General features: G+C 41.3%; 2 protein-coding genes across 4 annotated transcripts; one reads left to right on the forward strand and one right to left on the reverse strand.

Annotated features, from left to right (window-relative positions):
- The first annotated feature begins 4,752 nt into the window (after positions 1 to 4,752).
- Positions 4,753 to 51,132, forward strand: arhgef25a (Rho guanine nucleotide exchange factor (GEF) 25a). Of its 3 annotated transcripts, none has more exons than XM_069688543.1 (17): positions 4,753 to 5,598; positions 6,775 to 6,892; positions 35,404 to 35,711; positions 36,338 to 36,448; positions 41,643 to 41,767; positions 42,566 to 42,632; positions 43,064 to 43,167; positions 43,390 to 43,459; positions 44,942 to 45,031; positions 45,390 to 45,482; positions 45,886 to 45,936; positions 46,042 to 46,119; positions 46,242 to 46,433; positions 46,685 to 46,865; positions 47,677 to 47,906; positions 48,121 to 48,255; positions 49,113 to 51,132. In XM_069688543.1, the coding sequence occupies exons 1-17, from the start codon at positions 5,503 to 5,505 to the stop codon at positions 49,236 to 49,238; spliced, it is 2,175 nt and encodes a 724-aa protein (XP_069544644.1). In that variant the 5' UTR covers positions 4,753 to 5,502; the 3' UTR covers positions 49,239 to 51,132. The 3 variants fall into 3 exon arrangements, with proteins under 3 accessions (XP_069544644.1, XP_069544652.1, XP_069544661.1); XM_069688551.1 differs by having other exon boundaries at positions 49,116 to 51,132; XM_069688560.1 differs by lacking the exons at positions 4,753 to 5,598; positions 6,775 to 6,892 and adding an exon at positions 16,799 to 17,358.
- A 989-nt stretch (positions 51,133 to 52,121) lies between these two features.
- sp5l (Sp5 transcription factor-like) lies at positions 52,122 to 54,697 on the reverse strand. Its single transcript, XM_069689144.1, has 2 exons — positions 54,335 to 54,697; positions 52,122 to 53,945 (listed from the first exon to the last, which is right to left on the reverse strand). Exons 1-2 carry the CDS (start codon positions 54,386 to 54,388, stop codon positions 52,911 to 52,913), a joined length of 1,089 nt encoding a protein of 362 aa, XP_069545245.1. The 5' UTR covers positions 54,389 to 54,697; the 3' UTR covers positions 52,122 to 52,910.
- Between the last annotated feature and the right edge of the window lie 17,392 nt (positions 54,698 to 72,089).

The following is a 72,089-nucleotide window of genomic DNA, read 5'->3' on the forward strand; positions in this document are numbered from 1 at the left end:
CAACATAATCCTACTAAATCCCATCAAATGACCCAGCAATTACTTATCAGAAGCTGCCTCTTCGGCCATGAACAATTAAATCAGACCTAGTACATGACTCTAGCTTGACCCGTTACTCAAAAGGTGCTATGTTTAGACACAAGCTTGACACAGGAAAGGTACAAAAAAAAAGGGCCATCGCTGTGGGGCAAAGATTGTAGTTTGAGAGACCAAAACAAAAGTGAAATTGACAGGAAATAATCCAGAGGAAGGGGAAGTCTGTTTGGCATGACAGGGCAGGGTAGTGATTGAGTGTGTTTTGCTTTTTTATCCTTTTGCATATACAATAATGTTGCTGCTTTACCAGATGAGGGCAGCATAGCACATACAGTAAACTTTGTGTGTATCTCAAGGCGCAAAGGCACTCCTCTGGTTTCTTTAAGAAAATCCAGCAGATTTTACAAATCGTTACGAATCTGATGCATGAGTTGAAGAACATTTTGTTCTGATTCCCACCACCTGATAATACTCAGACTTTCCTTTTAGGGTCAGAGTTATTTCTATTCTGAAAATTCCTCACAGAGTCATTCACTCATCATTCCTGCAAAAGGCTGTCCAACTTCTCCCCAGACAGCCAGTACCGGGGAGAAGTCAGTGGTAGAGCAAAAGAACTTGGAAAGAGGCTTGAGATGCAATGAACTAAGTTTAGCCAGCTTAGTGACTGATTCTGAAGACAGCCATGTGGTCAGCTAATATTAGGTTGTTGGCAGTGTCTCCAGGTCTGGTCTGACCAGCACTTTCCTCAGTCACCCTCTGTCAGCTTTTGTTATATTATTTCTATCTATGTGGCTAAATACAGAGCAACTCCTGTGCTTCTTGTTTTAAAGCATCCAAAAACCTCCTGGAATCAGGTGAATGAAAAAAAGCAAGGAAGGAAACAGAGCTGAACTTGTTTATGCAAGGCAAAGAGGAGGATTTTGGCTGATTTGGGGAAAGTTATTATAATAGGAAGTGGAAGTGGAAGGGTGGGTGAATAAGCCAACAAATGGCACATTTGAGTAAGATAATTTTTTTCAGAGCAGAAGTACAAAGACCAAAAATGAAACTTCATGTGGGTTAGGTTAGGGTTGGGGTAGTTCGGTTTAAGGAAACATATATAATTACAATGTGAGGTATGAAAATGTAAACAGTACAGCTCCCTTAATATATTCTTCTTTTCTCTGAGCTTTATTTTACCAATTGAATTAAAAATGTAAAGCCATTTTCAATGAGAAAACAAATATTTAATCTTTTGATTAGATCGAAAACACTTAAATGCATTTGTAATATTTACTATCAGTATAGAAAAGGCATGCGGTGAATATAATATAATGTCAAGATAAAAAATATCTGTATAGACACAGACCTGACAATTGGGAAATATGCTCGCCTGTCTGACAGTGACTGGAGATTGAAGTGATGATATAATTTGCAAACTTTTCAATGCCAAAAGTTGTTAGATGTCAATCTAACAGTATTATAGTCTGTATTTAAAGTTCCCACATTTCCCACGTTTCTGGTGTTTTATTTGCAGTCTTGATATCCATATGAAGGTATATTGTGGTTTTAAGTTCTAAAAAAAAATCTCAATGTTGTACATCGACACAAGCTACACTACAAGCTTGTCTGTGGAGCTTTTCCAACAACAGGCTGTTTTTTGTTTGTGTCCTTAAAGCTCATTGAGATCAATGACTTTCTCTTCTGATTGGCTCACTCTTTTCTGAGTGACGCCAGCCAGGCCAATCACATCTGTTCTGTGGTCTTGTAGCTTGCTGGCTCCACTTGACAGAATGACTGCTCTATGTTTTCTTTCACATAAAAGGTTGGACAGTAGGCTGTGACTTAATGACATGAGGATGAGTTTGTGACATCACAAAATTACAGAAGTTGAAACGGCACAGTCCAGAATATGGGCTCAGGTGTATAGGCTCCACTTTGAGCTGTCCTGGTTTATAGAAACTCATTCTGATGTGTCCACAGGCAGTCTTGACCTTGCGATATATGGGTAGTGTAATGTGGAAACTTTGTATTAATACAGTTATTGAAAGTGATTGTAGCTTTTTCCAACTCCATATTTACCATTCCCTTGTGTTCTTACATATTTACTTTGATGGTTCCGGTAATTTATCTTAGTCTTCAGTGCTGCCACAGATGAATCCATCCCAGCCCTTATGAAGTTGTTATTTTTTTTGCAAGATCCCAACTCCTTTACTTTAAAGATAATATGAAATCTAGAAAACAGAATGGCACATAAAACTCTCTTTCTCTTTCTCTTTCTGTGCGTGTGTGTGGGTGCAGTGGTGGGAGGGACAGGGGGTCTTTGAAAGATAGGCATATTGTTCTCACTAAATATTAGATAGTATTTTTGCTTAAAATTGTCCTCCCTGAATATGACCTAAAACATATTATATTGTAACACAAGTCCTAAAAGTATAGAGAACCCAATTAAAGAAATGAGATAAACATATTATTCTTGTAGTTAATTGAGGAAAATTATCCAGTTTTACACATTTGTGAGTGTCAAAAGTATGTGAGCCTCCAGAATTGGCAGTTAATGTGAAGGTGATATTCAATCAGGTGTTGTCAGTCAGTGTGTTCACAGTCAGGTGTGAGTGGGCGCCCTGTTTTATTTAAATAACAGGGATCTGTCAAAGTCTGAGCTTCACAACATGTTTGAGAAGGGAACAAAAACAAAGGAGATTCCTCAGAAGCTCAGAAAAACAGCTGTTGATGTTTATCAGTCTGGAAAAAGAGTTTGGACTGCATCAATCCACAGTCAGACAGATTTGGTACAAATGGAGGAAATTCAAGTCCATTGTTACCCTACCCAGGAGTGGCTGACTTACAAGGATCAATCCAAAAACAGAAGCAGGGCACAAAGGAAGCCCGGGGAACTTCTGAGCAACCAAAGCTCTCCCTTGCGTTGGATATTGTTAATGTTCATGAGTCCTCCACCAGAAGAACACTGAACAACAATTGTGTGAACGACAGGGTTGCAAGGAGAAACCCATTGCTCTCCAAAAAGAACATTGCTCTCCGTCTGCATTTTGTAAAAATCATGTGGACAAACCAGAAGGCTGTTGGAAAATGTTTTGCGGCGGATGAGACAAAAATAGCTCTTTTTGGCTTAAATGAGAAGAGTTATGTTTGGAGAAAGGAAAACACTGCATTCCAGTATATAAGAGGTAGTAAATTCCTATTTGGTGCCACTTCTGAAATTTACAGTTTTAAACATTTTGTGGGACACTCATGCTTGGGCATCTTTTTTATTTTTTATTTTCTCCTGTTTGCCCACAGAAACCTTATGGAAGTTTTAATTTTTTTTTTTTTTTATAAGTTATTCACATCAAAGACTGTTCATGTCATTAAAAAAATAATGTGGATGGATTTATTTTTTTTTTTTTAATTTTTTTTTATCAGTGGAGGTATACCAGGCTGAGTAAAAACTGCTAAAAATATTTCTCTGGATTCACACTGTTCACAACAGGCCATAAAGGAGACGTGTGGGTCATTTCACAGCAGAAATGTTGACTTGCGCAGGTGTTACATTAACAACGTCTCTTCTTTAATCAAGTGTCCCAGTACGCCATGACTGTGTGATAGTCAGCCAACATACAAAATACCAGGAACTTGAAACTAAAGCAGGTAAACAGCACTCAGCTGTCATTTGGCCATTGTGCTTGGATATGTTCTGTGTTTCTCTGAGTTTAATCTGAATTGAATAATTTTACTAGTTTTTCTTTAAACTGTCAAACTGCAAGCCTATATTGCAGTTTACATCGACAACATCTGAGAATGATTAGCAGCTATGTTCAGGTTTTGTCCAAAGTTCTACATTGTATCTTACATGAATTATCATTTCATCCTCAAGAATTTTAGAATAATCAAAAAATATTCAAGACAATAGATTATGTTTACAGCAAAGACATCAGCGTACTTTTAATCTGGGCAAGTTGTCTTCAGATTTCAGACACATCTGTAACAGCCTGGCATGTTTTAGACTTGAGGTCTAAAAGGATTACCGGTAGTACCAATGAAAATAGGAATTTAGTATTTATTAGTAATAAAATCAACATTAAACTTCTAATAACATCCATTTAATCTATCCAGCTGCTTTATTTTCTTCAGTTTACAGACAGCTGAGCGCCGTACTCAGGGCCCGTTTGTTATGGGTTGTGGGTTACCAGGTTGCAGTGGCATTTAGGTTGAAATTGTAGATAGTGTGTGGCTTGTGTGTAGTGCAGACTAGCCTCTAAAAAAAATGCATATAGAAAGCAAGCAGGGCAGGAAGTGTAATTAATGTGTTTCTCTTGGGAGAACACTATTAAATGCTCCAATGACAAATACAAGTATCAGAGTAATTGACATTTCGATTACATGACCATTAAAGCTGAATGAGGTTTGATAGGGTGTTCTCCAATGAAAATTAAATATTTGCGAGACGCACACAGTCGTATTTGTGTCACAAGCGCTCTACATGGCCTGTAGCAGCAGGCTGTCAGTGAATAATGTTACAAGCCTTCCAATTTTAATGGCAAATAATCTTTCCAGTAGCCACAAACAAAGAATGCCGATGTGTTTAATGAGTACTTCAGCAGTTGCAAAGGTTGAGCAAGATGTGTGTGTGCAACCGGTGACAGACTCTTAAATAGTTAAGCTTCATGGGCTGTGTGTTCATGCCTTATTTGGGGCTGCCCTACTGCTCAAGAGTTCACACAATCCCTGTGTCACTGCCTGAGACTTGGGCAAAGATGAAGAGAGAGTGCAGGGTGCCACGATAGTTTCAAGAAAGACCTGAAGAAAGAAGTGAAGGACTGAAACCGAGACTGAAAAATATCCTGGTAGTGAAGACAAAGAGGACAAACGGAAAGAAGAGAAAGAATGACAGAAAGAGGTGAGGTTTTGGGCAGGGGGTGGTGATCTTCTATAGCCAATGAAGAACAAGAAAGGAGGATTTCAGGGAGGGTGATGTACTCAGTCACCACTCTCTATCTGAGCATTCAGAGAAGACAGAAGAAGACCAACTTCAAAGAGAAATACTTCCGCACTGACAAATCTCATCATTTAGAAGAATGACGAAAAAGAAAACAGCTGACTCAGATGGAGGCCCGAGAAAATTTTCCACCTGTGTTTCCAGGAGGAGCTTCTATTGACACCACAAAGTAGACGTCCACTGGACCAAGCCAGAAAGACACTTGCAGGCAGCTCACCTATACGTACTGGCAGAGACCAGGTCTGAGTGCATGCTTCCAGATCCAGACAGACACAAGCCTTCCTCCTCCTGGACCCATTCATGCGAGAGGTTTCCGGTGGGTCAGGGTAGGACGAGGTGGGCTCAGCTCCAACCTGCGGCTGAGTGGACGGTGAAGGAGCAGAAAACAGGAGGACAAGTGAAACAGAGCACACAGAGAAACATTGGAGATCAAAGTTTGGAACAGCAGAGGAGACTAACGTGAAGGAAATATTTGTTTGGTGTTGGGGAGAATGAAGGCTCTACAGAAGAATCAGGGACGCACAGACCAGATGTTGGGAGCCATGGCTGATGTGCTTACTTCCGTGGCCATGCCCAATCAACAGTGGGTGAGTTAAACTGCTGGCTCTGTTGAGATCTGTTTGTGTAATCACTGTCTGCTTCTATGGAAGCCCAAAATAAAAGTGAAAGCACATGTGGAGGTACCTTTCACGGTGTGTCGAGGATGACGTCCAACTTAACTCTGACTCACATCATCACATACCGAGTTTATTCTGTGTCCTCACTATAGCTTGGTCATAACCCTAAAATGGTCAAAGCCGATGAGCAGAAGGAGAGAGAGGAGGAAGAGAAAGGGATGAAGGGTCTCCTAGTCTCTGTTCAGTGCTTGGGAGGAATCTCAGATGACTCAGAGGAACAAGAAGCAGAGTAGTGGTGATTAAAACATCTGACCATAAACAAAGTCATGCAGGTCTAAATGCCTCACTGCAACTGTGAAAATGTATTCTTTTCCCTCCTCCCCTTTTATTTTCCCTACCTTTCTTCTCTCCTTTTCACAAAAATGCAGGCACCATTACAATGAGAAAGTTTACAGAAAACATTGCAGGTCATTTGGTTTTACAAACTGATGTGTTTTCAGGAATTTTTGCAATGGAAGCCACATCAACTTCAGCTCGTTTTCAACCTTTCAACAATACTATTTTAATATTCCAATTCAAACTCTCATTATCTAAACCAATATAGTGTTTACCCTGAAATGATAAACTAATTATATGTGATGAACCTGATTGGACAACACAGTGTAGATTTAGACACACATTTGGAAATCCAGATGCAGATGTCAGAGTGTACCAGAAGGTCCATCGGAATTCTCTTTGAGTATCTCTTTTCTCTTTGAACAAATGTTTATCTTGATAAATCATTTCCTCCATGGCAGAGTGTGGTAAAAGCCACAACGGTGAATCTAATCTCAGTGCAGGGGAACCTAACTTGCCTCTAGTAAGCTCTTCTTTAGAGCTGATGGGCATTAAATGCAGATTCAAACTGCTTTCTGAGAAGAAGCTCTTATCCGAGCTCTGTGCAAAACTAGGACCTCGTTTCCACTGCATTCTTGCTCAGTGTGTAATGGAGGAAAAGATGAAAAAGATACAGGGACTGGTGGAAAACAAAATCGGTCACTTGTATAATGTTTTGTGGTTATGACCATAAGTACTCTGTACAATCTTACAATCACTTCCTCCTTGAGAGCAGGACTCCAGTGCTGACAAAGGCATCTCTGTGTGTAGCTCTCAGAGGGAGGCGAGGCAGACCTCCCATCAAGCGAGGAGGAAAAAGGGCCTGTCCTGGGCGAGTGGGAGCAGCAGGCCACTACCACAGAAAACCCAGAGCAGAGAAACAGAACAGGTAAGACTTGAAAGAGCTGCACTGAGTGTGACAGACCACTTTGTGAACCCAAATTGGCTATGTTATCCAAACATTGACACTCACCAAACCAGTCCGAGCTGGGAGCCTCAACGAAACACAAACGTCCAGACTCAGCTTTGATTCTTTGCATGAAACGTCTCTGATTTCTGAGCAGGAACATCTAAAACCGCCTCCTCAGACACACAGTCATGTTTAACGAAATCTGCAGGCTGCAGTTTGTGTTGCTGTCAACATAGATGCAATATTGATAAGTTGATCAAGATTCATGACAACAAACAAATCTCAAATCTATAGCTGTGAGCATGCGGCATGAGCTACTGCCCACTTCTTTGTTTTCAGTTCAGTCTGTTCTTGCATTTTGGCCACATGTGAATCAGAACAGGCCCATCTGCCATACCTGATGGTGGTCATTAGGCAGTAATAACTTCAGCGAAAGTATCGGATTGGAATCACCTGAGTGCTAGTGGTTTACTCTTATTAAACTCCAACCTCTGTTTCCTCTATTAGCACTGATAGCAGTAAATTGCTTGGCTGTAATGTACCATAGATAAGTATGTGAGAGAGAGAAAGAGTTCTTGTGTGAATGCATATACACAAGCAATACTTTCCAGATGGGGCAAGAAAACATGCTCAGCTGCCTCCCTTCCCCTTCTGCCCCGTTGCTGCCGGTTGAACTTATCCTGATTTTGCTGTGAAAGGCTTGCGTGCGTTGCCATTTTCCTTGAGTGGAATGGAACAAAAGGAGCTTTGTAGCTGGATCTGGGTTAGGGTTAGAGAGAGTGTGTGTGTATATATGGGAGGTTTGGTGGTGTGTACCATATGGCGGGACTACTTACTGTTGTGCAGAACAGTATATGGCTCACAGAAGGGGTGTGAGTGGGGCCAGAGGAAGCTGTCATCGAAACTTATCTGCAATGGTCTTGCTCCAATGGGGTATGCTGGTGAAGTTAATGCAGCCAAATATTATTTTAGGTCACAGCTCAGAGCTCAGACAGCAAAATACAAAAAACAAAGAAATGCATTATTCGGGGCCATGTAGGAGGATGATGACCGAATAGGAGATTGTTTATTTCAGCCCCAGACAACCTCCTCTGCTCAATTGTTTTTGCGCCGCCCAATTTCCTATGGATGGGAAATTGGATGGAAAATGAAATATCTGAACCACAACAAGATACAGACTTGTTTGTAACCCAGGTTGGGCAGTAGGTATTTTCATTTATCAGCCATCCATGTCATCAAACCATGACAAAATTCCCATGAAGAATGGTTCATCATTTATGTTTACCATTTGTTCAGTGAACATTCTGTAGCTTTTAAAAAAATTTTTTTTTTTAAATGTGATTTTTAAAAAGAAGCAGTTCTAATAGGTAATTTTAAACATTTTAGTAGATATTAGATTTCATCCGTATTTATTGTTGTTATTGCATTGTCTATATCATTCACATAGGGTGTAGTTATTGTGTGTATCGCCCATCTGCTGCCCAGAGTTGGCAGTGCAGAGAACATATAAAAACACAAGAGTTTTTAGTTAGTTTGTCATCTTTACATAGTATCACTTTTTTTTTTCTAGATATTTAATGACCAATAGGCTTTTATAATCTTGGCATTAATGTGCCATTTAGAAGCTTGGTTGAGCTAGAAGTTAAACTCCAAACTTCTAAAACATTTTTGTTTGATCACTTAAATGTACATTTTTACTGTTAAAGACTTGAACGCATTTTAATATTTCATTTGTCTCTTTAACTGGATTTAACTTTTTTTTTTGTTCCATAATATAATGTACCTAAGGCTTCATTCCATGTTTAGGGGTAGTTATACAGTCCTTATTATATCTAACTTAATACATATAATAAGTAAACCTTCAAACATGTAGAACTGTATACATGTGAAGGGAAAGAAGACGGGCCTCTGCTTTCTTTTAAAGACATGGTTCATAGGGCCATAGGGCCATCTGGTATGGTTTAGAAACAAGATTTCTGCTAGTGGCTTCCCATCTTCAATTGTAGCTTACTTTGCTCTTCTTTTCTCTGTCTTAGAAATGAATTATACTACAGTTTGACTTAGTCTTTTCCTCTGATCAGTTGCTTTTCTCTCTCTTCTCCACCTTGTTCTTCTCCAAACCATGAGTGTCGCTTGTTTTATCTTGAGTCAAGGCAATGTCCATAGCATTGGGATTTCAAACCTGGCTGGCCTCTCGTTTGAGTACACATATTTGCTGGTCATTTTCTGATAAATCTCATCAGTTTTTGCTCTGCTGCTTGGCTCTTTAGACTCCCAGCCCTATAGCTCATATTGTCACTCTCCCCAGACCAAGTTATTCAACTGAAATGCAATAAATTGGAAAACTGATATTCTGTTATAAATACAAAAACAAACATTTATTGTACAGTGGTATGAAAACACTTACTTAATAATTTCTGTGCTACAAATTTTTCTTTGGAAATACACAAGACTTGCACTTATTATCTAATACTTTTAGTGATATCATTTTATGTTTTTCTTCTGATTTTCACACTTTTCAACCAATGTAAAAATTATGAAGTTATCTAATTCCTTATTTGTATATAGAAATCAAAACAAACGACTGAAGAGAACTTGCAGAGAGAAATACCAGCAGAAATAATGTTTTTCAGGAGGATTATGTACCCAGTTTGGCATCCAGCACCTCATTAGAGCATTAATTAAATCCTTAACCATTTTCATAATTAGTTGTGAGGTAAACTGCAGAAAATCCCCTGCTTTGTCCAAATAGGGTTTTGTGAGAAACTGGGAAAGTGCCCCATCCAAGGAGACCAGCTGATCTCCAAAGACCCTGGGACTGAACTTTCTCTACGTGTGTGTGTGTGTGTGTGTGCGTATGTGTGCGCGTGCTTACGCGTGTGCGTACGTGACCTTAATGGTGCAGAAATCAAACTGATGCTGCAACATATTGTGTTGTAAGGACCTTAGATGAAATAGCATTACTTTACACAGGAGAATAGCATAATTATGTGTTTATTTACACAATTCTAATGTTTTGCCCATACTCTATTGAAATGCAGAATTGCTGCTCGTGTCCTCAAATATAATTGCAATATAATTATAGTTATTACACTACAGATACGTTTAATTGGTAAATGTAAGTAGTGCAACTGTACCAACAAAATAACGATGTTTCTCTTGTGTATGACCAACCTAAAATGTGGTCAAATCTGTGACGTCAGCCTTGGGTTTGTGAACTGCCAGAAGTGACCATGTTTGGACGAGCTGGGAAGGAGCGAGGTGTGGATCTGACTCATAGATCTGACTTTGAACCAAGCAGCAACCAACAGTGACGTTACTCATTGGTTTCTGAATGGCTGTCATGAAGCCTCAAGTTCAGATGTTGGCCGGCACCATCTTGCTAGTTGGGAGCGGTTTGGAGCCAGGAGTGACCGTATTTGGACCTGAACCTGCTAACCTATACCATAAACCTGACTGTATGGCATGTCAATAACTAGGCAAGCCCTTAAACATAACTCACTTAGAGGCCTAATATCTAATTGATTATGGAATTATTTTCAGACATGCCTCCAGAACACTGATCAGAAAAAGCAAATTTAGCCAATGACATCATAATGACTTGTGTAAAGTGGTATTGCAAAATAAGGCACTTCTACATTAGCTTCACTTTTCAAAATACAGTATATGCTTGAGATATATGCAGACATCTTCTCATATAGATTTAAGCTGTTATCATATTTGGTTTTGCACACTTGTTGACAGTGGAAACAATATGTGTGTGGTAGAGGGGCATGGTTTGGCTCAGCTGGAGGAGGGACTGATTGGGGGAGTGGTTCAGGGGGTGCCTGGAAGAGGCTTAATTAGCACAGCTGCAGTGAATCACTGATTGTCTCTCTTCACATAAAAGCCCCGAGGAGGTCACCGGACATCTCTCACTCCTGGGGACACTGAGCAGCAGGCTGGCTGCGGACAGAACATATGGCAAGTGCTCTAATGGCCGGCAGGAGAGCACAAGGAATGCAAGACATTGTTTGTGTGGAATAAACATGTTGGCAAACTTTACTTTGGCTGGTTGTTGTGCGTTCAGGCCGAAAGAACCCTTGGTGACGGCAAGATGTCTGTCACAATGTGAACATGACATTTACGTATCACCTTTTGAGTGTTTTGAACCTTTTACAATCTATTGCTTATTTGCATATTGAGCAGATGCAACAATTTATGCCTGGTGAATTTAGATTAATTCCAATATTCACTTAGCCTGGCTCCGCCCAACTATTTCTCACAGCCTTAGTCTTACCTGTGATGATAAGGTTTGCTCTAAATGGTAATTGTTTAAAGGCTCCTCCAATAGTTAAAAAATTTACCTTAGGGCTACACCCCTTAGAATACAACAACTGGAAACAATCCTGAATGGAGCCTGGTCAGACCCATATATTCATACAGTGAAATTATGTCTGGTAATACCAGGCCAGTATTCACTTTCTGTTAGCTATGTATTTGTCTCTACCAATTCTTCAAAGAAATATGTGTCTTTTTAGCTGCTAAACAGAAACAGCTAGTCCCCAACTGGCTGCTGTTTGGTATAGAGAAGGTAGTGTGCAGTGAGTTATAACTTTCTCACTGAAAACTGCTGCCCGCTGTGGCTGAGAGTAATGTAATGTAAATATTGAGAGTGACTCAAAACAGTTAAGTTGCAGGCCAGACAGCGAAACAATGTGCTGAAGCCAGCTATAAAGCTCTGAAAAGCCATTGGGAGCTGCGGATTGAAGTGATGATCCTCTGTAGATTCATCTCTACAGGCATTGTTACTCCATTGTCTTTCAATAAATTGTTGTTACAAAAATATCAGTTATAGCTGCTTTTAATAACTGAGGATTACAGGTCTATCAGAAGGTCTATGCTTACGAGGGCTGTCCTGGGGGTATGACTGTGGGATGGAAGAGTGCCACCTTTCACCCTGTGAATTGTCATCTTTCGTAAATAACAATGTGTCTATTTTTGTCAAGTTCATGTTGTGTTCCAGAGAAGTGGGTCAGACCGTGCTAGCTGGTAGGTGCAGGTCAGTCAGGTCACTCAGACTCCCCACAGGCAACTGCAACACAACACAGCTGGCATTTACGTTTATACTGACAAATAACACTATAATACTTAATTTTTGAAATTGAATGTTTTTAAAATGGATAATGAAATAGTTTACAGTATTTTTTCATATTGTCCAGAATATAGAAATAATCTGAAATATTATGATATTATTTTAGTACCATATTACCCACCCCTAATAGGCAAAATATCTATGCAGAATGTAGAAGAATCATCTCTAAATCCTTTTTCAGCAGATAACCTCGTCCCTGGGTTTGCATTTGTTTAATTAACATTTTGTCCGTTGGGTGGCATTTTAGATTAGACATAAACCCTGAACACAGTCACCAGCAGTGTCAGTCTCAGTGGTAGCATGCTGCTTCTAGAGCAAGATTCACAGTTCAGCTCTACGTACATAAAGAGTGGAAGGGATGCTGTGGGTCAAGTAGAGGAGTCAAACTCTGACAAGATCCAGTTGAAGTAATATCCATGGTCTGCCGGAAAAAGAGGAGCTGGATGGGGAAACGAGTGTGTGTTTGTGTGAATGCAGATCTCAGTGTGCATGCGTGCTATGGTGGATGGTATGTGAATATCATAAATATAATAAGAAATACGTCAGCGCAGATGTGTGTAGAGCAGAGCTCCTGCATGCTGCCTGAGAGCAGCAATACTTGGTATGATACAGTGGGAGGCACTGAGCTGTACTAGTGGTGAAGTGCACACACTAATGCATGCACACAGAGTGACACACCTGTCGGTCCCTCTGGTGTAGCCTAGCAGTGTAGTTTGGTCTAATTGGACAAAAACAGCAGCTCTACGCGAGACAGAAAAGGGGAGAACATGACAGTTCCTCCATGACTTCTACTCCATGATGGGACCTCAGCCAGCAAACCCAAAACCTCCCCCTCACACCGGCTTGTCCAGAATGCCAGTTTGCCTTAATTGGTGCTCAGCTTAGAAATGAAGGGAGGAAAAAAAAAATATAGAGAGAGGAACTAAGGACGAAAAGCGAGGGAGAAGGAAGTAGGAAAATAAAAATAAGTGAGCATATTTTGGCAGGATTTCAGCTGGCTGATGGGGTGAGGAGAGGCTAATGTCAGTAGGGGGCTGGGGAACACACTGAATAAGCAAATCTGCTGAACTGAGACTTGCTGTACCTATTAGTATGCATGCTTATGTCACATGAATTCTCAGTATTTGCCTGTTCCTTTTGCAGTTGTATGCAAAATGTATGTTATTACTGCACATTATAAATAAGGTTTCTCCAGCTTGGTGCATAATCTTTACAGTATGGCTATTACAAGGATGTCACATCAGAAGAACATTAGGAAATTGTGTGCGTTTGCATGAGCTGCTTTTCATTCATAAATCATGCTTGAGATTTCACTCTGAGCACACCTCCTAAATGTGACTGACTGTCTCCTTCATAGAGTGGAAATGCACAATATTATTCCTTTTTCACTGCTGTTTACTCGAGTGCTTACCCACAGACAAGCCTTTAAGTCCTGTCCAGTGTGAACGTACATGTATTGATTTGTTTCAGTCATCCAAGTCTCTTCATCCACATCTGCACAAGCATATGTGTGCAGATGAATCATAGATCCTGTGTGCGTGTGCGTGTGTGTGTGTGTGTGTGTGTGTGTGTGTGTGTGTGTGTGTGTGTGTGTGTGTGTGTGTGTGTGTGTGTGCGTGTGTGTGTGAGCGTGTGCGTGTGTGCGCGTGAGAGAGAGATGGAGAGAGAGAGACAAGGAGCGAGGGCACGGAGCAGGCAGATAAAAGGGGAGAGAGATGAATGTGTGTTAATGCATGCCTCACCTCACACCCCCGCTCCTCCCTTCAAGCCAGTAGAGGAAAATGTTTTCCATATTTGTGTTAGCTTTGTACATGTCTGATGGGCCAATTCCGGTGTTCATTTATTAAAAGGCTTCATTCCATACAGAGAAAGTGATATAGTAGGTGTTGAATGTCAGTGCTGATCCACAGATTGTAGCAACTCTCAGATTTGGCTATTCAGTGATTTTTAAAACGCTCCTCTATGAAATGTTTTGTATTCCAAACATTTGTAAGACTGTTAATGGAGAAACTGTTGATATAGTCAATCCAGACTAAAACATTTTTTTCATGTTTGCCGTGCCTTCAAGCAGCACCACTGACTGAGTGAACCAACACTCATAGGCAACCTTATGCAACAAGTACAAATTCCCCCTGCTTCGTATCTCATAAAACCATACTCTGTTGGCATGTAACTTAAGAGCACATGAAAAGATTCCCCTGCATTCACTTCATGAATTTTGAATGCATCTCAAGCATCTCTTTATTAGTTCTCCTCTGTGTAGCTGTTGTTTGTGTTGAATGATAGTGCAGGCGGCATTCACTCAATTTGTAATGCTTTGCCCTCAGATTATTGTCTCGGTATCTTTGTTTTATGTTGTTTCTTTTAAACCTTCTGTTCTGCTGTCAAATCCATTGTTTCTCTTCCCACTGTAAATTGTGCTCCTGTGCTTAGAGGGTGTTTGGCAGCAATGTCAGCATCAGACGAGTGGAGACATTCCGCAGCGCTGTTCAATATTCCTTCGCTGTATTGCCCCTTCAATCACAAGCGCTTAAAGCATCCATTATAAGCAAAGAAATCAAGAGATGAAGGGAGAGAGAGGGAGGACCTCCATCCAGACCTATCTGTATCTGTACGGAGTGTATGATTTTTGTAAAAGTGTGACAAACCAGTGAGCCTGAGAATGGATAATACATCTCTGTGTTTTGTTTTTTCTCAGCAGCGAAGAACTTTCTTCTCTTACTGTTAAAGATGCGTTAGTTTGTTTCTCATGTTTGTGAGTGAGGGAAAAGACACAGCAAGACAGAGCAAATAGTCTAAAGCAACTCTGTGTGTATACTTTACTTGTGTGGCTAATAGGCGAGGTGGCCAAGCTTCTCTGTTTGCTCTGATTGTCTCCTGCAGATGACAGAAACATCCTGACAGCCATCTGCCACCACCCTGTCACTGTGGAGAGATGGATGCTGGAGACAACCCTGCCAACCGTTGAAGCACTTGACAGTGCACCTCAGGGATGCGTGTGCGTGTGTGTGCGCGCACGTGTAGATGGTGTTTCGGTGCCAGCCAATACTCAGCTGTCTCTTGTTTCCATTGATGCCCACAAAGAGGAACCTGAGTGGGTGCTGTGACACTGCCTGTCTTTGTTGCAGCAATCAGGTGGTGATTTCCACACAGTGGGATTAAAGCCTGTTAAAGGGGCATTGCGTGATGAGGCCTGCAAAAATGAGATGAGGTCACATAGTGAGTCATGAACTCAGCAACTTCAGGCTTAAGAAATGCTTTTTCTTGGTCAGAAAATAATTGGTTGTGTTTCAGAACACAGCGTGTCATAAAACCTTTTCGATTTTGCTTCTTGTGCTGGTTATATGTTGACCTGTTCACTTGAATGAACCTGCTCTACTTACTGACATTTCAACAGACTTTTACACAATCTCTGAAGCTTCCAGGTTTATCGGATTCCCTCAGAAGAGGAAACAACATTACGGCGCCTTGGTTTAACCTCGAGACACACAGCTCCTCCATAAGATATGCACTCTCGTGGAGTACTAGACACAAACACCCATGTGTGCGCTGTCCTAGGATCTCAACACTCATTTAGTCACAGACACACATTCACACATGTACGGATCTGCTTGTGTTGTATCACACAAGTTATTTCCTGTATGAACAGTTGGGAAATCAAAAACTGGCAGGACTTACAGTAGACTTCTTGGTACAGGCGCTAATGAGTGCAACTAAAAAAAGCAAAATTTTTTGCAAAAACACTTGTTTGCTCATTATACAGAGGCTAAATTAACAATGGTAAACCACCAGCCATGATATAGGAACCATTGTGGGGTTTGTTACAAATGCAATTAATTAACTTGAAAAACACGCACATTAATGGATAATATCACAATTAAATTTACGTATACAGTATAGCGTAGTTTACATTTGATACAATTCCTTTCCTTACATCATTCAGATGATCAAGTTTCAGTTTAATTTTCGAATGGACAGTAGTTTTGGAACTTGTGTAGACTTACTGAGTTACTAAGCTGTTCCTTAGTCCACAAATTTCTTTGGTTAGACTGCCCCACTATGGACCACAGTGAATTATCAGGCTAAATGACAAGTGTCTCACACATACACACACACACACACACACACACACACACACACACACACACACACACACACACCAAGAATGCCAACATTGTGAAATATGAGACCGCCTGTTCGCTCCATGGAAACATGAGGGAAAAAAAAAAACACTTTGCTGACTCCACTATCATAAATGAACACAGCAGTCAATACTGGAGCTGTCCCAGACAGGAAAGCCCACAATGATCCATAAAACATAGCACACTTCAACACATTTACTGGAAAGTACGTGACACCTTCCACCTAACATGGTCTATCCTCTGTAAATAGCGTTATGTATCAGACCTTGGTGTTACTATTTCCAGGGTCAGCTCCTTGCCAACACAAGAGAGTGTGTCATTTCATCTGGTTGGATATCTAGGAGCCCCCTATAAGCATTACCTATGCCAAGATGAGACTCAGCCATGTAGAAAAGAGGATAACAGGCAAGATGGGGAGCCAGCTGACAAGAGAGAAAACAGAAGGCAGCAGAGAAAAACAGCTGAGAGGAGGGAAGAGAGAAAACTAGGGGAGTGGGAACCTTATCCTGGAATAGCCAGCAACTGGAGCTGCAGACTCCACCCTTCTCACCCCTCCCTTTACTCTCTCTGTCTCTCTCTTTGCCATACTATCTCTCCCTCTCTTTCTCTCTCTCTCTGAAGCAGTCTCCCAGTCTGTCATTTGACCAGGCAGTTCACAGAGGCGAGAGCTCAGCACCAAAAAGAAAGCAAAGAGAGAGACGGAGGGAAAGGAGCACGTTCAATATAACAATAAGCTTGCTGGAATTTATTTTTGGCTGTTTATCACCAGATGAAAACCTCCTTCTGTTAGTGCGGATTTCTTCTTGGCTGCTGCTTTTTCTGGACTCTTGGCTGTCTTGGATGTGGGCTTGAACTCTGTTTGCATATAACTGTGGCGGACGATCAACTGACACCTTTTTGGGGGATTTACGCTCCAAGGAGTAAACCTCTGCTTGTGGAGGTGAGAGAGGGAGACGAAGAGACACCAAGAGAGAGAGAAAGAGAGAAGGGACAGAGAGAGAGTAAGTGAGTGAGTGAGTGAGTGCCAGGCCATGCCCACCTCTGCTCATGGTTCAACAGCATGAAAGGGGGCCGCCACCACCACCATCGCCACCACCAAGGCTGTGGCTGCCAACACTTGTTCCGTAAAGTCCTGGCCAAGTGTGGCTGCTGCTATGCCAGAGTCAGAGGTCAGTGTGACACAATAACACAAGAAATGTTGATCTCCATTCAGAATATCATTGTTAGTTTCGTTGCCCGTTGGTTGGTGTTGTTCTTCAGAAATGCTTTTGTGCGTCTCTTGTTTTTGAGTGTGTGTGAGTGAGTAGTTATTCTGGATCACACTGAACTGAAGCCATAACTCAAGCAACTCAACTCTTCTCCTCTCCTTTCCTTCTCTCTTGTATATTCTTAGATGTCCACTCATGTCTCTCTTATCTCTCCTTCCTTTCCGTTGAGCATATGCTAATCATTTAAATGTAAACCTCAATCCTCTCCCCTGCTCTCTGCGCCGCTAGCTAAAGCAACAGATGTGTGTCAAATACACATCAGACCAGGCAAAAAAAAAAAAAAAATCCTCCCAACAGATGACAGGAACAGGAAAGAGGACATGCATCACACATTCTTCCATTAAAGATAGAGGGAAAAAGAGACTGTGTGTGTGTGTGTGTGTGTGTGTGTGTGTGTGTGTGTGTGTGTGTGTGTGTGTGTGTGTGTGTGTGTGTGAGTGTGTGACGGGGGGGGGGGGGGGGTGACTGTCCTCATCATGATGAGTGTGTGTCATTTGGTTATGTGCAGCATGTGGATGAATGAAACACACGGGATGGGTGGTGGGGGGGAACTAAGCGACTGAAACATTCCTCTCGCTGAAAACAGTGGGAGCTGAACGAGTACAAATCCCCTTTCACTGTCGCTCCATCCAACTCTGTTGTTTGTTGTAGTGAAATGCAACATAAATGGCAGCAGCCCATTAAAATAGTGTGGCTGCAGTGGGTGGCATGGAGAGCACACACAGTCACCCACAGACAGGTGCATATGGTATAGTTGATACAAAACTCACTGTAATTAACATCTAGCTAAGAGCAGGAAATATTAGAAATCAAACCTCTCTCTCGCTGGCTTTTCTAACTCTGTCAGTCAGTTGCCTCTGTGTGGCTCTTGTACACACACGTGACCTCTGTCCCTCTGGCTCAGAGGCAAAGTTAAAACAACAGCAGCATCTAATAGCACTATATGAGTTTATGGTGCGGTACCATGCTGCTGCATGTTTGTTCCCTTTACAAGCCTACATCAAAGGCATAAACAGTGGACCTACCCATTGAGGCGCCTTACTTATGCTGGGGGTGGGGGAAGGGGGGGTGTGTGTGGGGGAATCATGAAGTATGCTTTCATATTATTGGCCAGCATTGTTGGAGGCATTCTTCAGATTCCTCCAGTTTAATCTCTTATGTAATGGATATTCTCCTTTTCCATCGCCTTCAGCTCCCCCAATGCACCCCCACCATGTTATCATAGCAAATACACACACACTTAGATCATAATATATAAACATTTAGGGGACTGGAGGAATGAAACATTTCAGGCTATTAAAAAGAAATCTTAACAAACATACAGTAAGAACATTATTCCAGCAGTCAAAATTTCTTTAAACAACTTTCAGCTGTATCAGGAGGCTGTTTTTGGTCTAACATGATGAGATGATATGTTTCATACTTTACAGTTAGAAACAGAAAACCTCTAGATGTCTCTTTACAGTGTGAACATGAGAAAAGTGAGTGTTCCATTCCTTGTGGAGAAGCCCCAGTATAACAATGGAGTAGTCTCTTAGTGTAACTTAACTATTAATGTGAAGCTTTGTGCTCTATAAACCTCCTCACAGAGCATGTGAAGTACTGCTGGTTTCATCCTGCTCATACAGATTACATACAGCCCTCTCCATTCATCTGCTGCAGAGCAATTTCTAGGCAATGTCAGGAGGAAGTGGTGTGGTCATCTTTGGTGGACTTTTTAAAACGGGATTTGCTCTTTCTCCCCCTTTTTTTCATTTAATCTCTTGGAACTTGCATCTAGGAAAAAATTTTCTGATACATTTACCTTTTCAATCTTAACTGTACATTTCTGCATCAGGAACAGTGGCAGCAGAAGTTAACTCGACATTCAGGACCGCATTGTTTCTGTTGTGGTGTTAAAGGCTTGACTTCGTTAGGCAAGGTCCTCAGCACTTCTGTCAGTCCTGAGACCTGTATATGTAAGACCTCCTGAGTTCTTTCAGGTCAAGAATGTCACTATTTTGAAATAATGTCTGTCTTTTTACAGAACTCTTACTTAAACTGTGATTGGATTTTCTCAACTGAGATAATCGGGGTCAAAATACAAATAATAGCTCAGTGTGAGCTGACAGATTTCTAATGGAACTCTGATATCTACAGCGAATAAATAATTTCCGAATAGTCATTTCCATCAGACCAAACTGTTGAGATACGTTTGCATCATTCACTGATTCTGAAAAAGCCACTCAGATGACAGGAAATAATCTTGTGCTGCATGATTCGTTCCCAATTTAGGCATAATGACACTTATTTGTACACTGGATGATGACACACGTTACACTATTATGTCACACCATATGTGAGTCCGGCGAATGCCTTTCACACTTGCACTCAGATCATCTCGCAGCTTTCAGTGAATAAATGGCTAAACATAAGTAACTTCAGCAGCTGTCAGTCGGACTAAATGACTTTCCCTGGAAGGTCATCAGTCCTGTCCTTCAACCCATTTGCTTTCACACAGAAAAGGGACTGCAGGCCAATCAGTGGCTTTCTGTGTCCTTATACACACTATCTTACCACACTTTTCTTTCACATCTTAATAAATATGTAATGAAACAGGAACACAAGCAGCAGGGTCCTTAGTTAAGCATGATAACGAGTGAATGTGTGCCTGGGTGTTGTTGCACCATATGTGCGGTTGTGTTTACTACATGCCTGAAGAGTGCTATAAAGAATGAAGAAGAGAGCTAGAGGAAATATGTGACAGTGTATATGAACATGAGGGCAGGGGGAGGGGAGGGATTATTGATTTGAGCCATACTCCTCATGATAGAGAAAGACAGGAAGATGGACAGGTGGAGAGATGGGTATAATGAAAGGCAAAAGCATGTATCATTTTGGCTTGGATAATAGCGCTGCTCTGCACTGTACATTAGCAGATTGGCTGCCAGAGGGCCATTAGTGAGGGCTGCTTCCCAGCAAAGACTGTTGACAAACCATTTAAAATAGATGGTGGTGATATTATTTTATGTTGTCCACTGTCAGTTAAATTAATAATCCAAAGGGGGGAAATGCAATCTGCTGATTCACCAAATCAGATTTGATAGGAGGGTTGTGTTTTGGGAAATGCTAGAATAAAAGTGGAATAAAGCAAGTTTTGCAACTAAAATCAGAGCTTGTGGCAGCTAAACAAATGTCTGCTCCTTTTGGAGGCTCAAACTCAGGAAGGAATTCACATAAAAAGGCTGCACAGACTTTAGATGATGACACCGAAAGTGTTTTCCTTTTGCATACATGGTAATGTTAAGCATGCATTCTAAGCCAACAGAGTAATTTCAGTGGCACAGCCTCCCACACTCCTAATGGTATTTGGGATGCACCCTGAGGTAAATCTAACAGGCATACATTGAGGCTGTCAGAGAAACAAAACAAAGATAAGAATGGAGTGGAGGTACGATCGCACTTAAAAGCAGATAGTCAGCACATGTGGGAGAATTAATTATACATCTATATTTCAAATTATTATTGAATTGGCAATGCAGACTGCATGTTAGGCAGGTTAAAATACTCATGCTATTTGTGCTTATAAATGTGGTCTAAGAAAACATATTCAAAATGTATTTTTTTAGAAGCTGTTTGAAGACACAATATATAATTGAATTAGAAAGACAATGCATTTCTGAAAGGATTTTCAAATTGGTTTGGCACATTGCAGCATTTTAAAAATGTATTTGGAAGATATGAGGTTGTTATATGAATGTGAAGTAGGTGCACAGATCTACTGAAACACTGGAAATGCATTTAAACAAGACATGCACTGCAATAAAGTACGTACATCAACATATTTGAAGCTACACACGATGTGAATGTATTTTAAAATGCAAGCTATAATGTACAACTAAATATACTTTTTCTTATGAGAGGGCTTTATGAAGAAAACAGAGGTGATAAAAAAAATGCAGGGAGATTTAGAATTCAGCTTGACAAGAGGGCTTTATCTGAGCCTTCTTCCCTTCTCTATGTCTGTCTTGTTTCTATATACACACACACATGCAAATATTTCAAATAATTTGGAAGTGTTTTTCTCGACATATACTCTCCCTCATCCACTCTGATCCCCAACTGTGGCAGTAAGTAGCTTTACCTGTCCGAGAGTTAAAGATGACTTGGCAGCAGCCATAGCAGTGGCATTGCAACAAAAACAGCGTGTCCATTTGTGGATCCCACTCTCTCGTATGTTTTTCCGTCTTTCTATTGCTATCACTTTCTTTCTCTCTTTACATTTCTCTCGATTTATGTTCCTCTAAAGAACGAAAAAGGCTCTGTGATGTCTCAAAAATGCATCTATATGTGTTCACATGCATCTGAGAGGGTGTTTATATGTGTGTGTGTGTGTGTGTGTGTGTGTGTGTGTGTGTGTGTGTGTGTGTGTGTGTGTGTGTGTGTGTGTGTGTGTGTGTGTGTGTGTGTTGGGGACTGTTGTTGACTCATTCAGTGAGTTAGGACAAGGATCCCCCACAGCAATGACCCCCCCCACCCCACCCCACACACACACACACACACATGCACGCGCACACACACACGCGCATGTGCATACACATATATTTACATGGTTGAATGGAAATGACAGAAAGAACAGGGGCACACATGAACCTCTTTTTGTGATTTAATAAACATCAAATGGGACTATAACTGCCTCCTACACACTTCTTTGCTTGTGCATGTGTGTGTCCACTGTATAGACACACGCATGCAAAAGCATATACACATATATCCAGTGCTCTGAAGACAGTTTTAAAATCGCAAATTGACTCATTTGCCTTGAAGGCCTTTGAAATGGCATCCTCTGCATCGTTGGCAACATGCTGCATTTAACTGTGCTGCACAATCACTGCATATATAAGCCCTGGACAACATAACAGCGACATCTACAATGATCCAACAATATAATGTTGAACCTCAACACATGGTTCGTTTGCTGCAGTTTCGCATTTCAAGTGAAAAAGTAGAACATTTTAGGGAATTTTTGTCCTCTTGCCCTTCACAGATTAGTCAGAGAGCATGATGTGTTACACACCATGGAGGTAGTCCAGTTCAGTGTCTTGCTCAAGGGCATTTAGGTAGTGTGGTTGTTTTCTGACATGAGAACTTGATCATCAATTTTTCCCTCAGTTAACCTGAGACCCCTAAGATGTAAGAATACATTTTGATAACAAGTGGAGGGTGCTTATGACAGAAAGCAGCACTGCTTGCATATGCGGGGGAGGGGGATTGCTGTGACAGAACTAGTGTGTCTTTTTATGTCTCAGCTCAAGAACCTTCTTTGTCATCAGCTTATAAGGCAGACTTGAGACATTATGGAAAAAGCAACAAAAATAGCTGAAATTGAAGGTATGCTGGATTGCTGTGGCCCAGCCTTGTGTTCAGCAGTCTGAGATATTTTTAAACTTTGCACCCCAGCCCACCCTCCACCTCCTCTTCTCCTCTTGCCCTCCCACCCAACCTCCTGCCTCCTCTCTGCTGTTTAGCCGATCTCCTCCATATTGTTTCTCTGCCTGGCACATGCAACAGAGAAAAAAGAGTGAGACTGGGAGAAAGGAAAAGCAGACTTGTAACAATCCAGTGCTCCCAGTCTCCCAGCTGGATGAGGAAATCAGCCAGTCTGAATTTTGGGCTGAATGTTTCATGATCTGCCAGCGTGGAATGTGAACACCAAGTGGAGCATTAAGATTATTCCTGGGGCATTCTCATTCTCTGTCTCTCTCTATCATCCTCTCTTCATTCCTCTCCCCCTGCTCTCTCTCTTCCAGTCTGATCAACATACAGCCAGTCAGCCAGTTATTAATTACACAGTCTCCCCATTTCACTTTTTGTTTTTACCATCTCCCCCTTTTTTTTCTCTCTCTCTCAATTCATTCTCCTTTCCTTTTTGCTCCACTAAATGGCCTTGCCCTGACATATTTCCAGGCCTCCCATGCACCTCTACATCTCCCGCTCTTCTTTTTTTTTCCTCCTCCTCAGGACTCTGTTTGTAAACGTTCAGAGGAGAAGAATGAGGGAACAAATTATGAAACACAGGAGTGCATTCCATACCTTGTTTAGAAAGAATTCTCCAACAGCTGAGGGGGAGAGGAGCCACTTCCCCCTGCGATTCTACCCCCACTTTCAGCCCATATGGCTTGTTTTATGTCCACACTCTTTAGGGGTGTCTATGACATTTGCTCTACACTAATACTCTGTTATAACTCTTGTTTTACTCACTCTTCCTTATGCCCTATCAAAATCTAAGGTAGCTGTAATGAAATAATGACTAAAAGTAGTGGAAAAACAAAACTTATTCACTTTCTCCTCAGAACATCTTTTCATCCAGCAAGACTGCAACAAGCTGTTCAGTCTTAGCGAGAGGTTGACTACACCGATTAATTCAGTAAAGAGATCTCCTCTGCAGCTCTCCCCAGGGAATACTAGATACAGGCTTTCCAAAACAGTGCACAAAACAAAAGCAAACAATGAGAAGTGACAATATTGTTGTGCTGAAAGACTTGTGCTTGAGCTTTGACTACAGCGCACAATAACTGAGTGTGTTGCTTCAATGTTCGAGGACCCTGAGAACAATGGCCAAGGAAAAGGTAGCTTGTTCTTAATCAAATTTACAGTTCAAACAGTGGTTATAAGGGTCCAACCAGTTTCCTAGGAGCCTTTGTTGAAGGCAGCTCTAAACCCTTTGATACATGTTGACTTCTGACCTGAATCCTCCCTCATGTTTGTCCCTCTGTGACTAGAGGATAGTTGTACAAGTTCTTGGTACATCAGTTTCACAAGAGTGTCTCGGGTATCTCAAATATTACTCAATCGCAATGTATTTTTAAAACAGGACTCTTTTCAAACTAATAAAAATAGCGGACCTTGCTTTTTGGCTCTGTTCATTCCAGCAGAAAACATGTGTTGTGGAAGAATTGAAAAAACACAATACGTTTTTAAATTCAATAATGACGAAAGTAAAAGTAAAAAAAAAAAAAAAAAAAAAAAAAAAAAAAGAAGCTTCCTGCAGTCTTTAATAAAGCTTTTCCCTCATATCTGCCTGCCCCCCTAAATTGTCAGCAAACCTCAAAATGACCTGTCTTCCACCTCTTTGTCAGCAGATCACACAGTGATAGTACCATTGATTGTTACCAGAGACACACAGCTCTTAGTTCAGTGGTAGCCTGCAGCCAGTCCACTGCTAATATTTAAGGTGTAAAATCTGTCTGTCTTGGCGGCCTCAATGTTAAGACAGAAAACATATAACTGGCCCTGGATTGATTCAGTCTGGGGACCTGTGCTTATTCCCCTCCAATCTCTATGTTAGTTTCCTGTCAGCACCTTTGCTGTTTACTATCCAATAAAGGCTGAATGACCCCAGAAATCTTAACAATCAGCTTCTGTTTTTATGCAACTCCATAAATCAATGTAACAGCAAAACAAAGACTACAATAGTTATGATCATGAAGACCAAAATGTTAGAAACATCACCCTCAGGCTTTCTCAAAATTTATAGATGTGTTTTTGTGGTAACAATCAAATGAAACCAACTGACCAATGGATAAAAACTCGGGCTCAGTTTATGGTTAGCTAACAAAGCAGTTTAGTGCATGGAATGAGAACATGGATTACGGGTGGAACTGAGCTTCAGGTCGCTCTATAACACTTGAATGGTTTGTGTGTAGTCATTAGACACCCTCTTGATGGCCATATGGAGAGCTCTTGCTCCAAATGCAGGATCTGATCAAAAATAGACAAAAGCTGACTGGTGCAGATGGTTTTTCTTGAATTTGGAATTATCTCTTCAAAAGCATCCTTTGTGTACATGCTATTGTTTTACAAATAACCACAAGACATGAAAACATTTAGTGGTGTGTTACTGTATGAGTATTGATGCTAATCTACGCCAAGTATTACCCTCTGTGTGTGTGTGCCACAGAAAGTCATGTGTGTGTTGCTTTGTACAACATGAGGTAGAGTGTGTGTGCCCACATATGTAGGTTGATTTCATGTCTTGCTAATGGCTAATCTTTTGTGCATCTGTCCCTCACTCTCTCTCCTTCTGGGTTTAGTTGCTATGGCAATGACAGTGGGGAGAGCTGGAGAGCCATGAAAAGGAATGAGAATATGTGTCTGGAAAGCCCATTAAGTCTGACTGAGAATCATTACACCAGCACATCTTTACTTCTGCAGGTCCAAACAGTGTACCAGCTCAGACTGAGGGATGCAGTGCACTTTTGGTTTAATTCTGTGGTTGTTTTTTTTTTGCAGTCCTGTATAGTGACCTTGTTCACAGCCAGTGTGAAAACCAGCAAGAGCCCAGAGCTTAGAGTGCCAGAGCTGTCAGGCAGGCAGGGGCCAGGAGGAGAGGCTCCACATCTCAGCGGCCCAGCAGGCACCACAGCTCTGTCTCCAGCTCTCCTCGCAGGCCTCCTGAGTGGCACTGCCCCAGCTGCCATGTGAAATCACAATCGCTTTTAATTTGCTCTGTGTTCTCAGCCACCTCAGGCTTAATGGCAGCCTTGTTTACCCCTAAACACAAGTGTGAGCCAGTAGTTCTCTCACTTTCTTTTTTTTTAGGGTGTGTGTGCATGCGCGCGTGTGTGTGTGTGTGTGTGTGTGTGTGTGTGTGTGTGTGTGTGTGTGTGTGTGTGTGTGTGTGTGTGTGTGTGTGTGTGTGTGTGTGTGTGTGTGTGTGTGTGTGTGTGTGTGTGTGTGCACAGATAATCATAGTGATGATCAACAGAGCCCAGTGTGTGTGCTGCCTACTGCAAAAGAGGCAAAAATGGTGGTGTTTATCATCACTGTGATTATCTAGGCACACACACACACACACACACACACACACACACACACACACACACACACACACACACACACACACACACACACACACACACACACACACACACACACACACACACACACACACACACACTAAAACATAGTAACCTGTTTACACTGCAAGGTCATGCCAGTGCCAGGCAGGACTGCTGTTTAGCATTTTTCACTGCACCTCCATAAAGGTTTGGAAAATCAAAAGAACTTCCAGGTTTCAGAACAGCTGATAAATATCTTCATACAGCACAATTCCATGTCACTTATTGGGTTTTGTTTTCAGAAGTGAGAATTAAGCTAGAATTTTTTTTTCTTTCTTTTTTTCTATTCTACTCCACAACATTAAAGACAAATAAAGGAGAAATACACTGTAGTATTTCTACTTTTACTCAAGGGATCCTGGTACTTCCCCCACTAATGTATTAGTGAAAAAAAGGAAGTGTTAAATTGATGGAGCGACGATGTAAAGTAAACAGGCATTGTAGGCATAAAATATTGTAGCATTACAATTTACAGTACAGTCTAACCCATTGGACAGCATGTCTGTTTAAATATTTGTATTTACCAATATCTCTATCAGTTCTCAAAAAGCAAAGCAAATATTATTGATGGAGGCCTGAAGTTGAAAGATTCTGCTCACCTGCTTCCACGAGACAAAAAACCCTGCTGTAGGAGTTACAGGGAAATGAACAAATGTGTGATTTCCTCATCACCGTATACACATCCAGAATCATAGTGACGTTTTAATGACCTCTATTTGTGAAAAGTCAGCTATCTGGCTATATTCAGTTAAATAAAGTCACAAAAAAGAACCGTGATAACTTTGTTAGTTAAAAACGAACATCAGTCAAAATTGTTTGAGACACACAAAAAGGAGCAAACATTCAGAATCAGAAGCTCTCACTTGTTGTTATGCTAACAAGGACGTAATTGGTCTCACCGCTCAATAGGGATTGATAATATTTACCCCAAGGACAGCATGGGAAAAAAATTAAGGTTACAATTATCAATAGGAAGACATCATTCAGACACAAACTTACAGAAGAAAGAGAGATATTCTCTCTCTCTCTCTCTCTCTCTCTCTCTCTCTCTCTCTCTCTCTCTCTCTCTCTCTGTGTGTGTGTGTGTGTGTGTGTGTGTGTGTGTGTGTGTGTGTGTGTGTGTGTGTGTGTGTGTGTGTGTGTGTGTGTGTGTGTGTGTGTGTAAAGTACATGGATTACTGTAAAGGGGTCCTCCATTGATTTTACATGTAAAGATCAGATTACTTCGTGAGGAGAACTCATCCTGTGAAAACAACTGTATAATGTAGCCATGAATGTGTGACAGCAAATCAAGGTCAAGAAAGGCTACAGAAAACCTATTTCAAAAATTAACACCTATTAAATAGTACACTTTCCTGTTGAAATGTGAATGCATATAAATTTGTAGCACTGCAATATTCACTTATCTGAATTTATGTGGTTCAAATGATATTTTTCAGTTGTCAAATTCAAGTTGTACAGTTTGATAAAATGGTATTTCTTTCTTATTTCTTTTTTAGGAATCATACATTCCTATATACCCTTATTAATTGAAGTGCCCAGTACAGTATACACATTTTTTTGAAACTTTCAGTGTTGATGACATTTCAAAATGAGGTATTCAGTAGCTGAGAACTTTCAAATTGTGGTGCCTTTATTTGCTTCCTTATGAATGGAGCTTCCTAAAGTTTAAATAAATCTTGGACTAGGCTTTAGACTTAATTATTAACAGGAAGTAAACATAGGATGTGGAGTTTACCAAGCAAGAAGAGTGTAGTGATAGACACACTGAGATGCATTATTGGAAATTTAGGGTCTGCTGTATTTGGGACTTGGTCCTTAAAGTCAGGCAATCCGAGCATCTGCTGCTTGGGTTTTGGTCTTTCTTAATAGTTCAGTGAAAGTGCAGTGCTAAATCTCTGGGATTTTCCCCTTTAATGAAATCAGCAAATCACGATTAATGAATATGGGACTTTCCATCTCTGCTTACCTGCTGATGCAATGGTGCAGAGTGTGAAATGGACCACACTGGAACCTTAATCCTTTGTGAGTTTGGTTCCGCAGAGCTTACAAATAAATAAAGGCAGATGGTGGCAGGAACTTGGCAAGTGGAGGAATGTCTGGAGTTTTCAGGGCCACTAACCACAAACACAGTTCCAGTCTCTCTCTGCAAGGAGCATGCAGCAGCGGTTCAGGAAAGCCAGTGTCTGTGGTGAGAGTGTCACAGCATGCTGATGCATCCTTTTTTTGGCGAAAGTAAGCTGCAATTCAGATGCAAAGTAGGTGCTGGAGAAATGGTTGCAACTTCTGTCGAGATGTCAGGGGTATTATATGAAAAGGAAGCAGCAACTGTGCCGTAAATGCACAACCACTTGAAATCCATTGCTTTACTCATGTTGATTCGATTTTGACAGCCAACGGCACTGGCGGCGATTTAGATCTATCAATTAAAGTCGTTTCATAAGCTCTCATCAGGAGAAGTGTTTGAATGGCTCTTTCACATTGTTCCATAGACAATAGGATTAATTCTTCTCAGGCCCTTTTTTTTTTTCTGGTGCCTGACATTGCTTTGATGCTTTACACTGATGAAAAATGTTCCACGGAGTCTGGTTGTGAGTGCTGATAGCATAAGACCGAGCCCAATGGATTGTTTGTGTCACTTGATGCATCTACCACTTATTTCCCTCTGTGCTCCTGGAATCACAGCAGTGCCTGCATGTGTGTGTTTCTGCATGAACTAGGTCAGTAGGAGGACAGGAAACCACTGTTTACTTGTCTGTGCCACTCCAGAACTTTGACTCAAAGACACTCGCATATGGTGCTGTTGCACACACATTCATGTTACAACGCATATGATTAGAAATTAGCACACTTCCTGCTAATAAGCTCTCAAATATACTGTAGTTTCATATGCAGTGTATGCCCTAATGGCCTTCCTTCCTCTCTTCAGTGTCTTCCCCTACTCTCACTGAAGTTTTTAGTGGCAATCACGCTGCCTCCCTCCTGCTTGACTTTCATTTACTGCTTTCATTTACCCTACTCTTCCTGTCAGCCCATCTGCTGGTTATTAAAATGGAAATTCACTGGAAGATGTGTCAGCGCTCTAGTTTTGGAGAATTTCTAAGGTTGTGGATTCAGTTGCTTGAGGTTTACTCCCAAATCGGAAAAGAAGATGATATTTTCCAAGTTTCTTTCTTCCTGTGTCCCTGTCTTGTCTGCTAGCTGGGTTTGCCTATCGAGCTTTTGGTCTTCTCAGCAGCTTTGGGGCAGAGCAGAAGAAGACATTGCATCAGAGGAGGGAGCTGTGTGTCCTGATCCCACAACAGGATCCAGGCATCTTCTGAAAAACATTGCAGTGCACAGAGAGGCAGAGGGAGAGGGTTAGAGCGCAGACGACGGTGGCAAATTGAAGGACATGTTGTAGAGGAGAAGCAGTCGAGATGAAAAGGGAAGGGAAGAACAGGAAAAAAAACAAAGAAGAATAGAAACAAGTGCCAGGATTCATAAATCACTAGCAGCACAAATTTAACACACATTAACCAGCCTGGGGCCAACAGGATGAAATATGAGAAACAAAGAGAAAAAGCAGAGATAAACAAAAAGTCAGGAGTTTCAAAAGGTCCAAAATTCATGTTTTCTTTGGGGATCACAGCTAACAAGTATAAAGTCAAAATTTAAATGTTATGTTGTAAAACACTTTGTAATATTTGACAGTTAGAAGATTTCCTGACATATGCTGTAGATACTAAGTGCTTCATGGTCTCTCAGGTCCTTCAGTTTGCACATTTGAGTGTCTGAGTGCAACCCAGGTTCTGCTGGTTGATGGGTAAAGTGTCCATTTCCTCTGAGTGGGTGAAATATAATATACCGGTAGAGTCTGGGCTGAAGAACATAAGGTGGAGAGTGCAATGAATGAGACAAAACAGAACTGAGAGAATGAACATGACGGTGTTCAGAGTTGTTTGCAATGAGGAAGGCAGGCGCTCGGTGCCTGTGTGTTGACCACCACTCTCCCCCAGGGTTGTGATCTGTGAGGTTGAAGCACTAACCTACCATGATGTCACCCAGTGCTTTGTGAACTGCCGTTAGGTCTGTCGCGATTTTGTTCTTTTGGAGCCAGAAGTGGTCATATTTGGACGAGCTGGGCAGGAGCATGCGGTGGATCTGACTAAGAACTTGAGGACACTGTGTCTGCTCACCTATAGCAGAAACCTGACTGCACCTCAGGCCTGTCAATCACACAGACATCCCCCCAAACATACCTTGTTAGTTTAGATTATTAGAAGGACCACCAGAAAACTGAACAGGAGTGAATTTAGCAAATGACACCATAATGACTTCTGGAAAGAATGACTGAGAATAGTCCAGAGAATGAGAAGTTGATTGGAAGTCAATTGGAGCCAGTTTTTATTTATTTATTTATTTATTTTTTTAGGCCAGCCCCTTGTGGCCCTCAGTGGTATTACACTTTAAGACACTTTCACAGTAGCTTCACGTTTCATCACATTTCGTCCATTGTTATATACAGACCACTGGTGATGTCACCCATTTAGTTGTGAATTGCTGTTATGAGTTTAGATTTTGGTTGTTGCCATCTCTTTATTTTGGAGCCAGTATGGACCATCTGGGGAGGAGCAAGTGGTGGATCTGACTCAATTTGATTGGAAACCAGGGACATTACGCCCGCCTACCTATAGCAGAAACCTGATTACACCATAGGCCTGTCAATCAAACCCCCCCACACCCCCAGCAAATAAATAAAGAAATCAAATTTAAAGCCTATTATGTAATTAATGATGGGAATTTTTTTTCAGTTGGACTGCCAGAAAACTAATAAGAGTGTGTGACTTTGGCAGATGAAACCATTATGACTTGTGAAAAAAACCAAAACGTATTGACTCTGTAATTCATGAGAGAAGTTGAATAGGAGTCTATGGAGCCAGTCTCCATAGTGTTCAATGAAGCACTTCCACATTTGCCTCATTTTTCAGACCTCCACCTTTATATAGTCTATGATACAGAATATAGCGTGGTGTTGGTAGTGATTGACCGTTTGAAGAATCTCCTAGACTCAGCTTCACATTTGACATGTTCACCACTGTGGTGACCTGCGAGGTGACCACCTCGAATGCGCTGTGTTGTTGACAGATAGATGACACAATCTGCAGCCATGCGCCTGTCAGGAAACCTTCTCTGGAAGAATGTGTTTGTGCAATTTGTGTGTACATGCAAGTATACGGGCACCTGCATGTCCGTCTGTTTGTGTTTATTGGTGAAGTCCAGTACTACCTAAAATGCCTGTATTGCCTGTACATGTATATAGTCCCGCGAGGCTATAGAACTGACAGGGAGGTCCACAGCGGACCGGCTGTAAACAATTTTGCTCCATTACAGCTGACGCTTTTAGCCTGATTTGTCCTCTCAGCACCACTCTCTCATCAGCTGATCAATAAAGAGAAGTTAGACCAGACTTCTGCTGGTTGACTTAAAGCATTTCCCGCCACATTATTCACCCACAAACTGGAGTTTTGCCTGTGTAATTTTCCCTTGCTTTCTTGTCTAGTTTTGTGTTTCAAATATAAATCATCAGGAAATTTACTTTGGATTCAATCATATCCAAATAAAAACTTTTGTGACCTTCATGAGAACATTGCATCACATGTTTTCCCTTAGCACATGACTGGGCAAACTTTACCGTTGATAGTGACTGGTTAATTCAATTCAGCTGCAATGAAACTGAAATTTGGTGATGATGCATGGTTCTCTGTAAACCACATAACAAAGATGGATATTAAATGAGCTCAACAATCAACAAAGTAATTTGTCTGATTGTTTGGAAAACTAATTGGCAACTATTTTGATGCAGTTTAATGTGATTCAGTGCTTAAATCAATTTTCAAGCAGCAACAGCCAAACATTTGATGATTTATGCCTCTCAAATATGTTGATCTTCTGTTTTTCCTTGTCCTACATTATAGTAAATTGAAAAAAATTTGATTTTAGACTGTGCTTCGACAAAACAAGTAATTTGATAAAGTCACCTGAGGCCACCAAAGAATTGTGGTTGTGACAGTTCTCCCAGTTTATTCAAGTTTTGTGCCAAATGATTAATTATTTAATCAAGAAAATAGTGAATAGTTGGAGCCCTGTAATGATTAGAGCACGGAGGTAAGGGCTTGATTTTGTGCAAGAAAAAGTTGCTGCTTATCAGCACAAATACATATACTGTGATGATTTGACTCTTTTAAGTTATCCTCTGACTGTAGGTGATGAGTACTATCAAATTTCAGTATTGTGAGAGAACAGCATCAAAAGAAAATCTGGAACGACTTTGCAACAGATACCCACTTGGCTCTGAAGTTACATAGTGCAGCAGTTTTGGACGAGCCTCCCACCCCAGCAGTTACTCAGCCTTTCAGACAGTGAGTGGGCGACTGGTGAAAACCCGGCATTAACAGATCACCACAGATCAGGCTGGCTTAATGCGGTCCCATTGCCCTGTGCTGTCAATTGTTAATTATCATAAGCACATAAACAATAGTCAAGTTGCATTAACAAAATCAGCCTGGGTTTGTCTTTTCTCAGCAGTGCCATTATGGAGATGAATACCAGTGGGCACAGGGAGAGAGTGGAAAGTTTTTTTTTTTTCTTTTTTACAATTTTCTCTTTGTAGGTGTATAATAATATCAACTCCACTTTTCTTGCAATGTGTGGGAGCGGAGGCATGTTGCTCCTCAGAGAAGCTCATCATCTCCTTTTGTGTTTTACAGTTTCCTCTGTTATTGTTTTTTTTTTTTTTTAGATGTCTTTGTACTGGCTTGTATAAGGTACAGAAAATACAGAGATGAAACTTTAAAGGATCATCAGGGAACCCAACCCATATACACATTGATGAGCAGAATACACACTGTTACCATTGGCAGCGTTGCCATAGTTACAGATGTAAAGATCGCCATTATAAAACCAGTAAATAATGTGCGCTCTGTGAATTGTAAATCTGCGCAATGACAGAGCCACTGTATTATTCTCCTGCAGAGTTTCCTATCATAAAGTTGCACTGCACTTACTTTTAATCACCTCCAGGCACTGAGAGGGTGTCAGTCTCTCTTTGCTTGTCTTTTATTTTTCTTCAGCTGATGTCTGGAGATAGTTAGCAATAGTGTCACTGGCTGTATCTCAGCACTTTGAACCCCAAACACTGACTTGACTGAACCTGAGCAGAGGACACTGGGAAACACAAACCTCTGGGTCTGGGCCTTGTTAGAGGTCGGAGAAGCTGAGATTGGGGGAGTGCACAGTATCGCATGTGCTCGGCCATTATTTTCACATCCTTTCTTCTCTCTCTGACTTGGGACCCTCACAGATGGTGTATGCTTTGCTCTTTCCAGATCCAGCCATAAATAAAATGACTTTCAGATGCATTTGAATGTTCTCTCAGTGTCTTCCCTCAGTTCGGCTCCCCGTCCTGCCAGGCTCAGATTTCCCTACTCACTCCAGTCTTTTATATGGATGGAAAGGGGGATTGGAGTGGAAGACGAGAAAATGAGGAAATTGGTTACCTTGAGATCACAGACACGAATGCATGATGCTTGTGAGATATGAAAGATTTCCGAGGAAATAGTGTGGTAAAAATACAAAATAATTGTATCAGAGTTTTTTTTTGTTAGCAGCCACAAATTATGTTTTTAATCTAAATTTCATGCACTGGCAAAAATGTTATGTCATGACCGTGAGATGTTCTGCTCTGAGGTTAACCATCTCTCAAACACTGTGACTGTGTTTAGTGCAGTTCAGAGCACAAAGCTCATTTTCATTGATTAGTACAGTGACTGCCTTTGTATTTCTGCGAGAAAGAAATTAAATGAATAAAGTGTGGAAATGCTCAATTACTTTAAGTATGTACATCGAGGAGGACTGGATTTATTCTCGCTTTGCCTTTGAAGTCGGGACACTCACAAAATGGGCCAGGCTGTGTCAGTGTGGCTTCCAGTGTGGGTTTTACTGTGGGGAGATGTGATAAGATCTTCCTCAGTGGCTCACATAAGGGACACTGAAATGAGGTCAGTGTTGTCTTCCTACAAACAAAGACATAACCAAGTTACAATCTTAATAAAAACTTAATGGACATTTTCTTGGAGTCCAAAGGCAAGTTATTTATGTTTATCAATTTAGTCACTCACTACTGGGAATCGGGTTGAGTAAACTGCTGTATTTGAACAATAATAAGTCATGGCAGTGAGTCAGCATGAGAGAGTGTTTTTCTCCATCTGTAGGAAAGTGGTGACCAAGAGGTTAGAGGTCCGGGGCGTGAAGATGGATGGGAAGCATGACTGAACAGATAAAGTACTCCAGACACACAGCTTAGAGGAAGAGCACAGGGCTAAGAAAGGAGAAGGAGGAAGGTCGGCAGGTTGGGTGAATGAGGCAGGATGGGAATAGAGGACAATGCAGAAAAAACAAATGACCACAAGCAAGGATCTCCTCTTTTACAAAGGATTGTACTGGATGTCCGGTCCCGGCTCGACCCCCAGCTCACTTCCGATGTCCTCCTGAGATCACCGCGCAGCAGTCGGTCTGCAACTGGTCTGGAGTACTTTTCATATCAAATGTCAACAATCCTGACCTCTGTTGTCTACCTTGAATCAGACTGTGGTCATGTGATGAAGACATGTGCACAGATGCACAGCTCAAAATAATAATAATAAAAAAAAGCTATGATCTGCTTGACATAAACAAAACAGTTAGTCTTTTATGGAGTGGCTGCACAGCTGTGTTTTAAAGGCAGGCTATTTATATATCCTCTATTTGTTTTGATTTCTCTCTACTTGTTCTGTCCTGGTGTGTTGACATGTCTTCTGCCTCCAGCACTACTTCACCTCTCAGACTTGCACTTCTGCCCTCATCTAAAATTCAATCAAGTTTACATAATGCTCTTTTTGCACTTTGTTTTAGTCCATAGATTAATTCATTGATTAACTGAGGTCTGAATGTGGAGAGTGTACTTTGCCCTGTCACCCATTTAACCCTTATCTATTAGTTGTCTACATTTGACCAATAACCTTTGGCTCTCTCGGCATCTTCTCTTCAGACTCGTACTCGGCAGCGGGCAGTGAGGGCAGCATCTCCACCTCTGTGGCGTCGCTGCCCCCGCAGGCGTCAAGCAGCTCGGCCCCCAGCTCCCCGGGCCCCAGACGCTCTGTGAGCACCTTGAAGAAATGGCTCACAAACCCAGTGCGCAAACTCAGTGTCGGATCCAGTGGCAAAGGAGAGCGCCAGGTCCGCAAACTTGAGGGAAAGCCTCCACCTTTTCCGTCCTACAGCCAGAGCCAAGATCTAGGCAGCCCGCTGAGGACTGACGATACTATCACCATCCTGCCTGTCACCCACAGAGAACTGGTGAGGAGTAGAAAATCAAAGCCCTAACAAGAATGTTTTTTCTCTCGATCGAATGAACAAATCAAACAAGGCCTTTTTTTAATGCTGGCTTTGTGATTCAAGTTCCCTTTGACATATGACATGAACCACCTCATAAGTACATTTTTCCCACATCTTCTTATCACAACACTTTTGCATGAACTGGTTCTGAAGTAAACATGGAAACCTTAAGTCTTATGTAAATACAAACTACAGACAACATCCTGACCGCGACTTGTTTACTTTAGGTAGCTCAAGAATGTCGGCGGAGATACAGGTTTGATGTGGACTTGATGCTCAGAGGACTAAGTATCATGTCAGGTGGCCATGTTGCTACATGGCAGCAGCACTGCTGGCTCAGCCTGAAGTTAATCACGCCGCCATGTTCTGTGACTCTTCTGCTGTTTTGCAGCTGTCTGTGTTTTTTGTGTGCCTAAATACATGAGCATGCTACGGACATTTTGCATCATGCTGACATTGTCTTATTTGGACGCTTTGGACATGTGTCTTTGTGTGTGTGTGTGTGTGTGTGTGTGTGTGTGTGTGTGTGTGTGTGTGTGTGTGTGTGTGTGTGTGTGTGTGTGTGTGTGTGTGTGTGTGTATTTCAGGAGTGGAAAGATGGCCTGGCGAGCCCCGAGGACCTGTCACCAGCTACACTACAGTCACCCAGCTACATAACTGACTCGCTGATTGGCTGCACGTCACTGCCAAACACCCAGGTCTGCCAGCATAATATACTATAAAACTAACACTCTAATCTAACCTGTTGTGTCTGTCATCACGTTATTCATATTACATGGATTTCACAACAAACTGACCTACATGATATGCATGTTATTGGCTTAAAGATAGGTAGTTATCTTTTGAACGGATACCTTTTTTTAATTTTTTTTTTTTATTTTTTTTTTTATAGTATCTAGTGTCTGGCTATGAGATTCAAAGTATAAACAATAAATCCTCTACTTATATAGAAAGTCTTTGAGAGGAGTCGCAGTGATATCCTCAGTGAGGACATGGCCTGATGGGGAAGTGACATCAGTGCTCTTTGTCTCCATGGCCCTCCAGCCAGATCTGAAAATGACTAACTCTTCTGTTGCTGACAGAGCACGTTGGAAGGTCTGCTTTGTGCAACTACATATACGAACAATGACCTGCAACACAGCCATAAAATACAGATTACATTGAGCACACACATGGACAGACACACATGTAAGGGAGTCTAAATGAATACAAGGTTCTCTCAGAGCAGATCGATTCCCCGGAGGACCAGAGGGCAGAGTTTGACAGCAACCTGCGTGATGCATGACTCATATTCAACATGTTACAAAAGGACATGCCTGGAGATAAGTAGGAAATCGCACGAAATGGCAGATGTGATGAAAGATGACTCCACTTCTAGAAAAAAAAAAGAAACATTCAACAAAGAGTGCGATGCGAACACATACGTTTTCATTTCTCTGTCAAGCTCCTGCTCAAGGCAAAGGAGCGTCTCCAGATAGATAGATAGATAGATAGATAGATAGATAGATAGATAGATAGATAGATAGATAGATAGATAGATAGATAGATAGATAGATAGATAGACAGACAGACAGACAGACAGACAGACAGACAGACAGACAGACAGACAGACAGACAGACAGACAGACAGACAGACAGATAGATAGATAGATAGATAGATAGATAGTTAGATAGTTAGTTAGTTAGTTAGTTAGTTACTTTATTAATCCCCAAGGGGAAATTCTTTTTCTTAGGTGTTACCTTTGGGTACCTTTGTTGCTGAGAGATGGAAGCGTGGCAGAAACTGGGGTTTGCTAAAAAAGCAATAATACTGCATTATTCAGCAGAGGCTGAACCTTATCAATATGAAACAATAATGATGTCTGAGCATTCAAACATTGTGGAGTGTTTCCTGTTGGTGAATCAACACTTGAACACTTAAATCCTTATGTCAGCCTCAACAACACATCAAAAGGCATTAATACGATTACATCAGAGGGGTGAGGTCAGTGCTTTGGTGTTTTTACTGCCAATCTTTGTAGGGAGAGCGAGAACTAGACAGAGGAAGAGAGGTAGAGAGATTAAATTATGTAGGTCATCTCCGAGCGGAGGTTTCAGTCATCTACCCCACCTTCATTGCCCACAGGTCAGTGTTGTATTGTTGTTTGTTCTTTTCTTCACACCACAGTGAATATGGGAATATATTTGTATATATATATATTTGTTTAAAAAAAAAACAATTCAGAACTACAGATCATAATATTTATTAAACTGCTTTTTCTGAAAAACAGTTTTTGCAGTCTGCCATCTCAACCCATTGATAAATAAAAAAAAAAAAAAAATAACCATGGAACAATTTTTCAGTCAATCAGGAGAAGAAATTGTAAAAAGAATTGAGCAGTGCAGTTATTGTGAAATCCCTTCAAGGCTGTCGTTTGCTTTGTGACACCAACAATAACGCTATTGAATTGGAGTTTTCTGCTCTTGAGGCATAATGAACCCTTTAACTCTATTTGTCCTTAGCCCAGTACCATATTGATTTGTGCTCGCATGCATGCAAGAATTGATGGGCCACTTGAATGGTCGGCTCCATTCCCGTTAAAAATAAGATATTAAAAACTCATTAGCTTCAAGCATCAGCGGTATCAGGGGTATGATGGCTGACAACTGATGTTAAAACATGACATTAAAAGCCATTATGGGTAGTATTTCTTCATACTAAAATCCCATTAATTGTACCGTCAGACTGGTGATTCATTATAACAGGAAGTGTCCAAATAATCACAACATGATCCACAGTTATAAAATAGTTGATATTAAATACTTTAAAAGATGCAAATACGTATACAAATTATGATGATATGGACAGTTTATTTGTAGGACTTCAACACTTTGCTTTAACCTTGGACAACAATATACACAGAGAACAAGTCCTACTGTGGTACAAACCTTTAAAACATGTTTGATATATTTGCTTTAATATCCTGAAGATTACACTTTTAAGGAGAAACATCTTCTTTGCGGACTTTCATATGAAACCTTAAGCTTACTTTTTTTTTTTTTTACTCTCTCTCCTATTTTGAGAGAAAACAATGTTTATAACAACTTCCCTCTGGACTTTAAAAATTCTACAGAAAGAAGCATGAACTCAGCTTATCCTAAAACTGTTGTCAGTTTTGTTTTTTGTGGGCTTCTGGGTAGAAAAACAAAACTTACAACGGAGGGAGACGGGGAATTTTTCCTGTGGGCTTTGCCACAACACATCTGGAAATGATCAGGGAGCCGGGGAGACCTGTCAGCCAGGCTGGAGCTCTCCTAGCGGGGCAAGACGAGCTGGGGGAGCAAGGGTCTTTATGGAGCCTCTCTGTCTCTCCTTACAAGTCTGTCCTTGTCTCTTTAACACACATCACTGTGACAAAATACAAAGCTCAATATTTGTAGACGTCAACAAGTTTATCAAGGAGATGGCCGGTGGACACGTTGAACTAGAGCAGAGAAGAAAGGGAGAAAGTCCTGTCCCTCTTTTCATTTGCTTATATGTGTATCTATCCATATATTTTCTTATTTCTCCGTTGGGCAGCCATCTGCCAGGGGAGTCTCAGTGATTAGGTGTGTGTCTGTGTTGTGTGCAGGTTTGTGTATGTGTTTAAGGTGGGGTGGTTCTGCTTGACTAGGACAAGGGTACACGGGGTTTTAGGTGAAGACAGACAGCTGCTAGGAGAGAGTGAAAAGGGTGGAAAGAAATGGCTTGAAGAACACAGCTAAAAATAGACTTGACTAGACTTAGACTTTATTAATCGCACAATGGGGAAATTTAGTCATCACAGAAGCATAGAAACACAATAAGAATTTTTTTTACAAATACATATACAATAAAATAAGATAGATAAAAATTATTATTTTAGAAAAAAATAAGAGCAATGAATAAATGCACACACACACACACACAAACTATATACACAAAAACAAATAAAATACCCAGACTGAGGGTGCAGCAGTCTGCCACTGAAGAAGCTGCTTAAAGCTCCTACAGTCTCATGGAGAGGGTGAGAGGTGGTGTCCATGACCGATGTCAGCTTGGCTAACATCCTCCTCTATGGAGTCCAGAGGACTGTTTAGGACAGAGCTGGCCCTTTTGACCAGCGTGTTCAGTCTCCTCCCGTCCCTCTCTGTGCCTGCACAAGCTCCGCAGACCACTGCATAAAAGATGGCCGACGCCACTACGGTGTCGTAGAATGTCCTCAGCGGAGTCCTGCAGACTCCGAAGGACCTCGGTCTTCTCAGCAGATGGAGTCGACTGTGGCCCTTCTTGAAGAGGACATCCGTGTTGTCCGACCAGTCCAGTTTATTATTGAGGTGAACACCCAGGAATTTATAAGTGTCCACAATGTCAATGTCCAGTCCCTGGATGTTCACCGGAGTAGTTGGTGTTGCCTTCCTGAACTCCAGATCGTTCCCTTTTGATACACGTCCAACGATGGCTGTATCATCTGGATGTGGCAGCAGTCAGTGTTGTACCTGAAGTGTGACGTGTACAGGGAGAACAGGAAGGGGGAGAGCACCGTGCCCTGAGGGGCCCCCGTGCTGCAGACCACCACATCAGACACACAGTCATGAAGCCTCACATACTGCGGTCTGTTTGTGAGGTAGTCGTTGGTCCACGCAGTCAAACGGCCTCGACTCCAGCTCCCTCCAGCTCCCTCCAGCTTCCCCCCAGCAGTGATGGCTGTATGGTGTTGAACGTGCTGGAGAAGTCAAAGAACATGACCATCACCGTGCTGCCAGCGTTCTCCAGGTGAGAGAGGGATCTGTGCAGCAGGTAGATCACCGCGTCCTCCATACCAACGCCTGCTCTGTAGGCGAACTGTAGGGGGTCCAGTGAAGTGCTCACCAGGGTCTGAGGTAGCCGAGAACGATCCTCTCCATCGTCTTCATCGGGTGGGAAGTTAAAGCTACAGGTCTGAAGTGGTTTAGCTCCTTGGGCTGTGCAGTCTATGGGACTGGAACCACAGAGGAAGTTTTCCAGAGGACCGGGACTCTCTCCAGCCTGAGGTTCAGGTTGAAAATGTTTCTTGTGAGGAGGTACAATTGTGCAGACATATTGCATTTCATGACCATACAAAGGGGAAAAGTGTGCTTATTGTGAGACAGAAATACTTGGTTACACAAACATGAGGGTCGTGTTCAGATGCAAAGCATGTGTCCATCGAGTTAGTCATGACCAGTTTTTGCAGGCTTTGTTGCAATGTTCACAATGTTTCTATATTTGCACCAGGGCCTCCACAGGAAATTATATCAATTCCAGGAAAAAGCATGAAAAGGAGGTCATGTTTATAACACATGAACACAATCGATTAGAATAACCTTGGGTTTATCCTGCGTGCTCTGCAGCCAATCAGGCAGTCCTCGTAAATGCTTGATGTAGATGTTTCTGTAGTAACGGTAGGGAAATAATATCAAACATAATGTGTGATGCATTTAAATGTGTTTGAGTGCCCAGGTTGACAAAACAGTTTATTAATTCACACATCAGAAATGTAATGCCTCGAGCATGGATGTGTAGTTACTGTGTTTGTTTTCCTCTGAAGGCAAAACTCCATCGAGGACCTTCAGTTTTATTCGTTATCTCCTGCAACTATGGAGTCTGTTGCTCCCTCTGACTCTTTGTCTTTATCTTTTATCACAGCATGGATCATTAACAGCAACAATCTGAATCAGATCTTTTTATCATTCAATCTCTGTTCCTCATGCCTCTCTGCTCTCCCTGGTCACCTTGGCAACCTGCGTCATTACCATTTCTCTCCTGCTCTTTATCTCTCATTGTTTACTTTATTCCTGGCATGATCCACATCAGTGGCATTGGACCTTTGATTAACAATTTGTCTGTCTGTCTGTCTGTCTTGGTCTCCTCAGGACAGTCAGTCCACCAGTGTCCTGCCAGATGACAGTGGGTCTGTCTTGATGGACGACACCTCCAGCCAATGGTCTGCAGCGGCTGACACTGAGGAGGAGAGGAGGAGTGCCTTAGAGAAAAGCATGTACGTGTTTTATCAATGAAATGATCCAAACATCATTCACATCCCTTATCTCCAACGATAATTCTCAGGGCAATAATGCTTTCATGCATTCTCTAAATAAATGTGATATGGCACAAACAGCATTAGATTGAGCGTAACTGCAGAATGTCATCGAGGACAGATTTAACAGACGGATGGGAATGTTTTCCAGCAGGCTGTTAAAGAGTTATCAAACAAAGTATTTTAAATTGTCATGGATCATCAAAGTTATTTGGATACATCAACTGTGCCAATTGTACAATAATCCACAAATAATTCAGTCTGGACCAAAAATGTGGACCAGCTGACCGATTGGCATTGCCCCTGCTGGAGCCACGGTGCTGTGTCATTTGCTAGATAATTCTGGATAATTTGGCATATATTTGAATACATGACAATTGCTACAGTCTTTTGAGAATTGTTTCCCATCGTTTCTGCCTAATGGTCGTAGACAATGGGTTAATTTTTGAAACTATTGGAGCAGCTTTTCACTATTCGACATTGTCCACCACGTACTGTATGTTGTGTGTAGAAACTCTTCCACTGCCGCCACTGTTGGAAGATCTGGTTTCCAAATATACCTCCTGGAAGGAAGATGTGATTTTGTTCAAATTATACTGAAAATAGACACAACATTGAGAGACTGCTCACATATAGTAATAGGTACCCACTCAAATTATTTGGAAACTGGGGCCTGTGAAATACAGTGTTACTGTGTGTTTTGCTCTGTGCAAAATAAACAACTCTAACACTAATCCTCCCTTGTTTATATCTTTACAGGTATGTACTGAAGGAGCTTATTGAGACAGAGAATCACTATGTGGCAGACCTGGGGCTCATCGTGGAGGTAAAGCTCACAGTCTGCCAGCTAAGAACTAACAATCTGCACTGACAGAGACAAGAGGACTTAGTCATCCAGTCAGTCTGTCAGAGAGAGCTCTAAATCCTAATCATCACAGTTCCTCCAAATTACTCCATACTTTGGTCTGCCTCCATCCCACCGTCTTCAAACTTAAGCTGATTTTGTGAATTATTAGCTTGAAGAGTATTATGTTGCACAGCTATCCATCTCCTGGTGCTTTAAATTGCTGAAGATATTTTGGTTCAGAGAAGGGTTTCTGTCATTTGAAAGTTAATAAAAGCTCAATAACACCTGGTATGTGATTGCTGCTCTATGTTATAACAAGCTGGTTATATTTACTGGTGTTATTAGGAGCCAGCTGTGGGTTTCTGTAGGTGTGAACAGACATCAGCAGCAGCTCTGTCTATCCCTTGCAGGGCTACATGGCCACGATGAACTCCAAAGGTGTACTGGAGGACATGAAGGGAAAAGACAAGATTGTTTTTGGAAACATTCACCAAATATTTGACTGGCATAAAGAGTAAGTTGCTGATTTGTTTTCAACATTTGTGAAAATGTATGTGTTTCAAATGGATTCAATGTGAAAGATAAACAGGGATTTGCAGAGTCCTATGTTTTTAGCTGAGAGGAGACCAAGGGAACAAAAGTTCAGGAAGCAAATCTGACCTTCAGTTTTGGGGATTGTTTGTATACTTGTGTGTGTCTGTGCTCATGTGTGTCCGTATGTGTTTCCTCTCTGCAGCTACTTCCTGGGAGAGCTGGAGAAGTGTTTGGCAGAGCCAGAGAGGCTTGCTCAGCTCTTCATTAAACATGTAAGTGCCACAACCATGTCGACGCACAAATACACACACACACACACACACACAATTCAGTGGAAGCGTCTGGTTTGGCTTCCTTGTGCTGTTTGGAGTGAGGGTAAAATGAGCTAAGAAAACACACAGAGTTCCTGTTTATCCCACACTGTATGTCTTTCCTTCTCTCTCAGCTGCCAGCATCACTCCCTCCACTTCCCTGTTACTGATACGTCTCGGTCCAGGCTGTGTTTTTACGACAGCGCACACGGCTAACACACACTTATGCACGATCGACACGCGGACTGATCTCACAGTCTGAGCTGGACTGGTCAGGAAACACCAGGGGAAAAAAAACAGGCAGAAAAGACAACAGGAATAAGCCGATGAATAACAAGCCCTCAGCTCAAGCTCTTTGATAAAAACGCTTTTTTCCACCCAAAACTGTGACCTACTTCTTCGTTAATGTCTCAAGAGCGAAGCAAAATGATGCGTGCAAGAGAGATTCACTGTTAAATATATTGTTCTTGGAATAGAATAGAGCCAGAGTCAGTATAGGTTTCACAGGACTCATAAATGGAACTAAATTAGATTTATGTATATTGGTTAAGTGGTGGCACATGCAGACTAGGTAGACATGATGGGTAATTTGAACAACTGTGCTTTGCTTCTGGTTTGAAGATGATTAAGTTAAATATCTCTGTCTCTCTTTTGCTATATTCTCTCTCCCTAATTGTAGCTCTTCAAACAATTCAATAAGGCTCAACCCACTGGATAATCAACTTAAAAAGCCTGTGGGGGGGGGATAAAGAAACTTGTAACAAAATCTAAGCGTGGTGTCAAACTGTGAAAACAAGCAGACTGAGAACACGGCCCTAATGAAAAGCAGAGAGCCCAATCCGCTTTTAACAAGAGCTGTGTCACCAAAATGCAACATGTGTGCTCACTTACACACATGCAACATATAAACACATGTGAGCATGTGACCACAGCCCTATACAGAGTGCTAGTAGACAGACACACACAGTACACTCCCTCATATTTCAGCAGTCATTGTCTGCAGTGTTCCATGATGTCCATATTCAGGCGGAGCAGCTCGCTGTTCTCTAGGTTACAGAGCCACACAGCCTGTTGCTAGGTACAGCCTTATATCGACAGGCTCTAAAAGGCTCTGGTTGCACCGAGGGTAACCCAGGTAAATTATACATAACCTGATGCTCATCTACATGTGACTCCATTAGGACTCTCAGGACTGCCACATCTGCACTCCCATACCAATTAGTCACAGAAGAGTTGGTGCTACGAGACAGTCAGTTTCAAAGGCTGAGACGAATCATTATGGCTCTGCTCCCTTTCATTCCAAACAGCAACCAGAGACTCTTCACATTGATTGCTGTTGTTTTTGCTCACTTTCAGGGGCATTTTCATTTATTTGTAATGTTATTAAAGATGAGCTTTTCTCACAGCGAACCTCTTGTTGATGTTGTTCGGCTTGTATTGCAGGAGAGGCGTCTGCATATGTATGTCGTGTACTGTCAGAACAAGCCCAAGTCGGAGCACATCGTCTCAGAGTATATTGAGACTTATTTTGAGGTGAGTGACTCTTAACATTTTACCCTTTAAGTTTTTTGAAATTGATCAATATAATGGATGGGTTTAGTCTAACATGACATCTTCAAAATGCTGGTTTTGACAACAGTCACCTGCCACTCAGGCCTATAGTTAAGACATTTTTTGCATGAATGTGCCTGTACTCTATATTATACATGGCCATGTGGATCTCTTTTGAGCTGCCATTTATAATTCAAATTTTAATCAGCTTTCATTGACAGTAAACACAAGACATACAGTGATGGGTTATTGTCTTAGAGGGGTTATATTGGCCATCAGCTGCTGTGTTAAGTGCCGCGGCTGTCATGTTGACTGGTGTCGTGTCCGTCTTGGCCGTCAGGAGCTCCGGCAGCAGCTGGGCCACAGGCTGCAGCTCAATGACCTGCTCATCAAACCCGTCCAGAGGATCATGAAGTACCAGCTACTGCTCAAGGTGAAAAGCAGGGACACTGCTGTGCTGCTGATCACACAACATCACCTAAACACACAAACTGAGCAGCTGTCAGACACACAGCAGGGTTCTGCCATGGAGTTGTTAACTTGCAAGTACACAAAAACATTGACGTACACCCCTCTGTGCATAAACACTGATGACACATGGGTATATTATCTTTTCAGGATAGGAAGAGAGATCCCTACCATCAGATTTAAACAATGATATGTATAAGTATTTCAAGTTGATCTTAAATTTAAATCCTTTTTTATACAACTTTGCCCTTTGGCACGCAAATGAAAACTGAGTTTAACACCCATAAATACTTCTCCAGATGTCCCTGTCTAACTCTAGGCAGTAAATCTGGTATGCTCTGGTGACCATTCTGTGTTTGTTTCAACAGGACTTCCTAAAGTATTACACCAAAGCTGGGATGGACACAGAGGAGTTAGAGGTGAGTGTTCTGAGCCATAAATATAAGGTTTGAAGTTGTGTTTTGAATGTGTGAAGTTATTTATTTGCATTCTCGATAACAAACTCCCTTTTGTATCTCAAACAGAAAGCAGTAGAAGTGATGTGCTTTGTGCCAAAACGTTGCAATGACATGATGAATGTGGGCCGACTACAAGGCTTCGAGGTGCATTTTAGGATTTAAGACCATCCTTCAAAACATTTCTCATGTCGACTATTCAGCCCAGTGAAAACCCCGCTGTAACCACTTCCTCTGTTTGTTTTTGTTTATCTTCACTATGGTACCAGGGGAAGATCACGGCCCAGGGAAAACTGCTCCAACAAGACACCTTCACTGTTACCGAGCAGGACAGCGGCTTCCTGTCTCGACCTAAGGAAAGACGGGTCTTCCTGTTTGAGCAGCTGGTCATCTTTAGTGAGCCAATAGAAAGGAAGAAAGGCTTCTTGCTCCCCGGATACACATTTAAAAACAGCATCAAGGTAGATGCCTGCTAAGCCAATAAAACAATTAAAAAAAACAATAAAACAGCAAAAAAAATTAGGGTACAACCTATTCCAAGGTTATGAGTTACACAACAGATTCACACCACACTAATTCTTGCCTAAATCAGCACATTACATAATTCCATGGTGGGGACTTTTAGAGGCTCGCATGTTTTAGCGAAGTATTTAACAAGCAGCTCAGCAGGACGAACTCCTCACAGATGCTTGTCGGAAACGATGTGTTCCAGGTGAGCTGCCTGGGGGTGGAGCCCACCGTGGATGGTGATGATGCACGCTTTGTGCTGACGTCACGCAACCCCGACGGAAGCGTGGTGCGCTTCCAGCTGCAGGCCTCCTCCCCTGACATCTGCAGAGCCTGGTTCAATGATGTGGTTCAGATCTTGGAGAGCCAGCGCAACTTCCTCAATGGTAAGACCCAGCTGAGCTCTGAGGACTACACCACGTAATCCCAAATCCATAAATCATGTTTCACCTTGGCATATTTTCCATTTATTGACTATGTTGTGAGTTCAAGTGCACTGTGGGCAGTTGGATCAATGTGAGTCAAGATGATTTTCTTTTTTTATTTCTATAATCTTTATATGGAAGCCCATTACAGCTAGAAAAAATAATTTAAGAATCAAAAATAAAACTAAATGTGAGATCATAATTGTAAGATGGTAAGTATAAAGCCATAATGTCAGTTTGGCTCTCGTGGTTCTGATTCGGAAGGTCAAATTTCGGACATATATTTAATAGTCATATTAATTTCTTCATTTTGACTTGGAGTTTGACTGAAAATCTACAGTGCATATTCATTTATATCGTAGGTACTTCATTTAACTTTGTATAGGTATTTTTGATCATTCTTAAATTTATATCTCTGAGGAAGAGTTTTCATTGAATTCTTTTTGCAAGACAAACAGAATGGTAACACTCACCATCGATAGCATTTATAACTTGTATATTGATGTGTATTAAATAGTTTATTAATAATATTTTTGCTAGCAACTATAAGTATGATGACTGCCTATATTGATCACTAGAATAACGTTGTGATGATGTTAAAATATGTTGTTGTAGGAGACGTTTTAATGTTTGACACATCCTGAATATTAATGATCATTGATGTCCTTATCTCCTTACAACAATACATGCTGAATCCACCTGAATTAAAATGTCCAGAATCAGCAGTAGAGATTTATAAGACCTGTCTCTGTTCTGTTCTCTTTTCTTGCAGCCTTACAGTCGCCGATTGAGTACCAGCGTCGAGAGAGCAAGTCTAATAGCCTGGGCCGCAGCATGAGGCTCCCTCTGTCAGCTGCCAGTGCCCTGCGGCCCCACTCCTCTGCTTCTATTGACCGCCACAAGCTGCCCTCGCTTCACTCTCACAACACGTCCCTGCCCACACTTTACCTGCCGAGCCAAGGCCAGAGCCAAGGATCCAACGAGACCTTCTCACTGAGGGATGTAAGTGTCTTTAGCTGCGTCTTCCTCTTCCCTTACATACCGCGACACTGTCCTCAAACCCAGTATATCTGTTTATAAAACACCCGAGACGCTGCTAGGTCGGCTTATCTTTTAAGTTTTTTGTGGGTGTTGTAAAAATGAAGTAATAAAAACATCCTTGTGTGCATGCGGTCCAGTAATGAGTGACTTACCTTGTTCTTACCTGCAACTGCAGCCCACCATGGTCCAGCCATGCCCCGCTGACTCCCACGCTGTTTCTCCATCACACGTCCAACTGGGCTTCACTGATCAGCCAAACTGTCAAGCTGTGTCAAATGGGCTGTACACCCCAACCACACAAAGTGCACAGGTAGCGTATGCATTCAGAGACAAAGCTGCCTATAAAACCGCCTCAGTGTTACAGGAAAACTGTAATTTATTTTGCACGTAGCTGAACATTGTGCTCCTGAGTTGTCAAGCAGTCAGTATGCAGCAGCAGCATTGGGAAAATTACAGACAAAACAAGCCACAGGAAGCTAACCACTGGGGGAATAATAGACCTAACAATAAGTCCAATGTGCTCATTAATGCTAATTAAGAGATGAAAGACTTTAGTAAATGGTAACCATTTATTTAGACTCACATAACATGAAAGGATTTTTTTTTTCAGTCATAACGAGTTATTTCTCCCTCAATTGGATGAAAAAGGAATCAATAAAAATCTGGATATTTCTTAAGGAAACAGATTACAATAGTTTTACAATAAGTTTTGGTTAGAAGGGAAATTCCCAGATCCCAGTGGTTCACATGAAATACAACATGCTAAAAAATTCCAGGTCTGTCTGTCCTTTCTTTAAAATTTTAACCATTTGGCCGGTCAACAGTAGGAGCATGCTGTTGTTTGGCTTTAAATTACCATTAGCAACGTCTCCCTCTGTCATCACAGGGTTTTGTCATCAGAGGGACCGTGCTGACAGCCCAGCAGATGCTGTTCTGCACCTCTTTCTCTGATCACTCAGGCCAGCCTCAGGACAGGCTTGGCACATTATAACAAAACAGGAAGTAGGCTGAGGCAGTCTGGGAAGTCAGAGAGAGATGCCTATCAAATGCAGATAATTGTTTCCCATACTTGTGCTGGGGAAGTGCATGTTTTTAGACTGAAGCTGTAAAATAAGAATTAATGAAAGTGCTTTATAGTTGTGTGATGAATGTTCCCTGTCTCCCCAGCAGAGAGCAGGAGAGGGCTGTCGCAGGGTTCAGGCTGCTGATGCCGGGAGCCAGGCTCCACTGTCGGGCCCCTCGGCTGGACGACGTCCCAGTAACCTTGCCCAACTAGCTGAGGATGACCTTTGAACTCTGTATCTCCTGGGTCAGGAGGACAGCAGCTGATGCCACAGCCATGAAGACAAGACTTGTCTACTGTTTGTTGATGCCAGGCTGGACCCTTTATCTGGTTCAGTCAAGATTTCTGGACGATGATGAAGGAACCTGAAGGAACATATGAAAGAATTATGGGCTGCAACTCTAAAAACAAATCACTAAGCTCCTTTTTCAAGAGCCATTTAAAGGGAGGTGACATAGTTCACCTTCAGTGTACATGAACAGCACCCAGTGGGATGTCACTGTTATGAAACACTCCGCGGACGCTCGTTGTTAGGACAATTTCTGCTTTCTACCTTTTTGTGAGAGTTTGTATTCCATACTATTCTCTCTTTCAAAGGGGAATTTGTTTGATGAGTTCATTCCTAATCGGGGCAGTCACTGGAGTTACGTGTGTGCCTGAATGTATGTCTATGAAATGATGACGTGGGGATGTGTTTGTGTGCGTGAGAGAGTGCAGAGAGTGGCGCTGGCTCTTCTTGTACCCTCTGGTGAATTTCCTTGATGCATTTTTTTTTTCTGATGCCCTATTGTGAAGACAAATACAGCTACATTATTATTTTTTTAATTTCCCTGCTGACAACTCAATTTTTGCTGTTTATGTCGACAAGAATGGGAAAGGCAGAACAGTTGATGTGAACATGCCACAAGGACTTTACTCACTCAAATTTCATGTGAAAGTGAGGAACTTTCTTTCTTGCCACAGTGTTGAGAGCTCCTGTGTGCTCTATTATTCTGTTTGACTGGCCCTCCTTTGATATGGACAAGAAGGCATGAGGGAGCCCCCTGGAGGTTCTCTGTGGGCATGACGTCACTTCAGAATACCTTTTCCTCTTTTGGTAACTCCAGAGGAGTTGCAAGATAGATGCATTCAAAGGGCCTGCTGTGCTGACCCAAAGTGCTGCATGCAACATCTCCTTGGCACAATGCTACTTTGCATCGCTCTTTTCTTTACAGGCTGAAGTGGATTGCCTTTGATTTGGGGAACAGGGATCCATCAAAATGCATTTGTTTAAACTGATATGAATTGTTTTATTTGTCCACTGTTGTCATGTCAAGGCTGTGCACTATTTCTATAGTCTCTGTTAGCTTTCCCCCTCATGGACTAAATACTGTACAGTGCATACTGTAAAGGCAATCATGCATTTCCACTTGTAAGATGAAGACTGGCCCATGTACCGGTCGTCGTATGAAATGTCACTGTTCCAGCTGGTTCAGATGAAAATTATAACATGTTGCATAAACAGAGTGATGCTGACAAATCTGCATGATCCCTCGTCCATAACAGTGCCAAAACTAACAGCAGCTCATGTCTCAGATGTTTCATGCTCTTACTCTAGTTCAGCTTGCCACTACTCTTACAGAACAATCGTAGATATCTGTGATTCTATCTGGATTGTGAAGCCTAAGTGACAAAAAAAAGGAGCGCGGGGAAGGTAAAGAGGGGCTTTCCTGTCAGGTGTGTTTTTCTTTGTGGCCAGTAGAGGTCCCCATAAGGCTTTCACTACCAGTTAAGTAGGATCATACAGCTGCACCAAAGATCAATATGCCTCGTATTTCAGTGCTTACATCGAAGCTTCTTAATAATCAGTCCAAAATAAACCCCCCCCAACAGGAATAGATTACACAGAGTAAACTAAAAGATGTGGGACATTAGTCGTGTTGAACCACTCACAGGAACCATCTGCAGTTCAACTGGTGAGTTTTCATGAGAATTACTGATCAGGTGGTTTTGCATGAAACACAAAGGAATACCACTACAGAGAACCAAAAGCAAGAACATAAATCCAAGGGCGGGCTGGCTAATGCCATGTTTGACTGAGTAGAAACAGTTGTATCATATCGAATAAAAAGTGTCTTTTTGAAACTGAGTGCAGTGTTTGTGTTTCTCGACAGAATCTCTCTTTATTGCCTTGATCTAAATAACCTGTTATTGCCTGCAGTAATTTTCCCTGTGGATATTTTATATTGAGTGACCAATTTTATATTTATAGTAAATATTCACAAATTCACCTCAGTTGGGCTTTACAATCTCTACGGACTTCTTAGTTTAAATCGGATTATTAATGAAATGAAAGTATTAATATTTACTGTGGAGGTCCTCGCACTCCACTGTGAGACCGTCGACCAAGACAAAGGGTGAAGCATTTTGCTTGCTTTTGCATCCCATTTGGAGAAAGTTCAAACAGGATTAGAAACAAAGAGAAGAAACCCCTGGATGAGCAGACATCTGGTTGGCTGGCCTCCGAATAAAGCCCCATTCTGGGCAGTAAAGCGGGGTCGATCGTAACACGCCTGTGATATATGGAGGCTTGTGCTGGAGGGGGGTGGGTGGGTATTAACTTTCACAAGGGTGCAAAATCAAAGGGAGTTCCTGTCACCACTGAGGGGGTCTCAGCAACAGGGGTCCCATTCACAGGGAATTCCTCTTCACTGCCCTGTGTTGCATCTGTTGACTCAATCTCCTCCATCGAGAGAAAGAAAACACTCATTAAAAGCCACATGACTGTGAACTTGATTGCAGCAGGCAAGACAAACAGCCCTATCAATGGGATGAGTATTTACTTTGAGATGTGAAAATCTTTGAACAGCCCACCATGTTAGGCCTTAGGAGTGTCCTTCCTTACACCAACAGTACAATGAACAGCATTTGTATTCTGAAAGCAATCAAATTATCATTTAAATAAAATGTCAGATCTTTAGCCGCTACAGGGCACTCGCAGAAATTCACACATTTATTAGACGAGCTGGTAAAGAAGGTTAAATCCCTTGACTCTTGCTGTCTATTTACTTCACAAACAGTCAATGTGGAACAAAATAACATTATCAGAAACAGAGTGATTGTTTCAAGGACGATGTTTATTAAAATGTACATGCTGCAATAACGCCAATAAAACTGTTCATGATATTTATATATAATTTACAAAGAACTTACAAATTTAAAATGTTTGCTAATCTGCATTAATGGTGTTTCACATTTCTGCTCAAGAACAGATAAAGCAGTAGATCAAAGACCCTCATGTTTACATTTCAAAATAGATCCCCACCTTGAAGCACACAAATTAGGATATGTTTCGGAATAAAAATCGAATTAAATAGCCGGAATTATTTTTTCTACAGCAACCTTAAGATGTCCTAAGGCATACATTTATTTTAAACATGATAACATGGACAACATGTTAAGGTAAACCTTTCGGAAATGTTCTCACGTCTGGCACATCTTTCACATGGATAAAATATTTACAGAATGAAGTTTGAAAAAAATTGATTTTCACATCAGTTCAAATTTAAATATATTTTAAATTGTGAAAGGCATAAAATCCGTTTTTCTTCCAGGTCAAATCTGTTAATGTGGCAGGTTTGAAAAGTACACTGAATGCAGCAAAAACTCTTAACAATATCACTGAAAAAGGCTTCAGGTTTTCTTTAAAGGTGCATTGCCTCAAACAGCACAAATTTATTTTTGTCAAAATGCTCACTAAATATACTTTTATGGTACTACCTAAAGCCAGAAGTCGGTCTTTGACGAGAGAAAATATTCGGGGAGCTTGATGCTTACCCTCTAGTGCAAACCTATGGCATTAAGTGTGAGTCTCACAGTCTGTTGATTGTTGATTATTATTTCTGAATGAAGGAGCACAGAGATTACTCTCTCTTGATATTGGTGAGCAGAGGGTCCGTGCTTTGTGAAGGCTGCCCAGACCGGGTCTTCCTGGTCTGGTGGGTCTTGACGTGTTTGGAGAGGTGGTCACTCCTCATGAATCTCTTGCCGCACTGCTGGCACCCAAACCGCTTCTCCCCAGTGTGTGTGCGGAGGTGCCGCTGCAACTCGTCTGAACGGGTGAAGCTCTTACCACAGAAGAGCCAGTTACAGATGAAGGGCCTCTCCCCGGCGTGCCAGCGCAGATGTGCCTTCAGGTGAGAGGTCTTCTTATACACTTTTCCACACTCTGGGATGTGGCAGATGTGTAATCTCTTCTTTCCGAACTCTAACCCTCCACCGTTCGCCTGGCAGTTGGGGCATTTGCAGCGTCGGCAGCGGCGTGTGGAGCTCAGCAGACCCTTGGAGGTGCCCTGGAGAAGGGCGGCTATCTGGGGCTGGTGACCCAAAACCAGCTGTCTGCCCAGGGAGAAGGGATGGTTGGAAGGGGTGGCGTTGGTTTGGGGCAGGCTCCACCATTGCTGCCCTTCCTCCACATGGCCTCCAGACAGGTGATGCCTGGCTGAGGAATTCTGCAGGAAGTTGGGGAAGTTTTGTCCCACACTGTTATGCGGAGGATAGTAGGGGCCGCTGGCCTGTGGCTGTGAGGACAGCACTTTAACAGGGGACAGTTCAAAGGAGTAGGATGACGGAGGTTCAGCTGGAGGGGTGAGAGGCAGCTCATGGTGGTGGTGATGGGGGTGGTGATGGTGATGACCCAGGCTAGACTGCATGTGTCCAGGGAACTGCACCTTGGGCACGGTGAAGGTCATCTGGTGCGTGCTGAGGGCTGTGCTGGGCGGCATGTCGTTGCTCCAGAGCTGAAACATTCCAGATGTGGAGCTGACGGTGCCTTCGTAGGGGAACTGGGAACCCTCTGAGCCCATAGGGCCTCCCACCTGCCAGGCCTGGCTACAGGTGGTGGCCAGGAAGGAGAGGGCGTTAGGTGCTCCCTCCGGGGAGGAGCTGGGTGTCCGGTCCTGTGTGGTCATACACAAAAACTTAACAGGTTACATGTGCCACCTATGGAACAACTGGAAGTTTTAAAGCCTGTTTAATTTAAATCAACATTTTATTTTATCATGTGAGGAAAATGATGAAATCCTAAAATATTCAATCAATAAATCTTGAATATTTTTCTGATATTTGTAGTCTTGCTTATTTTTCTGTTTATGTTACTACTTGCAAAAAGTAAAAAAAAAAAATACTTTACCACCATAACAAGTTGATTAATTTTCAATTAGGCCTACATAAAACTGGGTTGAGCATATATTGGATTCGCAGGTTGTGGAAAGGCGCGCTTTCGCTGCCATAAAAGCAGGAAATAAAGCCACCTGCTTCCAATCAAAAAGCCGAATAAAGAACAAACCTGTAAAAATGTGTGCAAAAAGTTGTCAGTCCTTTGTATCGTCAGCGCAGCCATCTGTCCTCGCGCTCTCCTTCTCCACGCACCTGCAACACAAACTGCGCCGAGGGGCGACGACGCACGGAGTCTGAACTACAGCTGTCAGCGCAGGAGGAAAAGATGCTCACATTCGGGTCTTAGCGGACTCCCGACACTTTGGCGGCGTACGCTGGGAAATCCCGCGTCATTCAAACGCCCCTCTGTCCACGAGGTAAATATCTTCAATAGATGCTGCCAGTCCAGATCGTTCGGCGTGGAAAGGTGGCCGTCTGAAGTTAATGGCAGAGGGGCGAGCAGTAAATCCTCGCGATCATCTCAAAGGCGCTTGAGCTGCATCTTCTCTTTATAGAGAGAAAAGATCCTCTCAACGGGGTCTCCAGTATGATGCAGGCGAGCCCGTCAATAGAGGGGAGATGTGAGGGAGGAAGGAGGGGGGCTTGTTAGGTGAATGGGGTGGGCTACTCATAATTTCACTCAATTTCAACCAAATGCTGACCCCAAAAGCTGACTCCTCCCCCAATTGTTCTGAAAAAAAAGAAGAAAAAAAAAGAAAAAGAGTCTTGAGGCATGATTTTAAAGTCTCATGTAATATCCACTGTTCAGATTATCGTAGAATATATATTAGAACTTCCCTGGACATGTTTTGCCATGTCCTACTTCTTTCATTTAAAATACACCACATAAGTATCCCCCCCCCCAAAAAAAAATTTCAAAGAGTTAACATTATGTGTTTCAGCAACTTTCAATATCCACATTTAGGACCACATTTTGCACGAGAACAAAATGCTTAGTCTGTTAAAAGATCTAAGATTAATGGATGCAGCTAAATCAAAAATACATTTCACTCTGGGAGTATTTGCATACTGTTTCAACTCCATTGTGGGATTTCAAGTAAAGATAGAAGATGAGTGGATTGTTATTTTTGGCAACCAACAGTGATGCAATGTCAAATAAAAATATGGGAAAACTAATGATCTCCGATCAACAAATAGCAAGATAAATAATAATAATAATAATAAATAATAGTAAGACAAATAATGGATTAATACTTACAGGACAAGCACAAAAAGCCAAATTTACCTTGTCCTTATCACTAAATGAAACTGAACAAGATAAACATGCAAACTTGATCTTACTTGTGCAGAAAATGAGTGAATATATGGACAGTTTGGTAATTGTAATAGTAATTTAATCCTCTATTTGATTTGTTTTCTCCAGATGACACAAACTTTTTGCGTCTTTAACGCTACAGCAGGCAGCAGCCTGACTTGGCAGGCATGAGACTCACACACTTTGAAGAGAGTCACAGTATTTTCCCCTCACAAAGCAAATTGATAAAACTCAATCAAAGCTTTGGAGTTCTCACCAGTAGGTGACATGTCAAATAGGCTGCCCTGTGTGACATTCTCACATTTCAGAGTTCAAGTAGAGGCCGCCTCAGATCTGTTCCATTAAATGCAGATTGAGGCTTAATCTCATTCTGTAAGTCTGTTCACCATTACAATGTTAAGAGTTTAAATCCAGGCTGGGAACCTGTTTCTCATGTAAATTCCTTGTTCCTCACTTATCTGCTCCTCACTGTTTCACAGACTGTGATCCTTAAATAAACACACCCCGAGGAGAAACCATCTAATGTGAGAAAAGAAACGTAACAAAAGACAAAATATACTTAATAAAGGAATTTGAAGAGAAATTTAAAATGTCCTGTATTCTACTTAGTCTGTAATTGAATGAACAGCTTTTTTATTTATTTTTTTATTTTTTTAAATAAAAAAAATAAATGTAAGTCATGATAATCACTGAGCTGTACCATTTAGTTAAGGCCTGTTTTGAAGTTATTGGTGTGAAAACTGAACAGACAGAATGCAGCTTATGTCGTGTCGTTGACAGAGAAAGAGAGAGAGAGCAAGAGGTATCTCATCTTGAATCACAAGATTTCTCCAGACTCGCAATGATGTGCAGACATAAGCTGTGGCATATAAATAAATGACACATTTTGTAATTATTTCAGGTTGTGGTTAAATCTGTGCGTCATTTACCAAACAAAAGACACATTTTGTAATTATTTCAGGTTGTGGTTAAATCTGTGCGTCATTTACCAAGAAAAAAAGGACGGTCCTATTTTGCCTAAAATATTTACTGAATGTTTGAGCAGATTTAGAAAAAACAACGAGGAAAGAAACATTTAAAGAATTCTAATTGTCTAAATGTTTTCTAATGCCTCCGGCTTGAAATACAAATTCAACTAAAATCATTTCAGCAGGCAGACCAAAATCTGCAGATCACTACTGCAGTTAAAATAAAACAGATTTTTTTTTTATGATACAGATTCCCCTTCGCAAGTCGTAATAAATATGATGTAGTAACAACAGGATTGAGAGAGAAAAAAAAGAGTTTAATTCCAAATTAAAGTGAACATTTAGGATGAAAGAAAACAGTAGTAAAGGAAAAGAGAGAGGAGGACATGAAAATAGGAGTGTGTTTTGTAGGCAGAGGTATACTGTGTCTCTGGTTTATTACGGAGCAGAAGTTGTTAATTACCCTGATTCTTATTTCCTGTCCCCTCTCCCCCACGCCACCCCACCCCCACTGTACTGCCTCCCAGATGAGTGTCTTTGAAGTGCAAAGTACTCTCTCCTCACTTTGAACTGTGAAAACAATGCTCATGTGGTGGTGCTTACCTTCCCCATGTTACCTCATTTAAATAGACCTGGATACGGCTTCCACAGTATTCAAGGGAAAACTAATTTCCAGAGAAAGAGGTCCCTGTGTTCATTAAACAGCTGGCGAGATGGCTGGTAATCAGGCCCGCTCCGTCATACGCTGCACGACGCTCTGACTGGGTGGCTACCAGCAACTTCAACTTCAAAACTGACATGGACTTAAAATCCCAACAAGATGATGCAGGTGTTCTCATGCATCTATTTCGAGACAGAAAATGAATCCAACAAAATAGAAAAACAGATTTTAAAACTCTACAGGGCTTTTTGTGGACGTTTGATGTTCTGAAATCTCACAATCTTGGAGGAGTTTATAAGTTCTTCTGCCCATTGTAGGACACAAATGGTGTTGCTTTTGTTGCTGACATAATCCTCCTCTTAAATTCAGGGCGTAGAATATGTGAGTGGGTACTCAAGCTGTTTTTTTTTGTTTTTTTTATCATGCCTGGGGGGCAGTTTAAAAGCCTTAGATCACTAAATTGTCCCAGCTGTCTTGACCATCTGCACTCGAAAAGGGCAGCCACAGAGGAGAGCAGCCTTTGTACTGGTGGCCATGTCAAAAAGCCAGTTTTACTGCACTGTGCCGACTCAACGGCCCTCATGTGACAAATGCGGCCTAATGGATGAGACAGACAGCATGTAAAAGCCTGCTGCTAACTGTGGTGCTTCACCCTTTAACCATTCAGCAAGCCAAGACCTGACAAGATGTGGCATAATTACCATGACACTCAGTTTCTTTGGGGTGAGGAGCAACACCAACAGCTGGACTTTACAGTGCAACAATTTGATACTTCATTCAGGAGTCTGTTGTTTTCTACTAAGTTAGAAATGTATGTGACTGCCAGAGAGGGAGGTGCAGAGAGAGATATTGAGCAATGATTGATGTTTATACTCAAAAGCATATTTATAAGGTTCACCTCTTCAGATTTAGGGACACATAATTTTCTTATTGGCCCATTGGAGAATTTGATTTGATTATGACACCATGTTGTGCTTTCGACTTAAGTAATGGTATTTCATTTCGTCACTTGCCAGTTCATCTCTGCAGATACATGAAGTTCTTTATCTGTGAACATTGTGTCACCCGAAAACCTAAAAGCCCAATTGGTTAAGCTCTTTCCAGCTGACCCCGTCAAAAGTTGGGACTGTTCTGCTCTCAAACTCTTTCCTCATCCACCGTTAAAGATATCTCTGCTCCCAATAGCTTGCTGCACAACTCTCGATCACTCGACAGCGTGTAATACAACCGTCTGTCCACTAGGGGATACCATGTCAGCGTCACGTTTTGCCTCACCCAAGCGTGAAAAGTAAGGTGCAGTACTTTTTGGTATTAAAACAAGTTTTGAAGAAAATTATGGTTTAGATTAAATGTAACATGATTACAACGTGTTTAGGCACCAGAACTAATTGGTTATGTTTGGGAAAAGATCATGATTGGGGCTAAAATAAATAATTTTACTTAGGTAAGATCAGCTACGCCACATACATTACATAACAGATAATACGCGAGTTAAATACGTTACGTTACGTAAGTAACTCGCATATGTTACTACACTGACGTGAACATTTGCTTTCTCGCGAACTCAAACACTGCTTGTAAGGCTGATACTCATGTGTTTGTTCTATTCAACCTCCCCAGCCTCATCTGTATACAGACTTTAACACTGTTTGTACTTTGTCACATAACCTTAACGAGGTGGTCATACATGCGTGTACTTTTCACACCTAGGCGAGAGACAACATGACACTGACCCGGTATCCTCTAGTGGACTGGCGGTTGTATTACACACTTTGGTATGCTGCCTATTTAAATAGTATTTTGTTTTTGGAACATGAGTGAAAAACTGAAAGAAATAGTTTTTCTATTTCTTTTGTGTCTCATCACAGTTTAGGAAGAATATGTCACCTCATTAAATAATTTTGTCATTCAATACATGTCATGTTTTACTTTAGAAAAGTATTTATAACTCCAAAAACGTATCCAAATTAATAATCCACTCTTTTTTTCTTTTTAGTTTTCTTTGCATAATGTGATTCCTTTGGAGGTGTTATCACTCAAAGGTGTCTTAATTTAGCTTTTCAGTTTTCCAATGAAATAAAATGATAAATTGTAACACGTGTAATCCGAATTAAATCAACACAAGAATAACAGTAGTACAATGTTTTTGTATTGCTATTCGAGTAGCTTGAAATCAGAGCATGATTCTGTGGAGATTCCCATCCCTGCACCACAGTTTACATTGCTAGGTGTGAGAGAAGCAGAAAACTATAATAATTCCCTCATCTCATGTCCATTAGCATGTATGAAAACCCCAAAATCTCCAGTCTTGGGCAGACATGGGCAGACAGCACGCATCTCCACTTGTCAAAGAAAACTTTTATCAATACCAAGAGCACTTGAAGTTTGTTTGCATTTTGTTTTCCAGCACTCTTAACAACTTCAGAAGTCAGATCACAGGAGTATCTGATCAAAGCGCTTCGTGGTTAGTTCTGGAAACACAGGAGTGCTACGCCACGCTTTGATACTCCACATCAATATTTCAATTCAACAATCACTTGACATGCACCCATACTCCCAGAGACGAAAGACGAAAGGGGAGAGAGAGAGAGATCCAGAGAAGATGGAGGGGGTTTGTGAAGTACATATACAGTAAAAGAAATGGATTGAATTAATCCCTACCTTCGCCACCTTTGTAGCGATGTTGTATAAAATGAACTGAGGTGCCCTTTACACTACAAATCTAAAGATCTGTAATCTTCCTTGTTGAAGCAGGGAAGTTTTTTACCATTCAACAGATTTAAGGAATAGACAACTAAATGTTTTTTTTGCCTGGAAACTTTATGCCAGAAAATGAAACTCAGAAAAATCAGTACCCTTTTTTTTTGTTCCATAGACTCACAGGAATCACCTCACTTATACATAAACATATCAGTGTACTGAAAGTAAAACACTTGTCACAGGGTGAAAATCTGAGCAGAGGAGGTGTTTCATGTTTTATCAAAGGAAAGTAGTACAGGAAGTTTGCAGTGATAAAGATGAATACGGTCCATCTGCCAAATGTCACTTTCATGGTGCTTCATGATCATTTCATCATCTCGACAGGATATGACATACTTTGAAGGTTTTGACCCATAAAATATGGCGTTTGATCTGAAAAAGAGAGTTGTGGCAAAGTTACACGGCAAGACATGTAGTACATCAAGAGATAATAAGTGACAGGGCTACTAAAGGCTAAAACAATTTGTTTTACTGCACACTAGAACAGAGAAATGAATGGAGTCATTATTATAGCTTTTGTTTTTGCTAAGAGTGAGCTGAGAAGAGCAATCCAATTCTCAATTCTTGAGACTGATATACTGGTATTATTATTATTAGCTGGTTAGTTCAGCTTTGAGACTGGGAACAGGGGAAACAGCTAGCTCTGTCCAAAGGTAACAGAATTTATAACACCGGTCACATTAATGTGCTGTATATTCATACATTTGTGTTGCACACCATCAACTCAACGGCAATTTTATCTCCTTAGCGACACTTTGTGTTCATATTAATGATACCAAAACAATGTTTGTCTGCTTATCTTTGTTTAGGAACATGACAAAATGCAGAATACTCACCTGCAAATATATTGTATCAAAACTATTTGGGCAGTGATGAAAATTTGCGACAGTTGTTAAAAAAAAAAAAAAAAAAAAAAGGTATGCGGTATGTTCGTTCCAGTGACTTTTGTTAATTTGGTTAGTTTATGAGCATTTTCGTAAAAAGCAACACAGAGCACCTCCCGTATTTGATTAATATAACGTTAATGATAGCTAGTTAACTTCCGTTAGCCAAATCTGCAATGACACTGTTGCCTGCTTACTACCATCCAGAAGAAAACTACATGAACTACTCATTTTCTTGATCTTGACAGTCTAGTTGAGCAATGCTACTCCAAAGGGCCTATATTGTCTTTATAATTTTTGAGTCCTGTGTCATGTAACTTTCCCTCAGGTTGATGCCTTTATTTGCAGTGCGAAAGCTCAGAATAACTTCCTTCGGAAAGCAAAAATTAGAAGATACTGTACATCCTACGCGCTGGGATGAATCCCAATATTATTCCATGGAAAAGCAACGTATTTATTTTTCTCCAAAGGAGAAAGAGGTTAATTTAAAAAAATGTTTTACAAAATATTCACATTCTGTGCGAAAATACTCTCAACAGCAAAAAAAAAAACAACACAAAAAAAAACCAGGTTTGTGAGTAACTGACGGTCTAATATTATTCTGCCTACATGACCAATAAAATTGATACTGATTACGATTAAGGGGCTGCTTGATAAAAGCCGCTGTCTGTGCATCTGTCAGTTGTCTGACATCCTCCATGAATTTCCTGTTGGTGTTCAAAGTATCCACTGGTGCGCCCTTTTTGAGCATGATAAGTTTATGTTAATTCATTTCCCCTACACAGCATTTAAAATTAATGATAACTAATTTACCAGGGAAAAAATGAATTGTTTATTCATAGGGCTCGCTGTGTAAATTCCCTAAAAAGATGACTTCCCTACAATTGCCTGTCTGTACAATGGCACATTAGATGAATAATAAAGAAGCAAACACATAGACAAAAGAAAAAAGAAACAATGGGATTATCAATCATAAAGCATATACAAATACATCCAGACAAAAGTGAACACGGGTAAATAATTAACTGTAACACTCGACAATATAATTTACAGTCATCCAATTAATGTGTGTATTGTAACATGCAGGGACCTCTGTCAATTGATTTTTTATAGATTTGTTTAGCAGCTGCAGGAGATGTGAGCACCTGTCACAGTGACACTGGCTTCTGATTTAAAGTACTGTACTCAGATGGGACTCACTCTAGAAGGAAATAAGAATGAAAGCCTAAGAGTTATTAAAAAGTCTGGGTTTGCGTTTAATTTTCTGTATCTTGGCCATATTTAGGGAGAATTGTTAGTGTAGATTATTATCTTTATGCCTGCAGAAGGCCTATAGCATTACGAAACCAAACCTAAAATGTCATGGATCCTGTTACATGAATTTTGTCCAGGAGGCCAAAACATGCCATCTGGGAAGAAGCACTGATGTCGGTATGGTAACCGGCTCTCGTGGCAATGCTCCAGCTGAAATCAGAAATGCAAAGCAGGAGCGGAGATACAAGGGCTACATGTGCAGAGGAGTGCCGCACAGCCAGAGCAGTAGATTTATTTGTAAACGTACGCCTGTGATGCCACTATGTGTTAAGCCCCTCAGTCAGCTCAGGCTGCGTAATGTGAGGGGAAGTGTCACCCTGTCACCACCATGCCAGGGATCAGCCTGCTGTTTGTGTGTACTGCGAATCAAGCCAAGCTTTGAGGAGGAGGGGAGAAAATGACACAGAGGCTCTTTCATCTAATCCTTGTGGTGTAATTTGCACCTCAGTAAGTTTAATTGATGACTACTGATCAAATGCTTGCCTTTGAAAATAAAATCTTTGGGATTGTTATTTTCCCCTTCAACCTGCAAAAAGAATTCTTAATGCACCTGATGAGAGGTTTCTAACTGATGGATCAGTGTTTGAGAGTTTGAACTTCGGTACAGTATGGTGAACAACTACAACTCCCACCAATATCTATGTATTTTCTTTTATTCACTCCATTAACTTTAGATTTTAACTGGAAACTTCATCAAGCAAACTTGGAGGGGGAAGACTTTTTTTTTCTTCCTGCAGCACAGCCGTGGCAGTAGCATATGCACCTGGGCTCTCTGTAAGTACTACTTCCTCCAGAGATCCAACCTGAGCATCAATGTCATTCAGACAAATGGATAGTGACAGGCCAAGCTTATCAATGTCAACGTCAGGCTGCTCTCCGGGACTTTGATTCCGCACTTTTCCCACAGCTGAACAGAAGGCTGTGCTTTGCAAAACAAACCAACAAACAGGGATCCTGAAGAGTGTGATGAAAGAGTAAACAACACGGCCCGGTAACATGCCCCACAACCATGACACTTCCTAAGTAGGTTACCATGGAGGGTAACCCAATTTAACACGTGTGTCTGGTTGTACTCCGAGCATGCTGAGAACTTCAGGAAGTTCACAGCATCGTGACGCTGATGAAGATTGATCCATCTCAGGACCTTGGCCTTGAAAAATCAAATGGGCCCTCTACTAATGCCCTTGCACGTGTACAAAGCAGTTCATTATCAAGGAAAATTATAGAGAGTCAATCTATTGATGTTGCTTAACTAATTGTAAAGCAGGGGATTCAAAAGCAGATGTTGCATTTCAAAGCAGTTGTGAGCAAGGAGACAGGTTATGATTTATGCTAAAATGTGTGGCTTCAAAGCGTCGAACGCGGCTTCTAAACAAATTGAACAAGTCAAGCGCTATTCACCCAGGACCAGGAGGGAGCCCAGCGCATGTAGATCAGAGGCGCACGGCTGCCGCTTGTAATATCACTCAGTGGAGGAGGGGTCCCATTGGGGGGAAGCAGCACATAGAGGCTAACGCTGAGCAGCACTCGCCCAGAAAGGAATTATGTACGACTGCAGCTGCAGCACCTGTGCAGAAACGACACCCCTCCTCCCTCCGCTACCCTCCTGTAGCATCATCCACACAGGGGGAGTGGAGAGGGGTGGGCAGCATCTTGAGACTTGACATCCTTTCTGTGGATGGCACTATTATTTGGGAGGAGATGGGAGAGTTGGTAGGAGATGCAGGGCCTATGTCAACATACTGATGCAATTTTGGTAAACATGGATAAAGCTGGGTTACTTGTTGGGGAGACTGGTGGATGGGGGGAGGAGGCTTAACTTAACTGTTTATCTCTGTTGTCTACTAAATGAGGCAGGCGGTGGAAAATATCTTGGCGAAAACAGATAATAACTGACTGGACTAATATCTTTAAGATCTTTCAGTAATTTCAAGCTAAACGTAAGAAAAAAAGAAATTCAAAAAGTCAGGATGATGGGTTTTATATATATATACATACCATATATATATATGTGTATTCAGAATTTTAAATAGGATTTCTGTGTTTAAAACAAACATGGATGTATATACAGGATGTTTCCTAATGATACGTGCTGAATGAAGAATAGTAAAAGGTGGAAAGGATCAATGTATCATCCTGAATTTTACATTACAGAAGTATTCCTCCTTGTTGACGTTGCCATACATGTAAAAAGACAGACTGCATGGACTTCTCTCATAAGTCATTTTTCCGTCTGTTTTCTTCTATTTGATGCAGCCTAAATTGGGACGGGAGAAACGAATTGCTAAATTTTTAATTAACTTCATAACATCTGCACTTGTGCTTTGAGAGAGCAGCGAGATTTCCTTTTAACCTATTCCAGCACATTTGCACACCAAGGTAAATCTTGATGCTGGCACTCTTACAGAAAGGAAGGAAAAAAAAAAAAAAAAAAAAATCAAAAATGGAAATGAACTCTCACTTGTGTGTGCAGATCAAAGAGGCAGAATTATTCAACTTTTTGCCATTGCTTGATCTTCAAAAAAGAAGAGAGAAAAAGTAGGGGAAATCGAGATGGATGAATGAGTTTTAGTTGGAGTGTTCTTCAGTTGTTTTAGCAGCGTTCGACTTCTCATCTGCTGTATTTACTTGTACATCATGACTTTAATGTCTCAGTTCTCTGCTGCTTCAGTTTCAGGTAAAACAACCATATGCTACGATATGTCACTAAGACCACTCTGAAGCGTGCTTTAAAATGATAGATTCCTTCCTGTAATCATTTCGCTACTTTAATTTCAGGTCTTTCAATTCTCCCGCTTCTATCATAAAGAATGATTCATTAAGATTGAATGAATGAAATGTCAGTATTTTAAACAAAATTGCACACAATATAAAGACATGCAATTCAAGTGCTATAAAGGAATTCAACTAACATGCTGCCTCATTATTTTGCCCAGCAGGCATTCATATGATCACTTTAATCACTGTTTTATCAAATGCATCCAATAGATCCTGGACTCTTAATATTGTACGGGAGATTTCTACTCAACAGTGACTTACATCCTGTGCACATAGGCAGCTGAGCATTTCCTAGACTTTTACTTTTATATTACAGTAATGATATTTTCCGACCACACATGGTAAGGTAGTATACAGTTCATTGCCAATCCACTGGGGAGAGCTGTTGAGGATGCAACAATGACTAACACAGATACCAAGGACAATAGGTAGACAGGATCACATCTTTAAAAGGCAAACATTTATAGCTTAATATATATAGATGTAAAGGAGGAAGGGGATTGATCTATTTTCTACTTTATGTTGACTTAAATCTGACTCCTCTTGATTGTTTTCTTTCCCTCTGCTGTTACTGGTTTCCCTGTCAGGTCAGAAGTCTATGAAATTGGAGCAGGCAGAATCCAGCCCCCCCCCCAACTCCACCCACCCCAATAGCAGCACCTGCACAGGTAGTCCTGACTGATGTGGGCGATATCACAGCACACCAAAGCTCCTTTAACAAATCTCCCTTTGATACAGCACACACAATGGTGTCTCTATAGGAAACCCCCCTTACCTCTCTGTGTGTGGGGCAAAGAGTCTCAAACTGAAAAAGAAAACAGCTCGGAAAAAAAAATAATTCTAAGTGAGAAAAAAAAAATCTGGTTTTGGATAAGAAGGGGAACACCTGCATTTGCTTTACCAAATCTCTCCACAAGAGGACGCTGCTCCCTTGTTGCATCGACTCCAGGCTGCCTCAGTAAATTCGTATTTCTGGTGTCTCTTGTGTATTTTTTTGCAAAATTCAAACATGTATTGGGAGACGAGTAGACCAGTCACACATTCTGCCTGATTCTTTTTTTAGACTAAATAATAATTTTTGTATCGCACATTGTTGAAACCAAATGCCAAAACACGGGGTCAAAAGGGCACAGAGCCATGCAATGTAATCAATGCACCAAGTCTGAACGTTTATTTCTTTAATGCTGTTGTATCTTCTGACTTTCCTCTGGCCTCCTGTTGAAAGAGCTGTCTCTGTCTCACCATGCCCCTCTGTGTGATCGCATCACCCAACCCATCACCCTGAACTTAATGATTGTCAGTGGAGTTGTACATCAATCCCCAGAACCATGCAGCGCTCCTTGCCACTTGGCCCTGACCTGTGTGTTGGGTTGTTATTTCGTAGCTTCATGGCATTGTTAAGATTTTTGGTGGCTCTTTGTTACAGCTCTTTTGCTCACCCGTTGTCTGGCCCAACTCGACGATAGAAGTGTTTTGTTAAACTTTTGGTAATTTCAAGGAAGCTTTGTTGGGGTTCTCTGCCATTTATTGGGCTCCTACTTTTTTTTTTTCTTCCATTTTTATGTCTTGTTAAGAAGCTTAGTATTGACTTTGTGTTTGATTCTGAAGGGACACGAACCTTTTTTTTCCAGCTAGTGTGAGGTTTTTGTTTGTAATTTTGGCCTTGGAGACCATGACGCAAATTTGCTTCCATTTCTGCATTATTAGTTCTTTTGTTCTTGTGAAACAGTTTTTGTAAAAAAAATTAAAAAAAAATAAAAATATAATTTATACATATATAAATTATATATATGTATATAATTTATACATATATAAATTATATATATATATATACAGTTTAATTTATATATATATATATATATATATATATATACATATATACAAATATATATAAATTAAACTGTTCGGCAGCCACTTGGCATTTCTTTTAAAAGGCTTTGAGCCAACTTGCTATATTACTGTTGTGTTACCCTAGACACTTAATTGAGTTTGTGCCATATGTTAATAATTTTTCTTGTCATTCTCAAAACATGTGCTAAAAATAACTGTAGATTGTATCTGTGACATGCTTCACTCATTACTGATTCAACCTGATCCCTCTCATGTTATTTAAATAACTGAAGCAAATATAAAAAAACTGAATTGTAGCCGCAGGTCTTGTTGCTCATGTTAACGTTACATCAATAGGCTTCTTTCTGCTAACAGTACCTCTATCGTTAACTTGCTGCTCCCGCCTGCATTTAATATTAGTTGGAAAGCATTTAAATTTCGAAGCTTTGCTGTGTCATCATCTGATTCTGTTTGTGATCTCTTTGTGAGCTTTTGGAGCCAGGCCAACATTATTGTAAGGTTAATGTAACATTACCCCGACGAGCCTGCCAACAGAGCAGAGCTGTCAGCGAGAATGAGAACAGGTGAGCGTCACATAAAGCCCTCTGGGCAATGCTGTTTATTTAGGGCCATGAACAAGCGGCAACCTCCGGGGCTTATTAATAAACCCAATGCAGAAGTGCCAAAAACTGGAGTTCCTTGATTGGCCACTTTTTTACACAACTCACGAGTTTAAATTGTATTTTTGCTAAAAGTTTTGCATCATTAAAGAACGTGGCTGCTTTTAAGACAGGTGGATGCCATGACACTTGGTGAGCTGCTTGCAGGTTTCAGCAAACAGGTTTCATTCAGCCCACCTCAGCTCCATCCACGCACCACCTCTTTGCCCATTTTTGGTTTAGCCCGGAGTTAAGCAGTCAGGCACGGCCAAGATGGCAAAAGCCAGAGCCACCCAGAGCTGAGATTCAAAAATTGCTCTTCAGGAAACCTATGGGTGATGTCATGGAGGATACATACATTTTTTAAATACAGTCTATGATTGTAAATTGCCCATATAACCTGATATTGAGAGAGCATAAAAAAAGTAGAAGCAGCTTGTTAGAAGCGCTGGTGTACATGAAAAAGCAACGGTACACCAAAGGGTAAAATGTGTAGAAGTACCGCTACTTCATGCCGATGAGTACCGGCCCACTTCGAGCACTGGAGATAACCAAACTCTGAACATGTACTTTTTTTTCCTCACTCTCACTGATATGATATCATCGTATTGCTACATCAGTCACTCACTTTGTTAGCTCAACCGTCTATAGGCCTGGCCAGTACCTATACTCTGACCTGCATATATCAGGTTCCTATCTGTGTGGTCTAGTTGGCTATAATTTCCTTTTAAACCCATAAAATATGTGGTTCTTTTATACATCCATCAGTGTTTGCAGAACTCCTTCCTCAAGCTATTGATATGTTTAACAAAAAAACCCAAAAAAAACTCAGGAGAGCCTCAACACAGCCAGTGAGGTGGAGGGGGGCAGGCTCTTGGCTTTGTCTGTGTGTTGAGTGGAGCCATCAGATAACAGCGAGGACAATGGTGCTCCATTCTGAGGGCTCACTTAAATGAGCAGGAAGCGCCGGTGAGCGCCTAGCGGAGGCTTCTGGTGGACTCCCTGGGGTCCGCTCAGCCCTGATGGAGCACGCCACTACTGAATGGCTGCAGAGCACGAGAGGAAATGAGAAGCTAGTAGCCACCCAGCTGGAGCCATGGGGGCCCTTTGATGCTGAATAAATAAGGACGGGAGCAAGGTAAAGGTGATAGGGAGGTAAGAAGAGGTAGGAACAAGGGAAGGGGAGAATAAGGAGATGAGAGAGATGGAAAGGAAAGAAGGAGGCACAAGGGAGAAGGAAGAAACATGGAGAGGAGAGGGAAGGAAGAATAAGAAATAAACTACCTGGTCGTGACATTTTAAAATACTGAAGCAGATTGGTCTACAACTGTAAAAATGGGGCAGAACATACTTGATCACTGCATCAGTGTTCACCTCAGAGGGATATGCAAAACTAAAACAGGAATTCTTAAACTCTCATGATTTCAGAGGAAGGTTATTGTTAACCTTGTTATACTATTTACTGTCAGGTTCATCACTGATGGTATGTCCTGGGTCATTTATTCCATCGAAACTTACTTAATGTCCTCATTACAGGGTAAATAATAAATACTTCATCTTTCAAATTTCTGTCTGGATACGACTTTTGAAGCACGCTGGTTATTCTATTTTGGGTAGAAAGCCTGATAATGCACCCACATTGAATTCACCCAGTGTTTTTTTGTTTTGTTTTGGTTTCTAACCCCTCCTTCTGATTTTTCTTTTCTTGTCTAGCTTCAAATGTGATTACATGAGTGATGGCACGTTGTGGCAGGAAGGTGGTCTGGCAGTGGCAGCCATAGCAATTCAGCATCCTCATCTCCCTGTATGCACCACCCTGCTACTTTCAGCCTGGTACGTGCAGTAGGGGGTGTTTGGTGGCGCAGCAGCTTTGTGAACCACACAGCTCTCAGGCTGACATCTGGAAATCCAGTGTAAGAATATTACAGAATGGGATTAATGACGACAGGGGTTAAACAAGAAACAATATGTAACCTCTGTACATAAGAAAAGGCAAATGAATGTGATGTCTACTCTGAGTAGGTTCTGCATTCATGACCGTTTTTAGCTAAAATTTTAAAGGGTGGTTCTTTTAATATCCTTATCTTTCTTACACCAGCCAACATTTATGAAGTTTAAAAAGATAATGGTTGCAGATTTTATTTTTTAAATGATATATCCCCCGTGACCCTGTTTAGGATAAAGCGGGTATAGATAATGGATGGATGGAAATTATATATCCATGATTTCAGACAGTTAGATAAAAGCTGGTTTCACATTTTTTGCGCGCATTCGGCAATATAAAGTATTACTTATTTGGCATCTTGCCTCTATAGAATAACATCAGCATAGATACAGACAGGATATGATGGGGGTGGGCAGTTACAAGTTACATTAGAACAGACATTGCCTAAGGGAAGAAATCTAAGAGATTACATCTGAAAAACTGAATTAAAACAAAACTACCTGTTTGAATAGATTCCACTAGAGGTAAAACAATAATATGTTTAATATGTCTCTTTAATATGTGAATGTCAACCTTGAGGATCTCTGTGCTTGGTGCACACAAACTACCCAAAGCTGTTGAGTCAACATAACCACCCTGAACTCTGTGTGAGGTAAGCCTGGCTGCACTGGTGATTCTCAAGGACCCACTCCATCAGAGTCTCACGCACAAGATGAAATACTGGAGTCACTATAGTGGATCAATGCAAATTCCCATTCCCTTTTACCTCATCATGTGACTAAGTTTACAGTCTGATAATTTGGTTGTGTGCATTTTTTTCAAGAGAAACCCTACATGTTTTTGTACAATGCAAAACAAATGTACTTGTGTCTCAACACATTATTTTCAGAAGCATATCTTTCTTCTATTTTCTAGCCTATTATTTCTTCGATTAAAGCATATGGGACTAATAATTACTCTAGTGTACATACACAAGAAATGACAACACAGGGAAAGGTTGTTTCTTAGTTGTGTGGAATGCTCTAAGTGCTCTGCAGCTGAAAGTGAATCCAGTGTTGACAGAAGTGTTGAGGTGAAGCACACAATGCAGCGGCGGCTCTTACAATGTGGTTCAAGGCTGTGTCGCCGCTGTGTACTTGAGCTGCACAATGCTTTGGCAGAGGCTAGGAAGTGACACGTCCCAAAACCAGACTGTGCCATTAACCCAGGGCCACTGAGGGTAAAAACAGCTCCCTTACATGATCCCTTACTCCCTTTAAGTAAATTTGTTATTCCGAGTGACCGAGGACAGGCAGGACTGCCTCTTCGCGATGGCAGATTTTATGTGAAGAGTAGCGCCAAATACTTTATCTCTTCACCAGACAAAAGAGGAGCCTGAGTCTGCAAGAGGGGCAGCTTTCACTGTCAGACGGTAATACCATTGATGAGACTAAACGGATTTGAGGGCTTTGTTTTTTTCATGTGTGGCACCATATCCTGAAAGAGGACGTACAGGACAGTGACTATCAGCAGAAAAAAGGGAAGGTCTCACCTTTTGTTCTCTTCAGATGACAGACATGCTGCTTCGGCAAGGCGTTAACCTTTTTAGTCCTGTTCTGGTATGTCTGGCTTCAAACATGGAAGCGCAGAAACGTTCTTCAAAGTTCACATCCGTCACCACCAAACAATTATTGTACATAATCCAAGAGCGACTTAATCAGATCCGTAGTATGATCAAGTGCTTAACCTCAGTTTCAATGCATCCTGTTGTTACCGTAATAAGAACATAAAACTTAATTGTTGAGGATGCTCCGTGACCGCACACTCAGATACAGGCCCTTGGGGAGCCTGTGGATGTAGGTACTGCCTTACCCGCCCAGGAGATGCATGACCCAGATGGTTGATGAATGGACATGACTAGAGTAGGTGTGGTGGAGGTCAGGAGACGTTCATCAAGGATCAACAGGAAGTTAGCAACTCGCTCCAAAATCTGCTGGACTCACGCAAAGTTAAGAAACTGCTTTAAAACAGAAGGTCTGAAATAAACACAGTGAAAATCTTTATGTTTAATAACCATGACTCAACTGAAAGAATAAGAATTAGGTCACCATACCATCTTCGACAAAAAGGAATTCGATTATCATGTGATGTCCCGGGATCAAGACATGGCTAAGTACAGGTGCAGTCAAGAAACGAAGAATGAGCAGAAAAAGAGTTTAGTTAAAGAATACAATACTTGTTTGATTATTGTATTGCTGAAATAATAAGAGCCTGACAAGCTGCTTTAAAATATGCACTTCTCAATACACATCAAAGGGCTGTTAGACAAATTCCTGGTCCATGTTCGGCTCTTAACCCCGGCAGAAACTTTGTGTGGCCTAACTAACAAATTACAACAAATTCATGAAGGAACATGATTCATGAAGTCAAACAATACTTGGGGAGCACAAGGAGAGGCACTAATGGATGGAGAGGAGCAGAAAACGGAAAGGTTTGGGAGAGGTACGGAGACACGAGGAGAGGTTTGGCTTCCAGCAGTCAATCTCATAGACAAGGTCACTTCCAAAGCAGCATGCCTATGGGGGTCGGGACAAGCGCTCCATAAAGCAGATAAAGAACAATAGCAGGAACTATATGCCACAAAGTAACTGGAGACTCTCCCTGGAAGACAATAAATGAAAGACTCTGTAAGATCAGGACCCACACTCAGTATGAAGGAGACAGGGTGGATGAGGTATTTTTATAATGTGATTAATGCTAATGCAACAAGGAAAGTGGGATCATGAGGTGTGCTGCCAAACATAACTACAGCTGGCAACAAACGTTATGTT

The sequence above is a fragment of the Brachyistius frenatus genome, unplaced genomic scaffold (assembly GCF_029030835.1).
Source record: "Brachyistius frenatus isolate BFR_SWC_R1_liver_20210118 unplaced genomic scaffold, ASM2903083v1 Contig_6, whole genome shotgun sequence".
In the NCBI taxonomy this organism is placed as follows: Eukaryota; Metazoa; Chordata; class Actinopteri; family Embiotocidae; genus Brachyistius; species Brachyistius frenatus.

Bases quoted from the DNA above. Each gene is read 5' to 3' on its own strand.
- arhgef25a (XM_069688543.1), top strand. From the start codon at position 5,503: ATGAAGGCTCTACAGAAGAATCAGGGACGCACAGACCAGATGTTGGGA. The intron at 45,937-46,041 runs GTGAGTGTTCTG...TATCTCAAACAG, and splicing joins TGGACACAGAGGAGTTAGAG to AAAGCAGTAGAAGTGATGTG. The intron at 46,120-46,241 runs GTGCATTTTAGG...CTATGGTACCAG, and splicing joins GCCGACTACAAGGCTTCGAG to GGGAAGATCACGGCCCAGGG.
- sp5l (XM_069689144.1), bottom strand. From the start codon at position 54,388: ATGGCTGCGCTGACGATACAAAGGACTGACAACTTTTTGCACACATTT. The intron at 53,946-54,334 runs GTTTGTTCTTTA...ATGACCACACAG, and splicing joins TTTTGCACACATTTTTACAG to GACCGGACACCCAGCTCCTC.